A 72,089-nucleotide genomic window follows, 5' to 3' on the forward strand; every position below is an offset into this window, starting at 1 on the left:
TGACTGTTTGAATAATCGATGCGGGGTGAAATACATTGTGGTGAATTATTTTCTAAGGGTGAGTGAGATTAAATAGGATCATCAATAATTACCTTGCCCTTTTTATTTGAAATTTTCGACCACTATTATTTATTGGAGAAGAATTCTATTTTTTTCCTGGATTTAATTATTTGTTGGGAATATTATACTAATTAAATCCAAAACCCGATTATTCTTCTCCATGAGAAATTCGACCCCTACCTTATTCCTAGGGAGATTTCGAAATTCCCCTTATTTAAGGGAAGAATGAATTATTTATTATATATTTTGATCCCTTATTTATTCCCTTCCATGAATCAATATAAAAATTCTAGTAAATCTTACCATACCTAAGGAGATCTTGCCATATCCTATTTTTATTAGAATTTAAATTTAATTCCTTGTGGGAGAAGGAATAAAAAAAATCGCCTACTCCATATATTATGGGGAGGATTATTATTTTTATTCTGCTCCGTATTATTTTATTCTACTCCGTGAAATACCAAATTAAATCATAGGCTAATTAAATAGCCTAGATTTCGAATTCTTCATTATTCCTCTCCAAAAATCACCCCAACTACACTCTACCATATCTTTCAAATCTTTAATTTATTTAATTAAAGATATTATGTTTTGCACTCCACAAATACATGAGAAACCCTAAACCTAGGAATAAAAAAAACGCATCCCTCTCCCACACGATTATTCTCCTCCCTCTCTCCTTCTCCACCAATTCTTCACCAATCCCTTGTTCTTGCATCATTTTGGAGTTGGAGATTCCAAATTTATTGATGAATCGAGCCACTTTTCGCTTCTACCGATTGTTTTGGCAAGGGAAAGGTATACTTGAATCATCTTTCTCACCCTTACCTTTGAATCCATGTTTCTTGATTCCCTCATGCATATAATGAGTGTAGGAATCGTAGATCTAAGAATATAATCGGGTGGGAAGAATGATTTCATGAGAAAAGTGTGGATATGCGTTTAGGTATGTGTATGTGTAAGATGGTGGATGACTTGTTGGTGAATGATATGTGAATGTATGAGAACATGGTTGAGAGATCCTTGTGAAGCATGAAAACTGTGGTGTTTGGACAGTAGATTTCGATGTGTGTTTGACCGACCAAACGATCTTATTTTGGCATAAATTTTTAACTGAGTAAAATTTGAGATGTCCTATGTGTCGTGTATAAAGTTCAGCCTCTTTTGACGAAAGATGAATTTTCAATGAAATTTTGAAATCAACTGCGCAGTTCTGTCAGAATTTTGAAATTAAACTGTATGAATGTTGTTATGCAAATGAACTTGTATTTTACTGGATAAAGAAAATCGGCAAATATGTGTTAAACCTATATGAGTTGGATGAATGAAGTTTTATATGATTGTGATTATTCGATTGCATTATGAGACAAAATCTATGAGAGTGAACTTGAGCATGCTGCTATACCTAATTGTAAATCGTGTGTGAATGAATTTTTTATTTGGGAATGCATAATTCGCGTGAGATGGTGAAACGCGAATTGTGATTGCTATTATTCGACTACACTTTGAAACAACTCATATTGGAAACGTTTTTCTCATGCAACCTTACATAATTACAAATAGTGCAATGAATGTAAAACTGTATGATAATAATGAACGTGGAGGTGCGAAATGCCTAATGCGAGGTGAGCAGCCTATGGGGAGGTCGGCGTACTGCGATTCAACGAAACATGAAAACACACGAACCTTTTTGCCTCGAAAATGAAATTTTATTCATTCTTGATATGATACTACCCTCGGGTTTAGGGTTTAGACCTCCGCTTCGTCCACCTGCGCATAAGATCCCACTGGGTCAAGCCCGCCGGTGGAAGTATCATTAGGATGAAGAGCCGCATGTCGCTAACATTCCTAGGAAACTAAGGCTGAGGGCACGTACGTCTAACCCTTTGGTCATACATGGAAATGTAGAGGATAGGCGCGCGATAACCCCTCCGCCCCCACATGCTGGAGAAGTGGACGAGGAAGGGCATGAGTTGGATATGCAAAGTGTTGGAGATTCCGAGGACCCGAAAGAGGACATGAATGGAGTTGACTAAAGATGATAGTCGTGGAATACATTGTTTTGCTTCCCCCATGTTTTAATTGTTTTATTCGATTTTCACCATTTTCGCCATATTTTTTTACTACCCTTCTACCGTTTTGCGTTTGATACTAAGACCTCGTTGAGGCAACGTTTTGATTTGATATGCCATGGGGAATTTTCATCTTTTACCACCTTATAGTGCAATAACCTCTCATTATGTATTTTTCATTGCCATTGTGAAATTTGTCTTTGCTATCTCATCCTATCATCACATTACGCCATCCTATTATACAACCATCTTTCAATGCCTTCTTGCGCCTAATAATTCGCTACTCAGTAGCGCAACTGTCTTTGTGACATTAATGTACAATTGCCCCTTTTACAAATGAGCAATGACCCTTTTGTCATCCTATGGCGCAACCGATCTTTGATATGATAAAACTTTGACACTGCTCTCTTGCTATCCTTCTATGGGACAAACTTTTAATATCTTGTGTTGCGAGAGCATTCCATCTTCCTTCTATACAATTGTTCCATGGACATTGGTTGTCAACTGCCACATGACTATTGCAAATTTGGAAAATAATTCGTGTTATGATAAATCAGAATGCCGCCAGGACGCAAAACCGACACCTCAGCCAACGAATGAGGAAAACGTGACGCAACCGATTCCGCCGCCACCACCTCCCCCACCCCCAGTCGATCGGGAAATAGTAAAGCTTTTCCTAGAACAGAAACCACCCATTTTTGATAGAATGGGAGAACCGGCCAAGGCAGAATCATGGATATGCGCACTGGAGCAAATTTTCACAATCCTAGGATGCAATGATCGAGAACGGTTAAGTTGTGTGAACTACCAACTAACCGACGCTGCTGACTTTTGGTGGGACACCAGGATGAAGACAATGCCCCGAGACCAAGCAGAAGGAATGACTTGGGAAGGCTTCAAGGCGGAAGTGTATGGCAAGTACGCGCCGAAGAGCTACCGGAAGGCGAAGGTGTCTGAATTCTACAATCTGACCCAAGGACGTATGACCGTGACGGAGTATGATCGTGCACTCAACAGCATGAGACGATACGCACCTGATCACGTCGATACTGACGGGAAGCTGTCTGATAAGTTCCACGAGGGACTAAGGCACGAGATAAAGATGTCATTGGCGAGCCGTGGGAGACTCCCCTACGCGGAAGCACTAGCTCTAGCACTAGATATTGAGGCAGCGATGCCTAAGGAGAGAGCCAAGGAAATCACTACCTCGTCATCACACCACTCCCGGGAGAAAAAGGAGTGGGATGATTCTAGGACTCCATACGACGGAAAACGGTACCAGTCGAGTCAGCATCGATCTCAACACGGAGGAGGACAACATACTTCTAGTCAGAGAGGAGACTACCGATCCAGGGCACCACAGTGCAACGTGTGCTCTAAGTATCACTTCGGAGAATGTCGACATCAAAACGTTACCAAGTGTTACAACTGCGGAGGGAATGGTCACTTCTCTAGGGAGTGTCCGAGCAAGAAGGAAGGATCGGGATCGAGGCAGAACGATCAAGGATCCCGTCTGCAACCAAGGGCACCGCAGGGTGAATCGAGAGGAAATCATGACCAGCCGTCACGACAACAACAACCCCACCGTCCAAGACTTCCGACTCAAGCTAGAGCGTACGCGTTTGAACAAAAACAACTGATGATGGAGCGAGGTGATCGCGAAAAAGGAAACCTGACAGGTATGGGCGAAATTCTCGACACTCCTGTCGTTGTGTTGTTTGATACGGGCGCATCGCATTCATTCGTATCTGATTTGTGTGTGAATACATTTGGCTTGCCTGTTAGCAAATCTGAACATAAGATGGTAGTGTCTTCACCAGTGGGTGGGACAATAGAAATCTCTCGAACATGCTCGAACGTAGAAATCGTTATGGGAAAACCTTAAGTTAGTCGCTCAAGATCTGTAAATTATGGCGATGGGAGATATCGACGTAATTTTAGGGATGGATTGGTTGACCGCGAATTTTGCGACGATTCGTTGCAAGGAGAGACAAATATCTCTGCAAGCCCCGGGGAAGGAACCCACCATATACTATGAAATCTCGATGAACCGGCGAACATCTATCATCTCCGCTCTCCAAGCTAGTACGATGGTGAGAAAATGGCGTCCTGCTTATCTTGTCTATCTACAAGGAGATGAGAAAGGAGGAAGGAAAGTGGAAGATGTTGCCGTTGTACGAGAATTTCCAGACGTTTTCCCCGAAGCTTTGCCTGGACCGCCGCCAGATTGACAAGTGGAGTTTACGATCGACCTCGAACCAGGAGCCGCACCTGTGCCTAAGGCACCATATCGAATGGCGCCCAAGGGGTTGGAGGAACCCGAGATACAACTTCAAGAGCTCATGGACCTAGGATTCGTTATGCCTAGTGTCTCACAGTGGGGCGCACCGGTGCTTTTCGTCAAGAAAAAGGACGGGTCAATGAGGATGTGTATCGACTATAGAGAGTTGAACAAAATGACCCTAAAAAATAAGTATCCACTGCTGAGGATAGATGACCTATTCGATCAACTCCGGGGAGCCGCTGTGTTCTCAAAGATGGACTTGAGGTCCGGGTACCAGCAATTGAAGGTCCCAAGGGAAGACATACCGAAGACCGCTTTCCGCACAAGATATGGTCATTATGAGTTCGTTGTAATGCCGTTCGGATTAACGAATGCACCCGCAGTATTCATGGATTTGATGAACCGAGTATTCCACCCATACTTGGATAAATTCGTCTTTGTCTTCATAGATGACGTACTTGTCTACTCGAAGAATGAGAAAGAGTACGAGGAGCATCTGCGAATCACCTTGGAGACGTTGAGGACCGAGAAGCTATACGCCAAATTCAGCAAGTGTGAGTTTTGGATGAAAGAAGTCAACTTTCTTGATCACATTGTGTCGGCAGAAGGAATCCGAGTGGATCCTGCCAAGGTTGAGGCGGTACAACAATGGAAGGCACCTTCGACACCAAACGAGATTCGAAGTTTCCTGGGTTTGGCAGGATATTACCGAAGGTTCATAGAGAGATTCTCCCAGATAGCGAGACCAATGGCCCAACAACTCAAGAAAGGATTGGACCCCGGAGTGTGAAGCAAGTTTTCAGCTTTTGAAGGAGAAACTGACCACTGCACCAATCTTAGCTGTGCCAGAGCTTGGAATGAGCTACGTGGTCTACACTGACGCTTCGATAGTGGGACTTGGATGTGTTTTGATGCAAAACAACAAAGTGATTGCCTACGCATCACGACAGTTGAAGCCACACGAGTTGAACTATCCAACCCACGACTTGGAGCTAGCAACTGTTGTACACGCCCTAAAGATTTGGGGGCATCATCTCTACGGGGTACGATGTGAAATCTTTACGGACCACAAAAGCCTGACATACTTTTTCGAGCAAAAGGATTTAAACATGCGACAACGAAGATGGCTCGAATTGGTGAAGGACTACGATTGTGGCATCAATTACCACCCCGGCAAGGCAAATGTAGTGGCAGATGCCTTGAGCCGGAAGGGCCATTCCCAACTGGCCACTTTTCTCACCAAAGAAGAAAGCTTGATACGCGAGTTTAGCAAGATGCGTTTGGAGGTAATAAGGGCACCTGAAACAGTGGAAGGCCGAATTGCCACCTTGGAAGTTGCACCTGATCGAAGAAAAAGAATTGCTGAAGCCCAACGAATGGATGCAAAATTGGATGAAATTCGAGTCAAAGTAAGAACTGGCGAATCTGGGATTGTCCGTGAGGAATCCGACAATGCTCTTACCTTCGAAGGGAGACTTTGCATACCGAGTGACGAAGGACTCAAAAATGAAATCATGAGTGAAGCACATGAGACTCCTTACACCGCTCACCCAGGGAGTACGAAGATGTATCAAGACTTGAAGAAGTCCTTTTGGTGGAATGGTATGAAGAGGGATATAGCGGCATTTGTTGAGCGCTGCTTAGCCTGCCAGCAAGTGAAGGCTCTACATCAATGACCGTATGGAAAGTTGTGACCACTAGAATTTCCCGAGTGGAAATGGGAGCACATCGCCATGGATTTTGTGACGGCATTGCCAAAGACGCAAAAAGGGAATACTGCCATATGGGTAATTATAGACCGACTCACCAAGTGTGCGCACTTCATACCGATTCTCGTAATGCATGGATCGAGCAACCTAGCTCAGACCTACATAACGCAAATTGTGCGACTGCATGGAGTCCCAGTGACATTCACGTCCGACCGTGACCTGAAATTCACTTCAAGAATTTGGATGAGTCTGCAACGCGAGGTTGGAACTCGATTGATTTTTTTTAGCATGGCGTTTCACCCGCAGACCGATGGACAATCCAAGGGGGCGATCCAAACTCTCGAGGACATGTTGAGAGCCGTGGTGCTCGACCACGGAGGAAGTTGGGAATCGGTGCTACCGCTGATCGAATTCGCTTACAATAACAGTTTCCAAGCAACGATAAACATGGCGCCGTACGAAGCCTTGTATGGAAGAAAGTGTAGATTGCCGCTCTATTGGGACAAAGTTGGCGAACGAAGAGCACTTGGACCTGATGCAGTTGAAGAAATGATTAAAATTGTTCGAAAAATTCGTGAAAAGATCAAAGAAGCTCAGGACAGACAAAAGTCGTATGCGGATGTCCAACGAACCGACTTGCAATTCCAAGCCGGCGACAAAGTTTTCCTCAAAGTATCCCCGTCGAGAGGGATAACGCATTTTGGTGTTAAGGGAAAGTTGAAACTGCGATTTATCGGGCCTTGTGAAATTCTAGAAGGAGTAGGACCCGTTTCGTACCGACTGGCGCTACCGCCAACTCTCGGAAATGTTCATAACGTCTTTCACGTATCACAGTTGCGGAAATACGTGTTCGACCCAAAGCATGTGATTCATTACGAAGAAGTTGCGTTGAATTCCGACTTGAGCTACGAGGAGAGACCCCAAATGATCCTGAACCGAAAGGTTCAAAATTTGAGAAAATAAATCTAATGCTAGCGTAAAAGTGTTGTGGAGAAACCAAGGGCACGAAGAGGCCACGTGGGGAGCTTGAGGACAAGATGATAGAATTGTACCCTGAACTCTTCCCATGAGGGTACCAAATTTCGGGATGAAATTTCTTTTAAGAGTGGTTGGATGTAACGCCCCACTTTTTGAACCCTAATTTTCGAACCCTAAAATTTTTGCATTAAATGTTTTAATGCCGTGAAGTATGTGGATTAATTGATGAGTGAATTAATTGCTTGATTTCTATGTGACCTAATTGTGCTTTGGAGTTAAGACTTAGTTTGAATAGTCAACATTGTTGGAGAAATGACGTGGCTATTGAATGGTCAATATCGTTGAAGACGTGACGAGAATGTGGAATAGTCAATCTTGTTGAATTATGACGTGACTGTTTGAATAATCGATGCAGGGTGAAATATATTGTGGTGAATTATTTTCTAAGGGTGAGTGAGATTAAATAGGATAATCAATAATTACCTTGCCCTTTTTATTTGAAATTTTCGACCACTATTCTTTATTGGAGAGGAATTCTATTTTTTTCTGGATTTAATTATTTGTTGGGAATATTATCCTAATTAAATCCAAAACCCGATTATTCTTTATTTCTCCATGAGAAATTCGACCCCTACCTTATTCTTAGGGAGATTTCGAAATTCCCCTTATTTAAGGGAAGAAGGAATTGTTTATTATATATATTGATCCCTTATTTATTCCCTTCCATGAATAAATATAAAAATTGTAGCAAATCATACCATACCTAAGGAGATCTTGCCATATCCTATTTTTATTAGGATTTAAATTTAATTCCTTGTGGGAGAAGGAATAAAAAAAATCGCCTACTCCATATATTATGGGGAGGATTATTATTTTTATTCTGCTCCGTATTATTTTATTCTACTCTGTGAAATACCAAATTAAATCATAGGCTAATTAAATAGCCTAGATTTCGAATTCTTCCTTATTCCTCTCCAAAAATCACGCCAACTACACTCTACCATATCTTTCAAATCTTTAATTTATTTAATTAAAGATATTATGTTTTGCACTCTACAAATACATGAGAAACCCTAAACCTAGGAATAAAAAAAAACGCCTCCCTCTCCCACACGATTATTCTCCTCCCTCTCTCCTTCTTCACCAATCCCTTGTTCTTGCATCATTTTGGAGTTGGAGATTCCAGATTTATTGATGAATCGAGCCACTTTTCACTTCTACCAATTGTTTTCGCAAGGGAAAGGTATACTTGAATCATCTTTCTCACCCTTACCTTTGAATCCATGTTTCTTGATTCCCTCATGCATATAATGAGTGTAGGAATCGTAGATCTAAGAATTTAATCGGGTGGGAAGAATGATTTCATGAGAAAAGTGTGGATATGCGTTTAGGTATGTGTATGTGTAAGATGGTGGATGACTTGTTGGAGAATGATATGTGAATGTATGAGAACATGCTTGTGAGATCCTTGTGAAGCATGAAAACTGTGGGGTTTGGAAAGTAGATTCCGATGTGTGTTTGACCTACCAAACGATCTTATTTTGGCACGAATTTTTAACTGAGTAAAATTTGAGATGTCCTATGTGTCGTGTATAAAGTTCAGCCTCTTTTGACGAAAGATGAATTTTCAATGAAATTTTGAAATCAACTGCGCAGTTCTGTCAGAATTTGTATTCTCGACCAGTGAGATTCGTTTTTGATTTGACCGACCTAAACATGTGATTTTGTTGTGAAATTTACCTGGATGACCTTTGATATGTATACTGGGTTGTGGTAAAATTTCAGCCCCAACGGAGGTCAGATGGATTTTTAATGATTTTTACAAAATGACTACGCAGTTCTGCCAGATTTCTGTTATGTTTAAATAATACTTGTTGTCAAGTTTGAATGAAATACTTAATGCATGTGTATCTAAGGAACGTATCTTATGGCGAGGTTATGTGTTATACGTGGAGGTATACTATGGTGTGTTTCTTTATGTTGGTAAACGTTTGGGATGGGTGATTTAAGAAAACGATGAAAGGAACGATAGGACATGCATATTTTTGAGTCAATGATTGAGACTGAATTGTGTTACACATAATTTAAAGGTGATAACTCGCGCTCTCAGCGTGATAGCAAAGGGAAGGAAGTACTTGAGATCTAAGCAGACGAGGTGGGCTTTCTTTTAAATAAGGACGAGGTCATAAATATTTTTATCGATGAGAATGAAATTGTGTTTATCATGCCTTATTTGATTTTTAACGTGACTTTATGCCATTATTATCTAAATCGAATTCGGGTCCTCGTAGGGCCGCAAACCCTACTTGGACTAGTGTATACCTATGGTAGACCGTGTGCTAGCGTACGGGCTGGCTGGTCTAGTGACTTGTTTTGTGGCCACATTCCATGTCATGTATTGGCAGATATGGCTAACGTCTACGGGAAAATGACTGATCAGTCGACTTTTACAATGGGAAATGATTTTGGTACCTCGGGACTTTCTAAAAATAAAACCCCGATGTATACTTGAAAAAGGCATGATAAATAAATATTCTTTTGATGAACTGTTTTCGGCGTTAAGTCCACTGAGTATTATTATAGTACTCAGCCCTGCATGTGTTTTCCTTATGTGCAGGTTGAGCGGCGACGAGCGGTTGGCGGTGTTGAGCAAATTAATTAAATTGATATGATTGACTTGAAACTCCTAGTGTCGTCGTGTCTTCACACATGACTTCACTTTTCTCTTGGATGCTTCCGCTAAAACATGATTTTCTTATCTTTTGATTGATACTGAAACTATTGGATTACTGTTTTGGATTATTTTGAACCTTAGTCTTTTGACCTAAATTATGATAGTCACTCTTCATTGGTTTTTTTCTTCATTGCTAAAGCGTGTCCTTCTTTTCTTATACTTAATTGTTCATTAAATACTTTGGTCAAACCTCTTGATGAAACCCTAGCCTATTGTCCTTGTTGCATTTAAGTCCGTTTAAGTCGCGATCGCCACATTTATTCTACCCTAGAAGGGCGGTCGTGACAGTCGGACTGCCATTCCAATAATTTCTAAAAGAAGTCGATTGACCGTGCCCTAGGGTGAGAGATCGGTTATCGCATTGATCAAGGTCATGACATTCCAGCCATGAACTAGATGATCAATGGGAGCCGGCAATGCCGGCAATTCCATGAAGTGCAACTTACGGAGGAAGCTGCTGGTCGTGTTCATTCCAGCCTATTGCGACTGTGGATGCTGCTTGATGGATTACTCTCGGACAATCGCTGCCTAAAGGATCCAGACCACCGTGTAGGCGTAGGTTGCTGCTGGTTCAATCACAGGGCCAAGCATCGCCGCAAGAATCGGTAATTTTAACTGTTTTTTTCATAATTTGTGAACCGATCGAGTTCTTGTGATTTGTGAAACTTTGCGTGAATTAACATCTCAATTTTATAAAAAAATCTCAGTCGGTGATTTATGAACTGATGGCGTATATTTGGGAACTGATTACGTGATTGGTGATAATATGCTTTGGTTTGTTGCATGAATATTCCATGTCTCAATTCAAATTAATTTTAGTGTGTTAGATAGCATTTCATGTGTATCCAAGTTAAAATATAATTAAATTAATTTATTAAGATTTATATAGGTTTGAATATTTAATCTAATTTTAAAGATTTGATATCTATATGTTGTTCAAATATATTATAATAGAGGATTCCATATTTTATAAAATAAGTAAATTAGAATTTATTGTAGATTATATCTATAATATATACTTATCGGGATAGATTTGAGTTTTAATCAGACACGGTAGTGATTTAGGGAATGGAATGGAATGGAATTGAATAGAAGGATACGTTTGAAAAAGCGAATGGAATTGAATTGGAATTAATAATATTGAAATAGGCTACATGTCAACCAATGAATTAATATATGAAGCTTATATAAGTGAATACTTAATAGTACGTAACTAATATTTGAAATTAGTAGGGATATTGATCTCTAAAATTATGAATTTTGCCTAAAATTTAATATTTTCCATAAATTTTGAAATTGGTCTATAATATCACAAATTTTGTATTTTAGTATTTCTCAAACTCATTCAAATAAGATATATTCATCAAAATCTTAATTTACGTAGATAACCATGATACGTTTTATGATATTTTAAATCACTTTTTAAGTTCACAACATATAGGATAAAAAGTCACGTTGAAAACCACGTTGGTTTAATTGTGTCAAATATGATAAAAAAAGCCTCGTAAGTTAGTCATATATAGTAATAGACATGTCATGGGAAATACCAAACAAAGTGCAAAGTTTGTGATATTATATATCAATTTCAAAGTTCGTGGGAAATACCAAATTATAGGCAAAGTTTATGGTTTTAGGGACCAATTTTCCAAATTATTACTCCCTCCATTTCTTCATAGTTGAGGCAAAACTTTTTGGCACGGAATTTAAGAAAATGATGTTGAATGTGTTAAATAAATAGATAAAAAAATAAGAGAGAGAAAAAAGTACAGAGAATAAAGTAGAAAGTGAATAAAGTAGAAAGTGAATAAAGTAAAAGAGCGTAAAGTAAGAAACAAAAAAAGTTAATATATAGGGAAATGACTCAACTATAAGAGAACTTCCTAAAATGGAAAAAGACTCAACTATGGAGAAACGGAGGGAGTATTATTTAATAAAAATTCAAATAATAAATATGTAAATGTATACTTTAATCTGTAACTAATTAATTTGTTTTTTAACCTTCAGATATAACTTAATGAAATAACTGTATAAGTGAATAATTAATATATACTTCCTCCGTCACATTCTAAGTGGTGCATTTAAAATTTGACATGAGATTTTATATAGTGTTATTTTATGAATAAAATAAGAAAGAGAGTTAAAATAAAGAGTATAATGTTTCTATAGTTAGGAATATGTTATTTAGAGTGGGACATCGAAAGAAAAAAATGTGTCAATGTAACAAGGAAGTAGTATGCAACTAATTAATTAGCTTTTTGGTTCCTTGATATAAAACTTAGTTTAGTCTCATTCCGAATTTTTTCTCATTATACTCATACATAGTACAATAAAAAGGGAAAAAAAGCATAAAGCCTATTTACTCATGATTCATCTTTCCTCTATCTGTTCTTGAAAGTATAACAAGAAGAGTTGTGATATATGCAAAAATACAATCCTAATACAGAACCATAGAATTATATCTGAGGGTCATTTTTAGACAATAAGGAGGTCATTCTTAGTCCGATTTTAGGTCATAATAGTAAGCGTGATCTAAAATGATCTAAAAATGACATCCGTATTTTTCAAATTCGAATTTTATTAAATAACCTAAAAAAACTAACAATATTCTACAATGACCTAATACAAACTAACAATGATGGTTCGACAATTTTAACATTAGAAATTAGTTTGACATTGATTAATTAACAAAAAATTGTATATACAAAATTGGACATTTTAGGTATTTTACATATAAATTAAAGTTATAATTATTAATTAATTTCTTGTATTACTGAGTTATCCTTCTATGATCATTTAGGAAAGATTAATTAAGTTTTCCACAATCAGCAATAACATAGTATTTAGGAATTGTGTCACGACCACATCTTACTAGTGATAGTGAGCGTGGCCATATCATAACTAAATAAACTTGAAGATAAAAGGGTAAGCATAAATGGAAAGTCAAGTTCAACCATTAGTTATTGAAAAGCGAAAGTGATACATGGCAAGGAAAAAATCAGAGTAGGTCATCTAGGTTTATAAGCTCCTAGTACAAAATTCCTAATGTAGCCGGAAGAGACCAAGACAAAGAAGTATGTGTGAAGGCACACTTCTTTGAGCTACCTATTGCTACTTATTAATACCATTTCTCAACCTACACGTCAAGAAAGAAACATGCAGGGCTGAGTATTTAATATACCCAGTAGACATAATGCCAAAAACATAAGTTTCATTTAAGTTTTGTCAGCCACACTTGAGTGAATACGGGGTTTTATTGAAAAAGACCCGAGTCACTAAAATTGCTTTAATGTCATAAAATTGATTGCGCAATTACATAACATAGATACCATATCTGAATGTATGTGAACCAGGAATGTGGCCACATTCCAAGACAGTCACTGGACCGGCCAACTCGAAAGCTAGCTCGCAATCCCCATATGTGTACAATAGTCCGAGTAGGGTTTGCGGCCCTACTGGGACCCGAATTCAATTTAACATAATTGGCATAGCCAAGCAGATAGGTATTTATAAAAGCAAAACATGGCATGACAAACAAGTATAGAAATTTCCACATATTCATACTAAAAGTCACATTTCAAAAGAATGCTCACCTCGTTCGCTTAAAAGATATCACAACTTGTGTTCCTCTTTCCGGATTAGAGTCTCACGGAACAATCCCCTTTAAATAACAAGGTAGTAACACAACAATTAGTGCGAGAAAACTACTAATTAGAATGCATGCACCCTAATTAAAGTCTCTTACGTCGTTTCTTGGTTTTCGCATTATTTCGATTATTCGGCAGCCACCCAAGGCGTCGCGTGCGGCGCCGGTCGGCCACTTATGCCCATAATTCCTTTGTTGGCTCTTCCGTATTTTCCTTCACGATACTGAATTAAAATCCCAAAATTATTCAAGCGCATAAAAAAATTATCGCCACTGTTATCCCCTTCGAAATTATTTATTTCGGACTTGGGATAAAATTATTCATCCTTCGCATTATTCGGAAATTAAATAAGTAATTCCCCCACACTTAAATTATCGGTCCAAAGATTTATTTAAAGGCACAAGACTTAATTAATTTAACTTAGCCTACCTTATTTCTCCACAACTAAAAGAAGTGAGCCCAAAGTTATTTGTGAGGCCCAAATTAAAAAAAGGGAGCCCAAAAGGTACTCCTCTTCCACCATCGGTAGTCTCCATCTGAAGGGGTTGGCAGTGGAAGCATACATAAATCAATTACATAATAATTCTGATCTATTTAGCAAATTATTTAGAAAAATTATATTCGCGCAATTGTTACATGTATCATGCTCGCAACTTGAATTAATTCATGCTTTAGCATAATTGAAACCTAAAACATGCTTTCTACGGATTAGCCATTTTACCTTGGGGATTCTCCAAAGAATCGAAGATGGCTCGCGCCTTCTCCACGTGAAGATCTTGAGTACTAAACCACGAATCTTCTGACTAGTTCTCGGACTGTATGTTGATATTAGTGTGGGCTGATCTCACCAGAATACTAGGACTTAAATAAAGAAGACAGAAATCATATCTCACGGAGGAGAGAAAATTGTCCCCTATAGGAAATAGGAGTGGGGCGAAAATTTTGTGCAAAATTAATTGTGTTTTCTGTCTCCTTTATTCTCCTATTTATACTGAGTCACATGTTGGGCCCAGTTAGGGATCTATGGAAGGTTTTGGATATGGCCTCCCCCAATTAGCTTTTTACTAATTAAATTGAACCCACAATTTAATACAAGCTTATATTGGAATATTACGAGTAGCCACTACAGAAGTAATACTGCACTGCCCATCCAAATCCAAAATTATAAGTAATCCGGGTTTCCATTTGTTTGTCATCAATTTCTCGCGCTTAAGATAGAAATGTCAATTAATTAACTAATGTCTGCTATGGACTTAATTAATTAACATATTATTATCTCCCAGAGTGGACTTCACAAGAAATGTTTATTTATTATTCATAGAGTAATCAAACTCCAACTAGCTAGGTTCCGAATAATAAAACCTTATTTTGAACTCCTCTTGTGGACGTTATCAAACGAGACTCACCTCGCTCATGATTCAATATAATAGCAATCCTAGCACCGCTATATTAATCAACACTACCCAATATACCAGGATTCTTGGGTTGCAACCCGCACCTTTTGGTAAGTCAAAGTAGTGCATAATCAATACTGTATGCTCAATGCTAACGTACTTTGATTAAGAAATAAATAATTTATCAAGACCTCATCTTTCAGTAGATAGCATAAAGAGTTGTCTTGCTGTTAGATCCAATTTAGTGCTCTACCACACCAATGTCATCTTATTACAATAAGGCTTAGAAATATGCGGACTGACATTGCAACCTTTCACGATAGGTAGTATTGGCCTATCTGGGTTGTGAAATTCTTATTTTTCTTTGTTCAGAACTGACCGTGTTACCTTAAAGTGGACGACGCCCACAATTGGTCTACTAAAACAAAGACTTAGACTTTGTTAAGTTACTTATACATTTAAACATGCAATAAACATCCATTAAATGTAAAAACATAACAACATTATGACAAAAATAATTTGTTTCATCCATTGGAAAATAAATAAAGAGTTTTACAGTATTCAATCACTCGAAATGTGATTTCTAGTATACAAACTTTAACACCATCTCCCTCACTCCCTCATTTTGACTTCACACAAAATCCCCCAAAATGAGATCATGTTAAGAGTATCCCTCCCTTTTTTTTTTATCGAACACCTTCACGGTGGAGGGTTGAGTAGGTCCCTCATCCCCTATATATCATCAAAATGAAAAGTTTATACACCAACTATCCCAAAAGTGGACAGTCACACAAAGGCAACAAACTACTATCAACAAAAACAAAGGAAGGCAGAAAATAAGCTATCCAATCTAAAGCAAAAAACCCTCTGGTCCAAGGATATGTGCCTGTGCTTGAACCAGCAGATAACTTCCTGTTCATCATCCCCTCCACCAGCAATCTCACATCTCCACCTGCATAGCATTGAACCCCCTGCAACATCAAACAAAAAAATTTCGGCCAGCCTTAAAGCGCCTACACAGCAAACCCCATCTCCACCCGCATCATCAAAACCGGAAATTTGGCATTCCCAACTGCTCCAATCTACATAAAGCCTTTACACGAGCTGGCGCCGAGCCCCTTGTGTAGTACTGGATCGCACCAGCCTGCAGGCTCAAACCTGCAAGAAAATCTGCTACCTTATTCCCTTCTCTAAAAATATGGGAGATTCTCCAAATGCAACCCTCCAGTTCTTTCCTTACTCTAGCCAAAACATTACATATTTCAGCCGGGCCAAGATGGCCTGTGTGAAGCCACCGGACCACTGTTTCCGAATCTGACTCAATCCAGATACGGTTGCTATGTTGCTTCGCAAGCCTCATGCCTATCATCAATGCCATGGCTTCAGCCTCCAGCCCTGACCCGGCATCCAGATCAGCAACAAAGGCGGCAAGGATCTCCCCCTCACTCTCTCTAAGCACCCCTCCTCCCCCTGCCCGTTGAGAAAGCTGCATGAAAGCACCATCTACATTGATTTTTATCCACAGGGGGTCCGGTGGTCGCCAATGTACCCTACCCACCTTCTTCCTTCGCACCTTCGGATCCCTGCTCACCATCTCATCTAGCTTAGGACTACAATATTTCCAATGTTCAGGGCCTAGTAACTTGGCCACAACCAAATGCCTCAACTTCACATTATCTCTCTTGATCACATTTGCCACATCAAAAGCCTTATCCCTGTGAACATTTTCATTGCGTTCTGTCCAGATAAACCAAAGGATTAAACTAGGGAGGATCACAACCACGTGCTGATTAGAATTAACGCCGAGGGACCTCTGCCACCATCTGAATCTCAATTCCAAATTTTCCCCAATCTCACCAAACGGAGGCACCTGAGGGAACCATTCTGCAAAGTGGTTCCAGACCCTCCTAGCCGCTTCACCATTGACAAACAAATGTAATCTTGATTCCACCTGAGACTTCTCACAGCATCTACGTTTCGAAGCAAGCGTAATCCCCCTCCACTGCATCTTCGTATCCACCGGGATTCTGTTCGCCAAGAGACGCCAAAGGAACAAGGAAATTGATGGGCCAATACATTTCCCCCAGACCAGACTATGGATCAACCGCTTCTCACCTCTATCCCGCACCAGATTCCATGCTGATGCCAGGGAAAAATCCCCATTTCCTGTAAGTTTCCATCTTCCCATATCTCTACTCCTTCCATCAAACGTGATTTGCAAGATCTTATCAATAACTCTATCCGGTAACCACGCCTCCTCTGCCAGAACCCAGAGTCCTCCGCATTCCAATGATCATCCAACCATAAATCCTTAACCTTCAATGTGGAACTAACCACACCTGGGTCACACATCTCTACAAGAGGCGTACTCAGCACCCATGAATCATACCAAAAACTGATCTCACCATTCCCCAGAACCCACCGAACCTGCTCCCGACAAAGGCTTCCTACTTTAAACAACCGTCTCCACATCGGGCTAAATCGGTTTGAGCGGTAGGTTACCAGAGGGAAGGATTTGGAGCAATATTTCTTTTGCATGTACCGCGCCCACAACGACCTTTGCTCCTTAAACCTCCACCACATCTTGATGCTAAAAGCCTCAATAACATCTGCCAAGTTCCGAATCCCCACACCCCCTTCCTCTATCGGAAGACATACCCGCTGCCATTTAATCCAATGTGTTTTCCTTGACGTATTGCATGAGCCCCACAAAAATCTAGCCATGACTTGTTCAATCTGTTTTAAGGCCCCCTTGGTGGGATCAAGAACTTGGAAGATATGAATGGGAAGAGCCCCAAGGACACTTTTAATCAGAGTTAGCCGGCCGCCAAAGGATAAGTGCTTGTGACTCCAACTATGGATTCGTGCCGAGATCTTATCCCGCAGGAACATAAACAAACTTGTTTTCTTCGGGCCACTGAAAATAGGCACTCCAAGATAAAGAAAAGGGAGTTCTCCTTGCTGGAAACCACTAGCTTCCACGATTTCTCTTGCCCATGACTGATGTTTTTTGTCTAAATAAAAACAGCTCTTTCCCACATTTACTTTCTGACCCGAGACCTTCATGTAATGTTCTAGACACTCAACCAGCTCCAAAACTGACGCTCTCTGAGCTTGTGAGAATACAATTATATCATCCGCGTAAGTCAAATGAGAGATTCCCATAGTATATCTCGCTGTTCGGTACATCATTTCTTTTCGCCCAAGGATGAGGCGATCAAGAAGGCTCGAGAGATAATCTGCTGCAAGAATGAACAGAGATGGGGAGATAGACGACTTAAAGAAACCAGCAACACTCCCATTAATTAAGACCGAAAACCAACAAGGGGAGATGCAATTTTCAATAAAGCTTACCCACTTATCCGAGAAGCCCATCTTCTTTAACACCTTAAGAAGATATGGCCACTGAACACGATCGTAAGCTTTTTCCATGTCAAGTTTAAGGACCATGTTTGGAGATACCACTCCCTTCCAGATTTCATGAAGCAACTCCTTCGCAAGGAGCACATTGTCACTTAACAACCGACCTCTAATAAAACCACTCTGGTTCGACACTGTAAGTATTGGCAGAAGAGGAGCCATCCGAGAAGTAAGAAGCTTGGATATTATCTTATTTATAACGTTACACAGGCTGATTGGTCTAAACTCTGCCCACCTTGTAGGATTTTTCCTTTTTTGGTATGAGAATAATAAGAGTGGCTGCAATACCTCTCGGAATCTGGGAGCCTGAAAAGAAGTCCCGCACCGCATCAACCACATCTTCCTTGATAATCTCCCAGCAAACATGAAAGAACAAAGCAGAATATCCATCTGGGCCTGCAGCACTTTCAGCATTAATACTAAACACTACTTGCTTAATCTCATCCTCAGAAGGTGTTCTCTCCAGCATTTCCATGTTTACATGAGCAGGAAGGGATTCTAGGATACCAAGGTCCGGTTCCTCAAGGGACTCAACCTCGCCAGTTAGTAAATTTTTAAAGAAGTTTCCAGCCGAGTCTCTGATATCCTTGTCCTCTGTCAGAATATGATCTCCATCTTCAATCATATGGATTCTAGATTTAATTCTCTTTTGCTTTACCCATCCATGGAAAAATTTTGTGTTCCTCTCTCCCTCCGCCACCCATTTAAGTGCTGCCTTCTGCCGCCAATAATCCTCCTCCATTTTAAGCTTCAAGATAAAATTAGCGGTCGACCTATTCATTTCAGAGCGCAAATCTGGAGAAGGGTCCTGCTCATACCTTTCCATGGCTTCTTTAGCCTCTACTTCCGCCTTTTTCAGCCCTTCAAAGACATTACCAAAAACTACTCAATTCCAGATTTTTCAAACTACTTTTCAGCCGGCTCAGTTTAATCTGCATATTGATCATTCCTCTTGTACCTGTTCCCTCCCTCTAGCATCTTTCAACCTCATTAAGGAACAAGTGGTGTCTTACCCACATGTTCTGAAATCGAAAGGAAGGTTTAGCACGTGGCACCGGAAGTCGGGCCTCCACCAGCAGAGGGCAATGATCAGATAAGATCCTGGGAAGGTTTGAAACACGGGTAGACTCAAACATGTTCGCCCATCCCTCACCCAGAAGAACTCTATCTAGCCTCTCAAAACCGTTCCCTCATGCCCATGTGAACTTGGGTCCATCAGCTCCCACATCTAGGAGTTGGCAGTCGCTGATGGCCTCGGCAAAGTCCAACATTTCTCTCGTTCTCTTCCTCACACCCCCTTGTCTCTCCTCTTCAGATACAAAAGTGTTAAAATCACCTCCAACTAGCCAAGGCAACCCATCCAAACTAGCTGCAATTTCCCGAAGTTTATCCCACATCTCTAATCTGCCTTCCCTAAAGCATTTACCATACACCACAGAAACAAAGAAGGGTGCCGGCAACAGGGGTGTCTCAAACCTCGCATGTAGAACCTGCTCAGAATCATCCCACCCATCCACCTCAAAACCCTCCGCTGCAAAAATCCAAATCTGCCCATTACAATTAACACCCTTAAAATGCAAAACAATGACCCTGCTAAAGAAGTCAGGTTTAGGTTTAATTAAAGGTTCAATGATTGCCAACACCGAGACCTTATTGTTCTTCACCAATCTTTTTATCATGCTCTGGGTATTTACGTTAGCTACACCCCGAGCATTCCAAATCAGCAAGTTAATTGACATGAGAAACTAAGGCAGATGAGACCCCCTGTTCAATCCTCCCCTTCTTTCCTACCCTCTCCTCCACCAGCCCTGCAAGATCCAGACATGCCCCCCTTTTATCCAGGAGCCGATCCTGCTCCATCTCATTATCATGATCTGGATCTTCCTCTGGGTACCAATCTCCTTCGTCTTCATACACATCAGGGTCAAAGTCTCCATTTGGCAACATCTTCCTGTACCGGCCGCGAGAGCTAAATCCTTTCTCAAACTTCCCACCAGAGCTCCCAGAAGGATCGATGGAAACTAAGCTCAGAACCGAGAACATATTCTCAGAGAACCTCGGCGACAACCCCCCGTTCTCTACTCCTAGACGAACTTCCCCTTAGTCCCACCGCATGCCCAGCCCCTTTCCCTTGTTTCCCACGCCTCCTCCCTGGTCGGAGAAACTCCCCTCCCCCAAGTTCATGAACCTCCTCTACCAACAACCCCTCATCTTTCCCAGAACCAAACCCCACTCCCTCCCCACCATCCTGTGCCACACTCATTTCCTCGTCCCTTGAGACCAACTCATTAGTCAAGACTCCCAAAACCTCCTCTCCTCCCTTGCCCCCCATCTCCTCCTGAGGCACCTCCTTACTTTTCTGAAAATTATAGGTCCTTTTTGCCAGTTTTTCCCTCTTACCGTTAGCATAACATACCTCGCTAGAGTGCCCAACATGTGTACAGTCATAACAATATTGCGGAATACGATCCCATTTTACTATCTGCCTGATTTCTCTCCCCTAAAAATCCAAGACAATTTCCTGAGCTGGTGTCTGTGATATGTCTATCTCGATGCACATTCTAGCAAAGGACAATCTGGTCCGAGAAATCGTCGCGTGATCCACCTGCAAAGGCTCTCCAAGTAGACCTCCAATCGCAAATAAAGCCGATTTCTCGAACAAATGAATAGGCAGCCCTATCAAATTGCACCAAACAGCAGCTATAGGCGACTCAAAAAAAAGGGTCGAAATCCGGCGTCCATTTAAACACTCGCATAGGGTGTCGATCAACAAACCACACCTGCATTCCATTCGGCCCCCCCAACAATTTCACATAATCGTCTAATAAGCTGAATTGAATCAGCACATGCTCAGCATTTATGTACTTCCATGAGAACTCTCCCTTGAACCTCATTCCTATGAAAGCTTTCTGAATATGCTGTGAAGAGGGATGGAGTGAGAAAACTTACCCACTATAGCGTGTCCCATTTTCTCTGCAAGGTAGGATGTTTCCTCACATGAGAAGTGGATTGAAGGAAGCCCCGAGCATTCACCCTGTACCCCCATTTTTCTCATCTTTTCTGGCTCAAAGCTGACCGGCTGTTTTCCACAGGAATTGGGCCCATCTGCCAACGAGGACTTATAGGATTTCCCCCCCTGCCATTTGTTACCATCTGCGTTCGGAATTGGCCCTCCGTTGTTCTTGCTCGACTTTTCTTTGTTCCGGTTTTCCCCCATCCTCGGCATCTCCTTTCCCCCTGCACCTCTAAACGTTTCCTTCCCTTTACCACTCCGTAGATTATCTTTGGACAGTGGTGGAAACTCTTCCTCAACCACCTTAATCAAATCATGGTTCATTTCTAGATCATCTTTTCCATTTCCCCCCAATGGGTTCGGTTCAAGCCTTAGGTCATCCCCTCCATTTCCACTCAACTTCACCTCTGCACACCCTTGCTTTCCCATAAATTCCATCTCCTGCAGAGGTTGAGATGAAACTAAATCCAGCACCAGATCAACATCATGTCCCTCCGGTAACCTGACCATCTGCATACTTCCATTTTCTATCAGGTCACAATGTGAAGCTGAGACCCCCATTTCCCCAGAACACGTTCCATCCTCCTTCAAAATCCCTTCACCACCAGAGCCCATCCCACAAAATCCACCATCCACATCCCCCTTCTCATTCCCAGAAACCTCCATCGAACCCCCAGGCAGGGCCTTACCCTCTGATATAGATCCCAATGCCTTAAATCCACTTTCCCCTGCTCTCTTTTTTCCCTTAAACCCCTTCATCTTCGATCCCTCAACCCCCTTCAGACTCGCTAGACGTAACGCCCTTCCACGCAGACCTCCCTTTCTCATCTCAGCCATCCTCAGCAGTGGAGATTTCGGCCTAGTTTTGGCTAGGCGAGCGACAGATCGAAGAGATTTCTTTCTTTCCGAGTATGTTTTTTCAGGTGATTTGGCTAGGCGGGCGACAGACTCAACATCTCCTTTCTCACCCAGCATCTCCATCCCTTTCACCTCAATTTCCATCCCTTTCTCCTCAGTCTCGACCCTCTCATCGCTGCCCAACAACCCCGGTGGATCCCCTACCTGCAACTCTCCCATTCTCACGGCCACAGCGAAGGAGAAGCCCTAACCCCCAAATCGAGAAATAGAACACGAATCAACGAATGTAGATCATGAAACAGTAGCCAAATATTGGTGAAACAGTAGCCAGAAACCGATGAAAGAGTAGACATAAATCAAAGGAAGAGTGGACAAAATGCAGAAACCACTCGTGATTTTACTGTGTGTAAATCGCACACACTAAGTGTGAAATTGAGAGTAAACCCAAATATAATGAGTTGTGTTATAAGAGTATCCCTCCCTTAACGAAGAACTTCTGTCAAATCACACACGAATACCACAAATCCGGCACCTTCGTCGCGAAGGTCGGCGACTGATTGCTAATCTGGCGCAAAGATCTTTCTTCGTCGGCAGAGAGTTAGGTTTTCAAGAGTATTACGCAAGTACTTTGGGCAATTAATTCTTCATTGATAAAAAAGACGGATTAATGAATAGCCCTTTTATAATCTACGGACCCTAGGGTTGGTTCGACCTATCCTAAGCCTTAGGAAAGAACCAAGAAAGAAAACCCGAAGGAGCTAATAAAACGCTCTACATAACATAAGTTTAAAATAAATTAAATTACAATATTGCCTCAAAAATAAATATAAAAATTAACTAGAATAACTAATTGAATTATTCGCCTACTTGGCGACATAATTCAGCAGGCGGTTTGGAGGCTTGAGCTGGTGTCTTTACTTATTTACTCTTGTTTGTATCTTGTAGGCTGGGTAAAGAAAACTCGGCTGCCACTTATTTACAGATAAAATGCTCGGCTTAACATAAGTTTAAAATAAATTAAATTACAATATTGCCTCAAAAATAAATATAAAAATTATCTAGAATAACTAATTGAATTATTCGCCTACTTGGCGACATAATTCAGCAAACGGTTTGGAGGCTTGAGTTGGTGTCTTTACTTATTTACTCTTGTTTGTATCTTGTAGGCTGGGTAAAGAAAACTCGGCTGCCACTTATTTACAGATAAAACCCTCGACTTAACAGAAGTTTAAAATAAATTAAATTACAATACTGCCTCAAAAATAAATATAAAAATTAACTAGAATAACTAATTCAATTATTCGCCTACTTGGCGACATAATTCAGCAGGCGGTTTGGAGGCTTGAGCCGGTGTCTTTACTTATTTACTTTTGTTTGTATCTTGTGGCTGGGTAATGAAATCTCGGCTGCCACTTATTTACAGCTTTCGATTCACAAAATAAATGTGCACTACGTCTAATTCTCCCACTAATACTGGAAGTGAGTTGAGGTCTTGAACAAGTTGAACTTCCATCCCTTCAACATGGCGCTCAAACGGTTTCACCGCCAATGCCTTTGTAAAAGGATCTGCCAGGTTGTTCTCTTACGCAATCTTGACCACTTGTATGTCTCCTCTCTGCACTATATCTCTAATGATATGATACTTCCTCTCTATGTGTTTCCTCGCTTTTTGAGTCCGTGGTTCTTTTGAGTTTGCCACAGCACCAGAATTGTCATAATAAATAGTGATGCTCTTGGGCAGATTTTTAACCACACCTAAGTCGATAAGGATGTTTTTGAGCCATACAGCCTCTTTTGCAGCCTCCGAAACGGCCACATACTCGGCTTCCATGGTCGAGTCTGTGATGCATTTCTGCTTCACACTCTTCCAAATTACGGCTCCACCTCCTAAAGTGAACACATATCTAGAAGTAGATTTTCTCGAGTCTTGATCAGATTGAAAATCTGAGTCAGTATATCCCAAAGGACAGAGCTTGGCTGCATTGTAAACTAGAGCATAGTCCTTAGTCCGTTTAAGGTACTTGAGTATGCTCTTTACGGCAGTCCAATGTCCTTGGCGCAAAGCAAATATCAGGCCTTATGCAAAGCATAGCATACATGAGACTTTCAACTGCCGGAGCATATGGAATCCTTCTCATATCTTCTATCTCAGATGGCGTTTTGGGGCACATCTCTTGAGATAGATGGATGCCATGTCTAAAAGGTAAGAAACCTTTCTTGGCATCTTGCATGCTAAAGCGACTAAGTATAATATTGATGTAGGGTTCTTGAGATAAGCACAACATCCTCTTTTCACGATTCCTAAAAACCTTGATCCCGAGGATGTATCCCGCGTCTCCTATATCCTTCATCTCGAACTGATTTGACAACCAAGTTCGTACTGATGACAACATCTTTTTATTATTTCCAATTAGAAGAATATTATCTACATATAAAACCAAGAACACAACATTCCCCTTTTCAACCTTCTTGTAAACGCAGCTTTCATTTAGGCACTTTTCGAATCTAAACTTATGAAGTTTGATCGAAACACTGGTTCCATGACCTAGATGATTACTTAAGGCCATAAATGGACTTCTTAAGCTTCCAAACCATGTGTCCCTTGCATTTCATGGCATATCCTTCAGGTTGTTCCATGTAGATGGTCTCCTCAAGACTCCCGTTCAAGAACGCAGTCTAAACGTCCATCTGCCATACATCCCAATCCATGTAAGCTGCAATAGACAACAGTATCCGGATCGATTTGAGCATGGCCACCGGGGAGAAGGTTTCATCGTAATCGATACCTTCCCTTTTGGTATACCCATTGGCCACTAGTCTTGCCTTAAAGACTTTAACTCGTCCATCGGGTCCACGTTAACGTTTGTATATCCACTTGCTCCCAATGGCAGTACAACCTTCGGGTAGGACGGACAAATCGTACATGTCTTTGTCTTTCATAGATTGTAGTTCTAAATCCATTGCTTTCACCCATTCGCAATGATCGACATCTGTTTGCGCCTCTGCAAAGTTCTAGGGATCTAATACATTGCTGTCCGAGGAGTGATCCATAGTTTTCCAAAACCAATGTAACTATCGGGCTGTTGAGAGACCCTCCCACTGCGGCGCGACACTACAATACTTGGAGTTGAAGTTAAAATTTCGGGAATTGTTTGTACACTAGGTACGGGTTCTTGGTTAATGGAACTTGTGACAGAAGTTAGCTCGTCAAGAGCCAATTCACTGCTGGGCTTATGATTCATTATATAATCTTCCTCTAAGAATCTCGCGTGAGTACTCACAATGACTTTCTTGTCTCGGAGACTATAGAATTCATAAGTTTTTGATCCTCTAGGGTACCCTATAAACACACATACCTCTGTCCTTGATCCCAGCTTAGTTAGATCCTTTTCCAATACATGAGCTGGGCAATCCCAAATATTGAGATGTGCTATATTAGGCTTGCGCCCAGTCTACAACTCATAAGGAGTAGTAGGTACGGATTTTTACGGTAAGTTGTCTAAAATATGACTTGCAGAAAGAAAGACATGTCCCCAAAATGAAATAGGTAGTCGTGCAAAACTCATCATCGACCGGACCATGTTCAACAAGGTCTTATTCCTTCTTTCAGCCACGCCGTTCTGCTGGGCGTGCCCGGCGCGGTCAGTTGGGATTCAATTCCCGCCATCGATAAGTAGTCCAAAAACTCGGCACTGAGGTATTCGCCTCCGCGATCAGATCGCAGGCTTTTGATACACTTTCCATGATACGTCTCCACATATGCCTTACACTCTTTGAACTTGTCAAAAGATTCAGACTTGTGGCGCATCAAATAGACATACCCGATTTTCGAGAAGTCATCAATAAAAGTGATGAAGTATCGAAAACCACCTCTTGCCTCTGTTGACATTGGTCCACATAAATCAGTATGATTGAGCTCAAGTACTTCCTTGGCCATATTGCCCTTAGTCTTAAAATACCTCTTCGTCATCTTGCCTTCTAAGCATGATTCACACTTATGAAAAGGTTCCTTCTCTAGACCTTTAATAAGGTATTGTTCAACCAGAGAATGGATCCTCCTTTCATTGGCATGACCAAGTCTAAGGTTCCATAAGTACGTTTCGTTCATTGAACTTGAAGGTGCTTTTCTTTTCTTTGAAATTTTCGATGTTGTATTGAGTTCTGATTTGCGATTATTAAACTGTGTAGATGTGATTGTGTACAGATTGTTTTCCATGATACCACGACAGATATAAGAACCATCTTTCTTAATAACACAATTGTCATTAAAAGAAATCGAATATCCATCAAAAACCAATTTAGAAACTGAAATTAAATTTCTTCTAAAAGAAGGTATCAAAAAAACATTCTTCAAAATCAAAAATCTATCACTACTAAAATGCAAATAAATGTCTCCCACTGCAATGGCGGCCACTTTTGTAGCGTCGCCCAGCTGGACTTCGATCTCACGATCATATAGCCGTCTTGTCACCTGCAATAAGTCAGGATCAAAACAAATATGATCAGTGGCTCCAGTGTCTATGACCCAAGTATGAGTAGATGTCGAAGTCAAACATGACTCGACCACTAGAGCTTGGTGCATACCTGTAGCCTTTCCCTTTTTAGGACAATCTGACTTCCAATGCCCCTTCTCTCCACACTTGAAACACTTCCCCGAAGGCTTCTTGTTAGCCTTCTTCTTCTTCTTCTTCTTCTTCTTCTTCTTCTTCTTCCACCCTAAAAGGTCTCTTAGTCATTTTGTCTTCTAAGCAGGATTCGCACGTTGAGAACGGCTCTTTCTCTAGACCTTTAATAAAGTCTTGGTCCACAAGAGAATGGATCCTTCTTTCGTTGACATGACCAAGTCTAAGGTGCCATAAGTACGTTTCGTTCATTGAACCTGAAGGTTCTTTCCTTTTCCTTGAAATTTTTGATGTTTTATTTAGTTCTGATTTGCGATCATTAAATTGTGTAGATGTGATTGTGTACAAATTGTTTTCCATGATACCACGACAGATATAAGAACCATCTTTCTTAATAACGCAAGTGTCATTAAAAGAAATCAAATATCTATCAAACACTAATTTAGAAACTGAAATTAAATTTCTTCTAAAAGAAGGTACCAACAAAACATTCTTCAAAATAAAAAATCTATCACTACTAAAACGCAAATAAATATCTCCCACTGCAACGACAACCACTTTTGTAGCATCGCCCAGCTGGACCTTGATCTCATGATCATATAGCCACCTTGTCACCTGCATTAAGTCAGGATCAAAACAAATATGGTCAGTAGCTCCTGTGTTAATAACCCGAGTATGAGTAGACGTCGAAGCCAAACATGACTCGACCACTAGAGCTTGGTGCATACCTGTAGCCTTGCCCTTTCTAGGACAGTCTGGCTTCCAATGCCCCTTTTTTCCACACTTGAAGCACTTACCAGTTTGCTTCTTGTTTACCTTCCTTTTCTTCTTTCCCTTAGCATCCTTAGTGGCAACCTGGTTCGTCACTTTCTTCTTTCCTACGCCAGGCCTAGGGACAGAAGAATGATATGTCGAACTAATCATCGCCGCCTTAGCTTGGACCAAGAGATCCTCCGCTGACTGAATGAACAGTCAACAATTCAGCCAAGGTGCAGTTCCTTTTGTTCATCTCAAAGCAGAGCTTGAACTGCTGATAGCTAGGGGATAGACTTTGAAGGATTATAGTAACTTGGGACTCGGATCGATCCCCCCTCCCAAAACCTCAATTTGATTGAGGTGGCTCAACATCTCGAGGACATGGTCCCGCACAGAAGAGCCTTCCTTCATAGTCTTCGCCATGATACTCCGAAAGGCTTGAGACTTAGCCGTTCGATTCTGAGTACCAAAAAGATTTATGAGATTTTGTATAATCTTGGCGGCAGTCGCCATGGCGGCATGCTGATGTCTAAGCACTGTTGACATGGAGGCCAACATATAACACTTATCCATCTCATTTGCCTTATGCCACCGTTTATGCGCATCTCAGACTGCTTGCGCGGAATTAGCCGCCGGCGTAGGAAGTCGTGGAGCAGTGAGCACAAACTTGTACTTATCGGCTGTGAGAACGATGTCCAAATTTTGTTTCCATTCTATGTAATTTTGGCCCTTGAGTTTGTTTTCTTTAAGAATTGCAGCAAGAGGATTGAATGACATTTTGACGATTTAGATTGCACTGCGAAACAGAAGATTCACTATTTGTCATAAACTTATGTAATGAAATTGAAGAGATTAACCATAGAACTTTTCAAAATCTTACAACTTTAAAATTAAAATTTTGTACCCTCAAGTAGAGGTCAATACGCATTAAAATTTTAGCAATTTTACAGGTCACAATACCGACGAATAGTCCAGAGACCGCAGCATGGGATGGCCGCCAAATGTTGCCTAAGCACGATCATCAGATTTAGCATTACAGAATCTCATTTCTACAACACACTCCCATAACAATGCTCATGCGTTGATAACAAGACCAAGCTACTCATAAATTACTGTTTGAACTTCTGAAGCTTGTAATTTCTTAGGATTATTGTCCCCACAACATGGGTAGAGATAATATTGGAAACTACTTTCTTGACCATACTATTTATATTTGAGAATTCCACCTATATAAACTTGTTATTTCTTAGGATTATTGTCCCCATAGCATGGGTGGCGATAATACTCAGAAAATGGCTTCATAAGTTGTGGACCAATCGATGGAGACCATATACAAAACGTGGTTTTGTAATTATCGCTTATATATTTTAGTTATGGTTTTTCATTAATTATCCTTAGCCTTAAGGCAGAAAAGGCTTAATGAAATTCCGTTGGTATTTAATTGATTGGATAATTAAAGCTTTTATAATCTAGTAATATCTTATTTAAGGAAGTTTTATTAATCTAATAAAGTTCAATTCTCATTCATGTCTTCTATAAGATGTATACAAAATAAATTGAATTATTTATATCTTGGACTGACATGAAAAATTAAACTTAAATTAATTCCTCGTTCAAGATTAGGAAGAGAGTAATTATATTACTTAATATGTTCCTACATATCTATCCATATTAGGATTCTAGATATATATAATAATTAGGAAACTATTAAATTATTCTTGTCCATATCATCTAGGAATAAAATAAAATATATTTATTTCCGTTGATATAGTCAATAATCAAAATATTCTTAAAATCTAGGGAAATCTTCCCAAAATATTTTATTTCCATTAAATAATAATGTTTTAATGATTTCTATTAATTTAATGAATTAAACGTTCATAAAATAATATTTCATCGTTAGCTCGTCGATCGAGGTTAGCACGAATCATAAAATCCATTGAACACGTCGTCGGAAACCAATGCTCACACACGTCTCGGTGATAGGCCATACGTGTCTCGGCCTTGGGAAGCCCCATGGCTCGTCGGGTGGCGCTGACTTCTCGGCCAGCAACGTACACCTCCGTGTCGCTGCTCTCGGCCAGTCGCCGCGCCAGGCATCGAACTTCGGTGCAGGAAGTCCCGGCCAGCGGTTCGTGCACAGGCGCCACCGCTCTCGGCCTCCGACTCCATCTCCTCCAGTGATCCGGCCTACGTCGCTCCGTGAGGTGCGTCCCCATGGCCCAGCAGCTGGAGTTCCGTCTCGATATTCTACCTAGGGTATGGGGTACGTTAGCCTCGTGCAGGCGCCACCTAAGGTTTGTGGTCTCGGTCGGCGGCGCGCACGAGACCCCTTAGCCCCATTATAACCCAATGAAAGACCTTAAGGAACTATTCTGTGACATCCGATCTTAAGGTATTGGTCGGACGTGATTTAAGAAGGCGAGTTGATCAAGTTATATGGAAGATAACTGAACCGAGAGGATCACTTAGTAAATGTCGTTGCCACTTGATCAAGACGTTCTCTCTCGTTCTCACCGCAAATATGTTTTTATAACTCCCAAATTTGCACTACTTTAACAGTAAAGCGGCAAGTTCGGGGTCGATCCCACAGAGAAACCGGTGTGTTGAGTGTGTGAGTAGTGAACAGGGGTCGGCTGCTGCCACGCTTTAAGTTGGGAGTTTTAAAGCTACTGGATTATGCTAGGCAGAATATAGACTATCTACTTGAGCAAGGTACTCATTATGCTAGAAGAAAAATAGAAATTCGACCAAGTGAACGACGGGTTGGAATAAAGACTAACTACCTAATCACGCTACGAAACTGCGAAAACACCTTGACATTCAACATAATGAAACACTGGATCAGAGACTTTAAAGCAAACTAAAGTAGGACTGTGGATAATTTTCTCGAAAATAAAATAACCCCGAATTTTATATTCATAGCTCAGATCAGTACTGTGAACATGCGGACTACAAAAAGATCGATTCTTTAACTACAGAACAACACAGAATTAAACTAAGCTAACAACTTCAGAAAATAAGAAAGCGAGTAAGCCGAGAAGCTCTCGGTCGGAAACTTGAGACGGCGCCGAACAGATATTGAGTCTTCTGTCGCGCTCCCTTCGGTCGCTCTCTCTCTAACTAAGCTATCTTCGGAACTGGAAACTAAACTAGAAACAGAAAAGAAAAGATACAAAGGAAGATGATAAGGAATATTATATCCCACCAATTATAGTGGCACATCCTCTATTTATAAGCTCGCCGCAACGACCTCCAGCTAGATAACGATCGGTAGAGAATATTCGCTCACGCTATCTTGACGGCAAAGTAAAGAATGAATAAAGTGTAACGCCCCACTTTTTGAACCCTAATTTACGAACCCTAAAGTACATGTATTTAATGCTCTTGATATTGCGAGGTCCGCGAATTAATTATCGAGTAAAATTATTGGATACCTTTCGTGACCTAATTTTGAGTTGGAATTTTGACTGGGTCAACATTGTCGAATATGTGACGGGGCTGCTTGAATAATTGAATGAGGGGATAAATTAAAGGTTTGGATAATCGATTAATTGTTATGAGAGGTAGAAATTATGAAATAATTTACAATGCGAATTTAAATAGTTTCCTTTCCGTGAGGAATATTTATTGGACTCAATTCCGTGTTGGATCCGATAAATTAAATAAATAAAATGAAAGTCCAGTCTGTGATAAATAAATTGTGTACTGCACAATTTAAAATAAAATATAATGGGCTGTGAATTAAGCTAAACTAATTAAAATAAAATATCTTTAATTCTAATCTTAATTAAAGATTTTACACAGATTTTTCCTGCTCCGTGATGGAATTTTTCCTCCTCCGTGATTTGCAATTAAATCACAAATAAATTGATTCAAAATAAGAATCATTCACGTCAGAATCCCCTCAACCCACGTTGAAAAAAACGCTCCCTCTCTCCCGAAATCTCTCCCATATCTGTAACCCCCCCTTCTATAATATTCACGTCAAAACCATCCTTCCTCCTATTCATTCTCTGCAATCAAGAAACCAAGACTTCTTCTTCACAACTTCAATTTGAGAAATCGAAAATTAGCAGCTTCAAGAACTTCCCTCTTCAAGAACTTCCCTTTTCAACCTTGTGAACTCAAAGAGGTATAATTTTTTTTACTCGATCCTAAAGCATGAAATTTTCTTTAGCAATTGTTTCACAGCATATCATCATCCACCTTTCCCACACGTAACACAATTATCCAAACCATCACCGATCAAACACCGCACCACAGTTAGACAATCTGTAATTAATCGAAAATTTAAAACGAAAGAAGCATACTTTGAATGAGAACCGGTCTGTTCGGCTGAAATCGGGGCGGAATCGGAGGCTGACCGGAGGCAGCGCCTCCCAGCAGCGGCGGCGGCATCTCCCGGCAGCGACGGCAGCAGCAGCTCCTCCCGGCGACGAAGGCAGCGGATGGAGGAGGCAAAGCCTGGGATGGCGTCGGCTCAGCGGCGCGACGGTGTGACAGCAGCAACCCAGCTAGGGGGACTTCCTCCACTGCGACGGCGATCTCCGGCGAAAATCAGAAGCCATCTTCGGCGGAATCAAGGAAACAGTAGCCATCTCCGGCGGAAATCAAGGAGAGAAGAAGAGGGAGTGACTGACGTGGGGGAGTATGAATCCTTAGGCCCTTTTGTATTTTTTTTTAAAAAAAAGGAGTTAGGCCTTGGTTAAAAAAAAAGGTTGGGCTTTTATCTTGTTCAAGGAAAAAAATAGGATGGGAGTATTTTAGTTGGGCCAATAATTAAATAAATCTTTGAAGTGATGATTAAATTAAATGTGGGGAATTATTTAATTAATTCCGAAATATTTGAACGAATGAATAATTATATCCTAAGTCCGAAATAAATATAGTTCGAGGGAAAATGGTTGCGATAATTTAATTGCACACTTTTATAATTTTGGGGATTTTATTTCAATATTGTTGAGGATACAAGGAGCCAATGGAGGAATTAGGGGCGTAAGCGGCCGCCGAATAATCGAAAACCGAGATAAAATGAGTTAAATAACTTCTCCTAGGATGCATGCATCTTTTTATTTAAATTGAAAGTGTGTTGATTTATGTGCTATTTTTAATTCTAAAGGTGATATCTCGCAAGGGAATCGTGAATGCAAAGGAAAGAAAATAGCTTCGGATTAAGCAATCGAGGTGGGCTTTCTTTTAAATATGGATAACGTCCTAAATATTTTATCGATGGAAATGAAACTGTATTTATCATGCCGTGATTTGATTTTTAACGTGCCTATCTGATGTGGCTATGCGCCATTGTTATATAAATCAAATTCGGGTCCTCGTAGGGCCGCAAACCCTACTTGGATTAGTGTACACCTATGGTAGATCGTGTGCTAGCGTACGGGCTGGCCGGTCTAGTGGCTTGGTTTGTGGCCATATTCCAAGTCATGTATTGGCAGATATGGCTAACGTCTATGGGAAAATGACTGATCAGTCGATGTTTGAAATGGAAATGATTTTGAGTGCCTTGGGCATTTCTAAAGCTAAACCCCGATGGTTACTTGTGAATGGCATGATAAATTACTCTTCATTGAAAATGTTTTCGGCATGAGCCCATTGAGTATTTTTATTGTACTCAGCCCTGCATGTGTTTTCCTTATGTGCAGGTTGAGCGGCGACGAGAGTACGGTGGTGTTGAGCAAGTCAATTGTTAAATGAACTATTGTTTTTGAATTATGGGTGTCGTTGTGTCTTCACACATGACGTCACTCTTACTCTTGGTCGTTTCCGCTGTGACATTTCTTTCACTTATCGTTTATTGGGCTTGCAACCTAAATTATTTGGATATTGAATATTTGGGATTTTACCAATTTATGTCAAATTCTTGGTCGTTTTATTTGAATATTAATTGTTGGTCAAGCTCGTTATTAAAACCCTAGTCCTTTTCGTCTTTATATTAAATTCTCTTAATCACGATCGCCCATATTTATTAACCCTAAATGGCGGTCGTGACAGTTTGGTATCAGAGCCTCAGTTTCTTTCCGCTCTGGACCCAAGAGTCTTTTTGAGTTGTAGTCTACCCTTGTATCGATAGACTAAAGAGTTAAACGTCGAAGGCTCAACACCACAACTCGTCACGCCCAACCACGAAAGAAGAGGTAAGAATATTTTGGCGACTTTTGAAATGAATTACTGAAATTTTTGAAATTCGATGGAAAAATGGTTCCTTGTGAAAATGGCAAGTTTGGGCCTATTGGAAATTTAAAGTAAATGCTATGGCTTTTGGAAATGATGTGGTCATATGAGACGTGAGACACTATGAGAGTATGTGATTGAAGGTGTTGAATGTGGTAAATATTGAAGTGTGAATATGAATCGCATGCTTGAGGCGGAGATTTGTTATTACATGCCTGAGCTGCGAATTTAACTTGAAGGACATACATGTTGATTACATGAGCGGCAAATTTTTTTTTTTAATTTTATTTTATGCCAATGTGGTCGAAATTGCATGGTTACGAAACTGTGAATGCAAAGCATGATGAGTGCAAAGTTACAATTTTGTGATTGTGATAAAGATGTCCATGAACTGTATGATTTACGAAATGTGATTCCATGGACGATGGATTGACTGAGTTACTATTTTAAATATTAATATACGCTGGATGAAATGCTATGGAATGCCAAATGGTTTATATGGATAAACATGTTTGACTGCACAATATATAAATGACGTTTTATGTGATGATAATTCATGATTGATGAAGTACGAAGTATCGTATATGAAAGTGAGATGTGGAATTTTGAACTTTGTTGCAAACGTAGAATCCATATCAAGCTTGAATTAAGCAACGATCGAATATATGTTGAAGTATGAGACTATGAACTATGTCTGGAAAACATAGAGTGCCTAAGAAGTATGCTAGGCTGAACGTGCTCGAACATAGTTGTAAACTGATAACTACAACATCACTTTCCTGAGTGATGGGACAAACGAAAACATATACTTCGAACTAGACGTATTATTATAGCTGCCTATTGTTTTCCCGGGATGATAAGAACAAAACGAAAGGAAATTTCTAACGAGATCAGGACAAGAAGAAATGTTAGGTGATGTATCCTTACAACGAAGAGAAATTGTGCCTGCCATCAGATAAAGTGAATGCAATCGTGCATAACATGTTAATGCGACGACGCGTTACAAATAAGACAACCCTTATGACACGTTAAGGTCAGGAGGATTATTACCATGTTCTAATGAGAATGACCGCTATGGCGTGCCAAAAACAGTATGAAGATGTGATCTTCAAGGACAGTTAATTTCTTTAACGACACCAAGAATCTTGACTTAGGATCTAGAGTTTTCGAGAACGCTTCTATTATCTTCGGGAAATGACGGAGTCCCACCTTTGTAGCTAGAATGAATGAATTTAATTGACAGTACTTACTTGGATTCTCATAAATTTCTTTCTATGAAGCTCCTTGACAATGGTATTCTTTTCGTGCATTTAAAACCTTTGATTGACCTGCAATTTGCAAGTGATGCATCACTGTTTCTTTTTAATGAAAGTAGTGACTCATTCTTGTTCCTCTTGAGTCATTTTCTGAGCCATTCTAATCAAGGGCAATGTCAATAGTGCTCCTCATGTTGAAACCCGTTCTGATCCAAGTAAGACTGTTAAGTAGATTTCCAAATTCTTGATACAAGACTCTCAAGAAAGACAATGGCTCGATCTCTGCAAACACATATGAGGAATAAGTTTCAAGAGACACATACAAAATGATACACCAGCAACATGCAGAGTCGAATATTTACGCATCTATGCTTAGTTGTAGCAAGCAGCCAAAGAATCGAATGTTATGCCATACCAGACATTAGGTCTTGAGAAACAAAAAGTTGAGAGAAGCCGTGTACACCAAATGATCACGTTTCACGGCTCAGAATTTATGTAAGTGGTTTGATCAAGGGATATACGGATAACAACTTAGAGTCGAAATATTAAGGTCGTCGCATGAGATCATCACTGTACGATAGTATTGGAATGAAAATACGAGCACCCTGATAGATTATGATATACGAACGAAGGTCGTAGACGAGAGAAAATCGTCCAGCAAGTGGCGAAATTGAATCAACTAAAATGAGAAATAATCGAAAGGAGAAACGCTTGCAAGCACCATCACCATCACCTCCTCCACCTAAGCCAGAATGGCATATTGAATGGTTTTGCTAAAGCAAAATCCTCCTATCTTCGATGGGATAGGAGAGCCAGCAAAGGCCAAGACTTGGATATGCGCTCTGGAGCGTATTATCACAGTTCTAATGTGCAACGATGAGGAACGAATGACTTGTGTGACCTATGGGTCAGCCGACATCTGGTGGGATACCAAGATGAAGACTACGCCACGAGATCAAGTGGGTAGAATGACTTGGGAGAACATTAAGGAGGAGATATATATCAAGTACGTACCAACGAGCTACCGAAAAGCAAAGGCGGCTGAGTTTTACAACTTAACCCAAGGGCGCATGTCGGTGACTGAATATGATCGAACACTCTGTGATATGACTCGGTATGCACCTGAACAAGTTGACACCGACGAGAAGCTAGCCGATAAGTTCCGTGAGGGTCTAAGGCATGAGATAAAGATGACACTAGCTAGTCGTGGGAGACTTACATACGCGGAAGAGTTGGCCCTCGCACTAGATGTTGAGGCAACTATGCCCAAGGTGAGGGCGATGTGAAACACTACACTGGCACTGCCTCCACCACATTATTCTCGAGAGAAGAGAAAGTGGGATGAAAAATAGGACCCACTATGAAAACAAGAGTTACCAGCCCACCCAATATCGACCACAGTATGGGGGTAGATAAAATTTCTCTAACCAGAGGGGTGACTTACGACCCAGACCACCACAATGCAATGTGTGCTCCAAGTACTATTTCGGAGAGTGTAGAATGCAGAACACTACCAAGTGCTTTAACTGTGAGGGAAATGGCCACTTCTCTAGAGAGTGTCCGAGTAAGAATGTGGGGATGGGGTCAAGGCAGAACAATCAAGGATTCTGTCAGCAGTCGAGGGCACCACCGGCTGAACCAAGGATGAATTGTGATCAACCTCCGCGACAACAACAACCTCACTGCCCAAGACTTCCCTCCCAGGCTAGAGCATATGAGCTGAGTTTTAGACAACCCAAGACTGAACAAGGACGGGAATTTGGAAGGTATGGGCAAACTCCTCGATACGGGAGCATCGCATTCTTTCATATCAGAACTATGTGTCTTGATCTCTGAGTTTAAAGCCTTCCTTACCAACCACTTTAAGTTCAAGGATCTTGGTAAACCTAAATACTTTCTTGGTATTGAGATAACAAGAAATGGAACTGGAATTTTTATCTCTCAACACAAATATGCACTTGATCTTGTAACTGATGCTGGATTACTTGGTTGCAAACCAGCAGCCACTCCCATGGATTCCATCAAACAGCTGCAGATGGACGCAGGAGAACCCCTTCCCGATCCAACAGTATATAGAAGACTCATTGGAAGACTTGTATATCTCTGCATCACACGACCTGACATCACTTTTGCTGTAAACAAGCTCAGCTAATGCTTGTCTAAACCATGCTCAGACCATCTACTCGCTGCTGAAAGAGTTCTCATGTACTTAAAGAGCACAATAGGCCATGGTCTTTTCTATTCAGCCCATGGAGATCCATCTTTAAGCATCTTCTCTGATGCTGATTGGGCTGGCTGTCCAGATACTAGAAGATCAATCTCTGGTTTTTGTCTATTTCTGGGCACTTCTTTGATTTCATGGAGATCCAAGAAGCAACATACTGTCTCTAGATCTTCAGTCGAGGCCGAATATAGATCAATGGCCCTTGCTTGCTGCGAAGTGGTACGGATTATTGCCTTACTCAAAGATTTTGCCTTGGAAGTAAAGAAGCCGGTTCCGTTATATTGTGATAGTCAGGCTGCTGTTCATATCAGCACCAATCCCATATTTCACGAGCGCACTAAACACATTAAAATTGATTGCCACACCGTTCGAGACAAGATCCTTGAAGGAGTAATCAAAACAGTTCATGTTCACAACAATCTACAGCTTGTTGATATTTTCACTAAACCTCTAGCCACTACTCATTTCAACAATCTGTTGTTCAAGATGGACTTTAAGAGTCTATAGAGTCCATCTTGAGGGGGCCTATTAATGATGCTATCTCATCACCTTCATCATACAGCTGCAGCCATCTTCATCATCATCCTCACGCAGCTGCAATCAACCATGCAGCCTCATACAAACGACCATGCACCTCACCTATACTCGAGCTCTGCTATGGAATGAGAAGAGAAGTTGGAAGTTAGTTTGTGACAGCTGGAAGTTAGTTGGTTAGTTAGTTAGTTGTTACGTGTGTTTGTTAGCTATGCACCGAATATATACGGTGTGTTGTACACTTTTGAATTCATTGAATAAAAAGTTTTCATCATTCTCTCAAATATAGTTTCTCTCTTTCTCTGCATTCATGAAGTTAATCTTCATGAGTTTGTTGGTATTAGAAATGAGTCACTCACCCCTTAAAAGGCCTCATAAGGGGGAGGGTTATCAATACTTTTATAGGTGAGCTAGGATCGTTACCAAGTCGATGTGGGACAAGAATTATGAATTTTAACACGCCCCCTCACGTGTGGGCCGGAATGACACATCGGACTTCCATCACGTGGGTAGGCAAGAGAAGAGATAAAGAGATATAATCCATCATCGACTTGGGCCCACTCTGATGCCATATTAGAAATGGGACACTCACCCCTTAAAAGGCCTTATAAGGGGGAGGGTTATCCACACCTATATAGATTAGATTGGATCTTCACCAAGTCGATGTGGGACATAATTTAGAGAATTTAACACGCCCCCTCACGTGTGGGCCAGAAAGGACATCGGCCTTTGATAAGGCTCGTTTCATGTATCTATTTTAGATATAAATTCTGTGTTTTCTACGATGCTAACGCGCATTTATAAGTCCAGGTGCGTGAAAAATCTGCCAGACCCAGGAAGGGAGAGCAATCACTAGGGCAGAGAAAATAGAAGAGAAAAAGTGAAGAAAAAGATCGAAATCCTTAAGGGCATAATTGTCAAATTACGAAGTCTATTGCCTTAGGGATTTGAGCCACGCCTATAAATACAAGGAAGCTAAAGAAAAAGGAGGGGGCACTTAGTTAGAAAATTTCATTGGGTATTCCGGCTCGGTCTCAAAAATTCACTCACTTAGTTCACGCTCTTGGTTCCATGGGAGATCTGGGGTAGTTTAGTGTGGTGTTTTGTTCAGTTTGGAAGTGTAACACCGCTTCTATAAGGAGCGAAGAAACAATTTACTTTTCGCACGTACTCTATCTCGCCGATTTCCTTGCCGGAAATTCGGTGACTGTTTTGTGACTTGAATTGCAGTTTATGGTTAATCTAGTTTCATTTTCTGTTTTTGTCTGATTCTGTTGATTACTGTTCTGTTTTATTGATTTGGATGTTTTTCGCAATTGAGTTGTTGATCGGAGTTGAGGTCATTGAGATCGGAGTGGATCTATTGAATTGGAATTGAAATGGTGTTGGAAGTTGTGGATCTGGTTTAGCCGGTGGTGAATCTGACAGATTTAGCTTAGATCTCTTTTACTTGCTTGACTCTGAAGTACATGTGTTTAGATCTGCATGGAAAACTCTGTTACTGTTGATTTACTCGGTCCATTGAATTAGATCTGATAATTTTTAGTTTGATCACAGTGTTCATCGTTTGATTTGGAGTATGCTCTGTTTGGTTCATTTAGTGTTCGTTTGCTGAAGACGATGAAGTTGATCGGTAGTTATAATCGAGTTTACGTTAGTTTGTTAGTTGCAACTTTCTGTCAGTAGCCAGTTAGGGAAACCTGTTTGTCGTTTACATTTGCATGCTTTGTGTCTAGCCAATTTAGGGAGCTCATTTACTTGACCCAGGAATTTGGTGAATATTCTCAAGTTGCATTTGGTTCGAATCATGAGTGCATTTATATTTTACGTGCTTCCAATTCTCCAGGTCTGGTAGTAGAGTAGACTAGATTGTCAGCAAAGCGAGGGAGATATCCAAGCCCAGGCGAATGCCATGGGGAGCTGGAATCCTAACGGAAGTTGGAACCCAGGCAGGCAAAGGGATGCTCCCTGGAGGGATCACCCAAACTTCAGATGGTCCGACAATGATCCGAATCTGCCACCCCAACAGCAGAGCAACAACTGTCCACACCCTCAGGAGTGACAACCGAATTGGGTGAACAGAAATCAGGAGGCGAACAATTGGGGCAACCGGCAGCAAAATGACCATCCCATCTGGGCAAACAGGAATCAGAACAACCCAGCGAGTTCATACGTGTCGCCGCACCAGATGAATTACCAAGGCAACCCTTAGAATTCTCAGCCCAACTATCAAGGTCAACAAGGGCAGAATCTACAATATCACAACACAGGAGGTCCGGGGAACTTCCGGCCGAATTAGGGGCATGGCCCAAACCACCCTCAAGGTCCGAACATTAGCCTGCAGAGTTCCAAGCAGCCGAAAAGCATTGACGAATTGGTGAATGATCTGGCGAATTCGCAGCATCACATTCAGAACAATATGCAGTCCAACAACGACGTGGTGCATAAGCTTCATGATGCGCAAACTGAGCAGAAGGCAACCATGGACATGTTAGCGAAACAGCTCTCTCAGATCGCGACTTCTTTGAGTTAGATGCGCAGGAACGAAGGAAGGATTCCTGCCTCAGTGAAACCACCAGATAGGGCGAACATCAGCTAGATAACCCTGAGATCGGGGCGAGGATATGATAGTCCAAGTATGAAGAAAGATGGAAAGTCCACTCCAACTCCACTGGAGAAGGAAACCGGAACAGGGGAAGTTGAAATAGGGAATATCAGAACAGAGGACGATGACCAGAGCAGAAAAGTTGATAAACCAGTACCCCGAGCAGCTGACCAACACTTCTCAGGTCCAGGAGTTGAGGCGGAGGTGGGAGAAATCAGGAGAGAAATTGGAGAATCTTCCAAGGGTGACGTTAGCAACAATGAAAGGCAAGTGAAACCCTTACCCTACAGAGGGGAACTTAGAAAGAAAAAAGAGGATTCAGAGGAATTTATGGAACTTTTTGGGAAGCTGGAAATAAATCTGTCATTTCTCCAAGCTCTAAAGCTGCCCATTTTCAGTAAGTTTATCAAGGAGTTCATCGTCGGGAAGACCAAACCTAGCGGTAAAATAGTGATTGGGGAGACCATGTCGGAAGTGATTCAGAAGAGGAGGATGTCTTCCAAGCGTACTGACCCAGGTATGTTCACCCTTCCCATTTCGATTGGGAACATTAAAGTCGAGCATGATATGTGCGATCTGGGAGCATCAATAAATATTTTACCGCTTTCGCTTTATAAGAAACTGGAAGGAGTAAGAATGGTTGATACAAAGGTGGTAATTCAATTAGCCGATAGGTCATGCATCAGTCCTAAGGGCGTGCTAGAAAATGTAATAGTTAAGGTGCATGATTTTCTATACCCTGTTGATTTCCATGTTATCAAGATGAGTGAATACCAGTCTGTTGAGTCTAGCGTAGTGCTTTTAGGAAGACCATTTTTACGCACCGCTAAGACAATCATCGATGTTTTTGATGGAACTATTTGCTTAGATTATCATGGAGAGAAGTTTACTTTTAACATTGATGAGGCTATGAAGAAGCCACTAGATATAGAAAATATGCATGTTGTAGATGTGATTAACCCCCTGGTCCAAGAATTTCTTGAGACAGAATTGATGCATGAACAGGTGGAAAATTTGGAATTGAGTCACTCCATTGACAAGGAGGTGGCCAATTGGTGCAGTGCAGTAAACACACTGGGAATGACAGATGAAGAGTTAGCCGAAACAATTCTGGAATTCTGTAAGAGCCCTGAATCTACCGGGTCTAAAGGGTCAGCTTGTGTAGCCAAGGTGGAAAATTTACCTTAGCCTGAAGGATTAATCACCAAGGAGGTAAAGAAGAACCCATTACCCCAGGATACAAGTTCAGCAAAGAAAGAACTGAAGACATTACCCCCAGGCCTCAGATATGCCTATTTAGAAGAAAATGAAATGTTCCCTGTGATCGTCAACAGCAATCTGACCAGGGAGCAAGAAGAGGAACTATTAGAAGTGCTCAGAAGGAATAAGATAGCCATAGGGTGGACTTTGTCAGACCTGGTGGGAATCAGTCCTGACCTTTGCATGCATCATATTCGCTTAGAGGAATGAGCGAAACCCCACCGAGACCCGCAGAGGAAGTTGAACCCGAATATGAGAGAAGAAGTCCTGAAGTAAGTGCTCAAGCTACTGTCATTGGGGATCATATACTCCATTCCCGACAGTAAATGGGTAAGCCCAGTCCATATGGTACCAAAGAAGTTAGGAATCCAAGTTGTGACAAATGAGAAAAATGAGTTGGTGACCACAAGATTGGTAATCGGTTGGCGGATGTGCATCGATTACCAGAAACAGAATGAGGCCACGCGGATAGACCATTTTTCGTTGCCTTTCATAGATCAAATGTTGGAAAGATTGGCATGAAAGAAGTTTTTATGTTTCCTAGACGGATACAGTGGATACTTCTAGATTTATGTTAATCCAGAAGATCAGGAGAAGACAACCTTCACGTGCCCATTTGGGACGTACGCATATAGAAGGATTCCCTTTGGATTGTGTAATGCGCCAGGCACTTTTCAGAGGTGCATGATGAGTATTTTCTCAGACCTGTTGGAGGAATGTATTGAGATTTTTATGGATGACGTCACAGTCTACGGGAATTCTTTCGAGGCCTGCCTCGCCAGCTTGGATCTAGTACTACAAAGATGCAGAGAGAAAAATCTGGTGCTGAATTTCGAGAAGTGCCACTTTATGGTACATGAGGGAACTGTTCTGGGACACGTTGTCTCGGAAAAGAGTATTCAGGTGGATAAGGCGAAGGTAGACGTGATCTCAAGGCTTCCGTACCCTACAAATTAGAAGGAGATTAGGGGATTTTTAGGCCATGCTGGGTTCTACCGAAGGTTTATCAAGGACTTTACAACAATTGCACAGCCACTTACCCGCCTCGTGCAGAATGACGTAGACTTCAACTTTGACGAAGCATGTCAAGGGGCCTTCCAACTTCTGAAAAAAAGGCTTGTATCAGCCCCTATTATCAGATCTCCAGACTAGAATTACCCCTTTTGAGGTAATGTGTGTCGCCAGTGACTTTGCTGTCGGAGCAGTCCCAGGTCAAAGAATTGAAGGGAAGAACTACGTGATTTTCTAAGCATCAAAAACCCTGAATCAAGCCCAGAAAAACTACGACACCACGGAAAAGGAAATGCTAGCTATCGTTTACTCATTTGAGAAGTTCCGACCATACCTGTTGGGGTCGAAGGTAATAGTATTCACTGACCATGCACCGATAAAGTATTTACTTACAAAAAAGGGTCCAAACCACGACTGATCCGATGGGTGTTGTTACTTCAAGAGTTCAACTGGGAATTGAAAGACAAAAAGGGTACCGAGAACAGGGTAGCTGACCACCTCAGCTGAATTTTCCAAGGGGAAACTGAAGAAGCTATATCAGATGCGTTCACGGAGGAACATCTATACTTTACAGGGGAGCCATCAAACCTTATTCGTTGGGATAAGGTGATGGCCGCAACTGGAGCAGGAGTTTCTGACCTAGCAAACTATCTAGTCACGAGGGAACTGCCTAGTGCTCCGGAGATCTCTCGGGCCTATAGAATGAAAATTAGAAGCGAGGCCAAGTACCAATTTTGGGATGATCCCCATTGGAATGTCGCCATGTAGACTTGTGTTTGGAAAAATATGCCATCTTCCGGTTGGGATAGAGCACAAGGCTTATTGGGCAGTCAGAGAGATGAACATGAAGCCTCAGGCCTGTGAAGAGGAGCGGAAGTTGCAACTGCAAGAGCTGAAGGAGTTAAGACTCGAATCCTATGATGCTGCAATGTGGTACAAGGAGAAAACCAAGTTGTGGCATGATAAGAACCTCCGGACAAAGGAACTGCAGGTTGGACAGAAAGTACTCCTCTTCCAGTCAAGGCTGAAGCTGATGCTCGGGAAACTGAAGTCTAAGTGGACCAAACCGTACACTATTGTGAGCCTCAGAGCTAATGGAGTTGTGGAAATTCAGGGATGTATGCCTGACTCTATTCATTTTCTTGTTAACGATCATAGAGTGTTTAGGGATAGTTCGGAGCTGTGTGTGGTGGAAGAAGTCCCACTGCGCATGCTCCCCACTATCGCCTAGTTGGTTGAAAGGTTTAAGTATTCTCCGGGAATTCCTGGGTCAAAGAAATGACATGAAGCTCGAAAATTTTTAAGACAAAACCATATTCCCAAGAATACTTAAACAGTTTTGTAAATATTGTGAATATTCCTTTTATGTTCTTTCAAGAAAACCCAAACAAAGAAAAAAATCTTTTAACCCAAAAATATTTTCAAAATATAGAACAACCCTTGAAAGGTCAGTTGAACTTTGAAATGTTTTTCTATCTATTTCCTTTGACCTGGGAGTTCGGTGTTTCATTCTTTTGTTTAATGTGTTTTTAAATTCTACGACGGAGGAATGCAGGAAGTGGCGGTTACACAACCAATTCAGGCAGAAGAGGCATCGCCAGCAACTGAGACAAAGGATGACTGGAGGAAACGAGTGGAAGCAATGTGGATTAAGCTAAGCGAGGCTGCGGAGTCACAGAGGAAAATTAGTAAAGTTCAGATGAAGAAAATGACTCAAGCAATTGACGTCATGCTACGAATAATTGATGTGGTTGAACGAAGAATCCTCTTATCACAACCGCCCACTACCTCTGCTCAGCAAATACCGATTCCACTAGTCAGCTCACCAGAACTAGGGAGAGAAATCCTGTGGCCAAGCCAGGCCAAGGCCAGGACGGATGCAACACCCCCCCAGAGGAGTAGCACAGAAGCCTGGTCCCCGCAAGGGCCATGGACAGAATTGATCTGACACCCCCTGAGTAACCAAGTAATTTTAATTTATGTTTTATTTTTTTGGTTTTAGTATAGTTTTTCTTTTTAGTATGCATGCTAGGTAGTTGCTTTATACCTTCTTCCACATAGGCCATGGCTTGGCCTAAGTGTGAGAAGTTTGTGTGCTTAGTATATGTTGTTTTCTATGTTCTTGTTTATCTGCTCACACTTAGCCCATGGCTTGGCCTAAGTGTGAGAAGATTGTTTTGTACATGTTTTGTTGAGTTTTGCCTTCTTACACTTAGCCCAATGCTTGGTCTACGTGTGAGGAGTTTGTGCTTTGTGTTTTTGTGTTTATGTCGCCACTAACAGCCTGCTTTCCACTTCATAAGGATTGCTTGGGGACAAGCATAAATGAAGTGGGAGGGGGAAGCAGTTAGTGCAACTAGTGTCTTGTACATATTCTGTTAGGTCTAAGAGTTAGCAGAAGTTTTTTTTAGGTTCTGTGTTTGCATAGCTGATATAATACATAGCAAAAGCCCCTTAGGGGGAGTAATTGAAGAGAGGATACATGCTAATTTGTGAATCCCATTTTCCTTAATAAATCTAAGTCAGTTGGAAGAAGTAAGAACGATAGAAAACGCCTGAATTTAAGCTTACTGTGAAGCCATCTTAAAAGTGAGTTATAAGCCTAAAGTAGAACACTTTCTACTAAACACTTAAAAAAAGAGAGAGAGTGGCTACCATTGATGCTAAAGGAAAAATGACATAGGTAGTAAGGACTAAAGGCAATATGGATAACCATTTTGAGCTTAATTCTTTCGAACCTGCTGAACATGCCTCATTGGAAAGGCACCCCTTAGTGAACTCTCTGGGCCTATAATAAACTGAATCTATTTGTTGGAACCTTTATCCTTCATGCCATGTGAACAAAGGGGCAGGGATGGAGTAGCTCGATGGTAGGGGTAGAAGATAGATTGAGAAACAAGGGAAAAATGAGAAAAAGTTAGAAATAATAAACGGGCAAGGAAAGTTGTAACTTGACCCGAGAAAAATAGTTAGAATATTGGTAAAAAAAATGTATAGATGTTATCAGGCCCAGGAAAAAGAAAAAAATTAGAAATGCAAAAAAATGGGCAGGAACAGTTGTTACCTGACCCAAGAAAAAATTACAGATATAAAAAAAAGAGAAGAGAATGGCAGAAAAATTTTATGGCCCAGTGAAAATAATGTAGGGAAAATAAGGCTAATTAGCTAGGGGAACATCTCCAATATGCTGGGAAAGATAAAATCATACACGGGGAGGTTGTTACAAAGTTTCGCCCCTGAGTTCACATGTCCGTATCATGTTTTACCTGTACTTCTCGAACTTAGGACCCTAAGATTCTCACCGATATACACTGTAACCCCTTAGCCCCATTATAACTCAATGAAAGACCTTAAGGAACTATTCTGGGGCATCAATCTTAACGCATCAATGGTATGGCAAAACGAAGAGCGAATGATCCTTACGTCCCTGGTGAGGAACGGGTGATCGTGTGAATCTAACAGAAGGTAAAATTTTAGGCTATCTTGACGAACTGACAGCTTGACTAGATAGAAGAAGGGAGGGGAAAGAATCTAAGGCTGTAAATGCTTGGATTGACCTTAAACTTGTGGGGATGGCTGCTAGAAAAATACTAGTTTATGCACTTATGTGTTTTCTTTTTCTTTGTCTTGTGATTTCTGTGTGTTTCGTATTTTTTCCTAGGTCTAGGAGTTTACGTTTTAGGACGGTTGAAAGGGGAGGATGCATCGAAACTTGCCTTTTTTCTTTCTTTCTTGTCTTTCATACTTGAGGACAAGTATGGTTTAAGTGTGAGCAGTTTGATAAGGCTCGTTTCATGCATCTATTTTAGATATAAATTCTGTGTTTTCTACGATGCTAACTCGCATTTATAAGTCCAGGTGCGTGAAAAATCTGACAGACCCAGGAAGGGAGAGCAATCACCAGGGCAGAGAAAATAGAAGAGAAAAAGTGAAGAAAAAGAGCGAATTCCTTAAGGGCACAATTGTCAAATTACGAAGTCTATTGCCCTAGGGATTTGAGCCACACCTATAAATACAAGGAAGCTAAAGAAAAAAGAGGGGGCACTTAGTTAGAAAATTTCCTTGGGCATTCTGGCTCGCTCTAAAAAATTCACTCACTTAGTTCACGCTCTTGGTTCCGTGGGAGATCTGGAGTAGTTTAGTGTGGTGTTTTGTTCAGTTTGGAAGTGTAACACCGCTCCTATAAGGAGCGAAGAAACAATTTACTTTTTGCACGTACTCTATCTCACTGATTTCCTTGCCGGAAATTTGGCGACTGTTTTGTGACTTGAATTGCAGTTTATTGTTAATCTAGTTTCGTTTTCTGTTTCCGTCTAATTCTGTTGATTACTATTCCGTTTTGCTGATTTGGATGCTTTTCGCAATCGAGTTGTTGATCGGAGTTGAGGTCGTTGAGATCGAAGTGGATCAATTGAATTGGAGTTGAAATGGTGTTGGAAGTTGTGAATCTGGTTTAGCTGGTGGTGAATCTGACAGATTTAGCTTAGATCTCTTTTACTTGCTTGACTCTGAAGTACATGTGTTTAGATCTGCATGGAAAACTCTATTACTGCTGATTTACTCGGTCCAGTGAATTAGATCTGATAAATTTTAGTTTGATCACAGTGTTCATCTTTTGATTTGGAATATTCTCTGTTTTCATGTTTTGTTTGGTTCATTTCGTGTTCGTTTTTGAAGATAATGAAGTTGATCGGTAGTTATAATTGAGTTTACTTTAGTTTGTTAGTTGCAGCTTTCTGTCAGTAGCCAATTAGGGAAACTTGTTTGTCGTTTACATTTGCATGCTTTGTGCCTAGCCAATTTAGGGAACTCATTTACTTGACCCAGGAATTTGGTGAATATTCTCAAGTTGCATTTGGTTCGAATCATGAATGCATTTATATTTTACGTGCTTCCAATTCTCCAGGTCTGGTAGTAGAGTAGACTAGATTTAATTTCTCAGGCCTAGTAGTTAAAACTCAGCCCTCATGTTGCGTGGCAGCAGCCGAACCATCCAAAAGTCCTCTCAATGCATTCTATCCCTTCCATCCTCGTGGATTCGATCTCGACTTCCCTATACTAGCCAATAGTGTAGAGGGTTGAGGTTTTGAAGTTGGGGGTTGATGTAACAACAACTACATTCCGAAAGTTTATGATCTCCTAGACCCTGTGCTCTAGCGAATCCTCTGGACCCAAGTGCTGGGGTTTGGAGCCCCTTGCATAGCGGAAGTTATGCATTCACAAATAAATCATAATTACAGATCTATTTGACCGATTATGGGATCAATTAACTACATGTTAAACACATAATTGCATCAAAGAACGCACATAATTCATGTAAAAGGAATTAAAACCTAAAACATGAATTCCTACGGTTTAGATTAGAAAGAATCGCCGATTGCTTGCGCCTTCTCCACGTGATGTTCTTCATACTCAACCACAAACCTTCTAATCTGTATCCCGAACTCTGATAATGACCTTTAGGTGGGCAAAGCTTGTCAAAATCGAAAAGGGCTTGATTAGAAAGGAGACAAAACTCTAGTTCTGTGATGAACCGATTTTTTCGTCCACTCCCAGAGGTGAGCACGAAATTATGAGTGTTAATCTCACTTAATCTTCTTTCTAATCTCCTTCTATATAGAGTTATTATGGGCCAGATTAGGGATCCATGGAGGATGGACTTGGGCCAAACCTGTTGGACTTTTACTAATTAAATTGAGCCCCAATTTAATACAAGTCCAACAGAATATTATTATCATCCACTACAGTAAAATAATATTGACTGCCCGTCCAATCCCAAATTACGAGTAATCCGGACTTTACCTCTTTAATTTATTATTTCCCGTGTTTAAGATATAAATATCAATTAATTAATATAAGCCTGCTATTTGACTTTAATTAATTAATATCTTTTTCCAAGAGTTGTCTAGTTCAAAATCTTTATTTATTATTCTGGAATAAATTCCAACCGGTCGGGTTTCTGAATAATAAAACCTTTTTCGAACACCTCTTGAGGATATTATCAAACTGGACTCACACAGCACACGATTCATTGCAATAACAATACTAGCACCTCTAGACATTAATCACCACTACCCAGGATATCAGGATTCTTGAATTACGAAAAATCCGCACCATTTGATAAATCAAAGTAGTGCATAATCAATATCGTATGCTCAATGTTATATCAACAATGATTAAGATATAACAATCACTGAGACCTCGTCTTTCAGTAAATAGCAAGAAAGACATATCTCAACTGTTAGATCCTTCAGTGTTATACCGCACCAGTATCGTTTATTTCCTATGGTAAGGAAACATGCGGACTGGCACTGCAACAATTCACGATAGGTAGCCAAAGCCTATCTAGGTTGTAAAATCCAATTTCTCTTCTACAAATGACTGACTGCGTCACCTTCTGTGAACGTCGTTCACGACCAGTCTACTATACAGAAGAATTAGACTTATTTGCTTCTTTTACATTTAAATTTTTGAGAAACATCTTATAAATGCATATAAGCAAACACTAATGCGATAAAATTAATTCTTCTCGCCTTGGGTTAAAAGTGGATTGTAGAGTTTATTGTATACAAGCAATTCTATCCGTGCAACAAGCTCGAAATATGCTTTCAGTATACCAATCCTAACAATCTCCCACTTATACTCAAAATCATGCTTTCGAGTATACCCACTGCCAAAACTCTCCCACTTATACTCTAAGCAGGTCTCGAACCATGATACATCGAACTACCATACTTTTCACCTCATGTGTAAATCATGTTACCATATAGGCATTTTGAAAAAAAATTCTGCCTGGTTGTTCTCTGATGATATCTTGGTACCCATAATGTCTCGCTGCGCACTTTTCCTTAATTAATTTCATACTTCCACTATATGTGATTGTTTAGCTTCATTAGCTCGTGTTTCCCTTGAGTTAGACATATGACCAGAGTAATTATAACAAAATATAATACTCATACACATACTCGGAATCACGGTCAAAGCTATTAGGAAGTTACTGAGATTAACAACTACCTTAGTAGTTTCTGATGAAACCACACTTGTAATTTTCATGATAGAGTCTATGGTGTAATCACACTCCTTCATGACTCAGTTTTCAACTCCTAACGTTAACACATAGTCAGAGGATAACTCGATCATCAATCAATTATAAAATCGAGTCGATGTAACCTAAAGGACATAACATGGATGTCTGGTAAACTAGAGCATACCGTTTAGTCTTCTTCAAGTACTATAGTATATTCTTTACCCAATCCAATGTCCTTGGCCATGGTTAAAATGATATCATGTTTCTATGCCAACAGCAAAGCTAATATCTAACTTAATACACATCATAGCATATATGAGACTTCCAATTATGGAACTTGTCTCATTCTTCTTGATCTCATTCAATGTCGAAAAACACTTGACTAGAGACAAAATAATTCCGTCTAGAAAAAGAAAAGCCTTTTCTTGGAATTTTCAATGCTAAAGTGTTTAAGTATTGTGTAGATGTAGGATTCTTTAAGAAAACATACATTCTTTTTCTAGCAATCTAATGACCAGATATTTAGAATGTAACTAGATTATCTTAAATCCATCATCCTTAAACTGGGTAGACGACCAGTTTCCTACGCTAGATAACCCTCTTAGTTGTTTATCAACTTTTATAGATGTCATCATCGTAGAGTACCAAGAATACCAGATATAGTACACTTTCAACTTTCTTGCCATGTATTACATAACCATTAAGATGTTCCATGCAGATGATCTCCTCAAGACTTCTACTTAAAGAAAACTGTCTTGACAATCATAATACATACATCCATGCGAGATCGACTTAGGCAAAAATGGCAGGCGAGAATATAATTCTCTCTGGGTATAACCCTTTGCCATTATTCTAGCCTTTTGAGATCCATGCTTACACTTGCAGGTCCACTAGCTCCCACTGACTGAAATAGTCTATGGGTAGTATCGCAAGTCTTGCAAACATTCTTATCTATTTCAGATTGTTATTCAGAATCTATCATCTTATCAAGAATGATTATCTGAATAAGTCATTGCGTCCTTGTAGTTACAGGGATTATGTTCAAGTTGATCTAAGACCGAGTCTTAAGACTCTTTTAGACCCATGAACTTATTATGTTCGCAAAGAACGCTCCCACTACGACACGACTCTTACAATCTTAGGTACAAACGTTGATTTTCTTAGTGCATAAGTTTCTAATGGTATGACTTCTTGGTTAAGATGGAAAATAGATATTCTCATTATCTTGAGAATTATCATGTTTGTTAGGCTTGTAGTTCTCCTCATAATCTTCATCAAAGAATCTAGTACTCGTGTAAACAAACACATATCTTGCCGTGAAGATTATAGAACCTGTACCTTTTCTATCATTTGGGACAACCTTAAAACATACCTCAATACACAACTCCAATTACTTGGATACCTTTTCCAAAACATGTGTTGGAATAACTCCACACCTTAAGATGTGCTGGACTAAACTTGCCTCTAGTCCACAACTCGTGTGTTGTAGAAGGTACTAATGTTATGATAGTTTCTTTAAGGTATAACTCGTTGTTTCCAACGTATATCCCATCAATGATAAGGTGTTATTGAATAAAACTGTTCACTTATCGAACTTGTCTTCGAGAGACTTTGATATCTTCTTATATGACTATCCCATTGTCTAGAAGAATGCTTGGAGTAGTCAACTAGGATCTAACTCCCACTACTGATCTTAACTCATTTTCTCGTCTCCTATGGTGTAAACCATTGATACTTAGTAGTCTTTCTATGTTGCATAGTATTTTGAATCCCTTGAACCACCAAAGGATTCTAACTTATAGTGCATCAACCAGACTTACTTGACCTTCAAGCTATTTAACAAGTAAGCTGTTAAAATCTCGATAGTCACTTCAGTTAGACAAAATCAGTTTGAACAATTACTAAGTACTTTCTTGGCCTTATGATCAAGTACCATAAATACTTTATCATTCATTGTTTAAGAAGTTGAACTGTTGTGTTAAACTCAATCTTTTTGCAATTATATTGTTTAGATACTATGATGTATAATTTGTTTTTCTATGGTACTATGATAGATATTCGATCCACATTTCTCAATAATGCACGCATTATCAAATGACATCGAACATCATTTAATCATTAACAAGTTTAGAAACTGAAACTGAATTCTTTCCAAACTAAACTGTACCAATAAAACAAAGTCTTATACATCAAAACAAAACAATAAAGTGAGCATAAAAAATAGCTCCCACTGCAACAACTGCCCAACTGGATCTAGATCTCTCTTTTAGAAATTGCATTGTTATCTAAGTCATTGTCCTTCTGTAGAAGTGGTCAATCCGACTCATAATGCATCTTCTCTTTTGCTTTTTCACCTAATTTTTCGTGCCTTTATAGGTTTCATTGATGACAATTCAACTCTTCCCTCTTTCCATTGCTAGTCTTCTGTTCGATTGAACTAAGACATAGGAAAGATGCAGCCTTAATGAATTCGTCAACTATCATGTTATCTTCCCCCAAAAGTAATAAAGTGAATACAATGCTGAAGGTTTCCAACTTTTCAGTAACAACCTTCTTGTACTCACTTCTTATTACATTTGGCGATGAACTGAGTATAGAAACTATTTGAGTAACTGAATCAGAAGATTCTTCAAAATATCATAAATGGGAATCAGATTAGTCAATATCTCAAAATTTATACTCCCTCCAATTCGAAGAAAATGAACTTTTGAAACGCAAAATTAGCAAAGTAAGAGAGAAATAGAAAAAAAAGAAAAAGTGTATTAGTGGAAAATGGGTTCCACCTTATAGAGAGAAAGAAGTTTCCTATGATGGAATGTTCTAATTTAAAAAACGGACTAAAATGGAATGTGTTACTATTTTTAGGAAACGAATGGAGTAGTATACATGAATGAATTTATTAATAAACGCAATTAATTTACAGTCCCATTGTGATGAGTGCGGGAGAACTCGAAAGTGGATGTTGGAGAAGACATGACCGTTGAAGTCGTTAGGCTGAGCTGGCATATGACCGTTGGAACGGTTAGAAGATTTTTTTGTTAGTTAGCTTAGAGTATGAGCTGGCAATGCTTTTTCTTTTAGCTTCTTCATGTTTAGCTCAAGTATAAATAGGTAGCTACCGATTGTAAACGTTTGATTCAATTAAGTAATGAAATAAGATTTCTTTCTTCACATATTTCCCCTATTTGTATTCTTCATCAAGTCTTGTTTGGTATAGTATGAGATCTTGTTTGGTATTTGTATTTCTACATGGTATCAGTTTAAAAGTAGGCCTATTCCATGTTTCCGCTGTATCTCTATCTTCCTCAATTTCATCATGAATCGTCCTCCTCGAGGTAACCGCGGTGGTGAAGCTATAGTTCCAGTTGAAGATAGCACCAGCCCATACTACCTTCATGCTAGTGACAATCCGAGTCTCCAGCTAGTTCCTCAGTTGTTGATCGGTTCCAATTATATTAATTGGAGCAGATCTGTGATTACAGCTTTGATTACTAAGAACAAACTCTCTTTTGTTAATGGATCACTACCGCGGCCTCCGATTGATGATCTTCTATCTCCTTCCTGGATCAGATGCAATAGCATGGTGATCTCCTGGCTTCGCAATTCGGTTTCCTCTCAGATCTGTTCCAGTATCATGTATATTGATAATGCTTATGAGTTATGGTTGGATCTACGCGATCGATTTTCTCAAGTAGATTCAGCTAGATCTTATCAACTCCAGCAACAACTCATGTTTCTCACTCAAGGTACATCAGATGTAAACACCTACTTCACAAATATTAGGATTGTTTGGGATGAGTTTAAACACTCACAACCTATTGCTTGGTGCACTTGTAATACCTGTCGATGTGATAGTGCTTCAAAGTGGAACAAATATCAAGAGGATGACTGCACAATGCAGTTTCTTATAGGCTTGAATGGTTCTTTTTCACAAATCAGATCAAGTATTCTCTCCACAGTTCCACTGCCCCCTCTCTCGAAGGTTTTCTCCATGGTAGTTCAAGAGGAGAGGCAAAAGAGTATTGAGGGGTATTTGCCTTCTTCTCCTACTGTTACACCAAGCGAACAACCCTATGCTAATGCAGCCTCAGTGAATTTTGGTAGAGGCAGATTGTTGTGTTCTCATTATGGCAAGACAAATCACATAGTGGACAGATGTTTCTCTTTGCATGGATTTCCTCCGAGTTATGGTAGAGGCCAGGGTAAACCTCCTTTCAAGGACTTCAATTCTTCCAAATCTATCAATTATGTGGATGATAATGTACTTGATGTCACTGATAAGGCAGCCACTCCAGTTCTATCTGCGGCTATGCCTTCATCTGATCAATGCCAACAACTCATATCTCTATTACAGTCACAACTTGCTGCTATTTCAACCTCATCCACTCCTTCTGCCGCACATATCAACTCACCAGCCAACACCACTCAAATTCCTTTTACTGGTACAACTCTCTTCTCTCCTTTTATTGCTTCTATTTCTGCCTCTACTCCACTGTGGTTACTTGACACTGGTGCCACACACCATGTATGCTGTCATATTGATCTGTTTACCTCCTCATCTCCTGTTGATAATGCTTTTGTCAACTTACCTAATGAAGCCAAAGCCATAGTCACACACATTGGATCTGTTCAAATCACCTCCACCATTATACTCCACTATGTTCTTTGTGTCCCTTCTTTCACATTCAATCTGATATCTGTTAGTTCACTTACCTCATCCTTATCATGTGTTGTTCATTTCACTCATGATTCCATACACATTCAGGAAACTTCTCAGGGGACTTTGATTGGGAAGGGTAACCGAGTGGGAAATCTCTACATTCTTGAGGTTGATTATGATCCAACTTCAGGTTCTTCTTCTTTTCCTTGTATCAATTCTGCAGTTTCAGTTGATCTTTGGCATAAAAGACTTGGCCACTTATCTTTCAATAAGCTCAAGTCTATGTCTTCTTTTCCACCTTTCTCAAATAAATCTCATTCCCTTTGTGAAATCTGTCCATTAGCAAAACAAAAGCATTTTTCTTTTACTGCTTCAGATTCTATAGCCACTGATATATTTGATCTTATTCATTGTGACATATGGGGTCCTTGTTCCCCTTGTACTACACAGGGATTCTCATATTTCCTAACCATTGTAGATGATAAATCTAGATTTGTGTGGACTTTTTTTGATGCAACACAAATCTGATGTTAAGAATGTGTTGACTCAGTTCTTCAACACCATTCATACTCAATTTTCAAAGAAGATTAAGGCTATTAGATCTGATAATGGACCAGAATTTCATCTACCTCATCTCTACTCTTCCTTTGGTACCATTAATCAACATTCTTATGTGGAAACACCCCAGCAAAATGCTCGGGTAGAAAGGAAACATCAACACTTGTTAAATGTGGGAGAAGCATACTCTTTCAATCTCACTTACCAAATACTTTCTGGGGTGACTGCATTCTTGCAGCTTCTTATCTGATTAACAGAACACCTTCTTCAGTTTTACCAAACAACACTACCCCATTTCAAGCCTTTTTCCAAAAACCTCCTTCTTACTCTCATCTCAAAGCATTTGGCTGTCTGTGTTATGCCTCCACTCTCAATCGCAATAGAGATAAATTCTCCCCTAGAGCCTCCAAATGTGTTTTTTTTGGGGTATCCATCTGGGTATAAGGGGTATAAACTTCTTGAGCTTGATTCCATGCAAGAAATTATCACCATAAATGTTGTGTTTCATGAAGACACATTCCCTTTTGATCACCTATCTCCTTCTATTTTTTCTATCTGTCCAAACCAAAGAGCCTCCACTTCGGAACTAACACAAAACACTCCTCACATTACTGATCACTCCTCAGCCTTTTCTGATCAAAATTCATCTACTCAACCTCCTCATAATTCTTCTACTCAGCCGCCTCCCAACCAACTCAGTAGAGCTGGCAGATCAATAAAAACACTGATAAGTCACATTCTAGGCCTTGGTTACTGGTCAGTATAACGTGCGTAATTGGATTATATCTGCAAAACAATTGCTAGAGTGTGCAGGAAAAAGGTCCAAGTCAGTACGAGAGGGTTCGGATAACTCAGGTGAAAAGAGCGCCAGAAGGTTGCAATACTGACCAGGATGCATGCCAAAAAGGCTCGAGATGGAGAAGAATGATTGCTGGGAAGGATCAACCACAAACAAGGGCAAAAGAGTCATTTCACATAGAGAGTCTACCCTAAAAAGCAAGGGCGGGCCTCCCTATAAAAGGAAGCCACTTGGAGAGAGAAGCATCGACATTCACACTTAGTTAGAATCTTCGCTCTCGGTAGTGAAGTTCCTTCAGCATCGTCCAAATCTTCTCGTTCCTCGCCACATCCATGGACACCTGAACTACCTCAGTCCACCGGAGAATCGCCTTCCATCGTTCTAGCCAGTTTATTTCGTAGTTATAGCAGTTTCATCGCTCGGAGTGGCAAAACAATCTTTATTTGCTTTCCTAGTTAATCTTTACTTGTTTTCCTTTCGTTGGATCTGTTGCATTTTCAGTACTTGTGATCTTTTGAAGTGTTTTGTTGGGATCCAAACGTTCTATACAATGAAGTTGTTTTTATGCATCTCTTTCGATTTGCATCTGTTTCATTCTGCCTAGGTAGCTTAGATCTAATTGTTGCGCTAATTTCTAAGTGTTGAAAGCCTGTTTCCATTTGGAGTTGAACGATCTGAGATTATGAGTTTAGTTTGTTGTTAGATTAGTTTTGACAAGGTTAAGTGTGAAAGCTTAGTACGTGAATTCTGCCACCTTGCATGTCACCCGGTAAGCGTGATTTTTGTTTCTTTAGATTAATCTTTGGATTTTAGAGTATTAATTTGTTGATCTGAATTGTGGAGTTGTTAATCTGTAATTTCATCTATGGAATCTGAGTTTGTTTGATTTTGCACATGATTATTGAAGAAGACAACATCCACATCCAAGTTTGGGACCACTTTTGCTTTTTAGTTGCTTTTGCTTTTGTCCTTTGCTTTTCTGCTGGTACCCTACAGATCTGACAGTGTAGCCACTCAACCTCCACTTTTTCTCTGATATTCCGTTTAGCCTTTTATAGTAACCGAGTACTTTCCACACGTTCCTGAAACACCGTGTCTCCCACTCTCACGTACACAACTACATGTCATTCACTTTCACACCACCCAGTCAGTAGAGTACCACCTTTAATTCCTGTCTAGGTAGAATCTCAACCCAAGCGTGGTAGCTAACCAAAACCTCCAGATTATCACCACAATTACCAAAGCGTATCCATCTCTGTGGGATTCGACCCTTACCTCTACTATACTAGCCAGCAGAAGTCGGTTAAGGAATTTATTGATACCAGTTTCAGGTTGGCTGGGAATTCTATCCTGATCAGGTGGATACACCCTTGCTTGACACGACACCGAGAACCTGTAGGTCATCAAATGGCGTCGTTGCCGGGGATGGATGGCGTTATTAACTGTTATTGTGTGTGATATTTTGGCGTATATATTGTGCATAATTTTTCTCTTTTATTTTTATTTCAGTTTATGAGAAGCAGTTCGGCTCCTGACCATTGGAAGCCGAAGATACTCCAACGATGGACTATACTTGTGGCCACTCATTCTGGCCTGTCGACAGCCTTGTCTGACCTAGGCACGAGTAGTGACGAAGAGCAAGACACCATAGAGGGAAGAATACCAGAACCGGTGCTACAATTGGAAGGTAACCCAAGGAGGATGGCTGTTCATGTAGACGATGACCTAGAGATCGGATCGCTGAACGCGCATGCCGACGGAGAACCGCCACAAGCCATAGTTGTCACCCCGGGACAGACAGCCTGTGATGTGAAGCCCCATGTTATTGCAATTCTACCCACGTACTGTGGGAAGAGTTATGAAGGGCCCTACGAGTTCCTTCATGAGTTCTGTAAGATTTGTAAGGCATAGAGAAGACCAACGGGGGCGACCGAGGATGACTACAGATTGAAGGCCTTGCCGTTCGTCCTAAAGTGGGAGGCCAACACATGGTTCATGCGCCTGCCACCCAACTCCATTGAGAGTTGGGCCGATTTCAAGTCAGCCTACCTAGGTGAATTTTTCCCGTCATCGAAGACGAGTGCGCTAAAGAGAGAGATAACCAGTGTGAAGCAAGAGTACGATGAACCCCTGAGCGATTATTGGGCGAAATATATGAGCCTTTTGGATGCGTGTCCAAACCATCACATGGCAGATATAGAGATACATCACACCTTTTATGAGGGGATGAATAAGGCAACAAAGGATCTGGCAAACTCATCGTCAGGAGGAAGCTTCACGCAACTAAAGGTCAGTGAAGCGAAAAAGGTCCTAGGGAAGCTTTTGAGCGCGAAGAAGGAGTACGACAATTCAAGGGATGGATACAGCAAAGAAAGGAGCGAGTGCTTCGTCCACTGACCAGGAGCAGAAGATAGAGCAGAAGATGGACTTGAAGATGGAAGAGCTGAAAAAGACGCTCCTGAGCGCGATTGAGAAGAACACGCCACCGCCTTCCCTAACTGGGGCTACAAGGGTGTAGAGCAGGGAAATCAAGGGCCAACCTATGATCACCCGAATGACTTGGTCAATATGGGGCAAGTAAATGTTGCAGGATACTATAACTCCAGTGGGAATTGGATTTCGGGGAGACAACGGGACATACCATGGAGGGACCATCCAAATTTTTGATGAGGAGATGGGAACCAAAATCAACACCGAGGTCAAGGTCAGAACCAATACAACCCCCACCCGAACCAAAATCCCAACCGTGGCCCAGCAAACCCCGACCACCAATCCAACTGGTCAGGGAGGAACCAACAACCCCACAACCAAAACCCACAGAGCCAAAACTCAAACCCTGTTTATATACCACCCCACCAGAGGAACTACCAAAATTACCAGAATCAGCATAGTCAAGGTCCACAACACCAGCAGAACCAGAACCAGTTCCAAAACCAGAATCATTATGACCAAGACCCATACAACCTTCCTGCCCAGTATAACCAATAACCACCCAACCAGAACCAGCAAAACTTCCAGAATTACCAGCCCAACTAAAACCCCTAGTATAGCTAGCACTGAAGGGTGGTGAGTCTTATGAGTTATGCGCTTGCAAAATTCGATCTAAGCAATTGCTAGGTCGAGACACCACTCTTCTCCGAATTAACTGAATCACAGGGTCCAGTAACTCGAGGGATCGAATGGCGCTCCGGTCGTTGGGCACTCACGACTCTCCTTCAACAATTAAATTTCCTCAACCCGAATACTATGGATTAGTATAGGGAAGTGGAGTCGATCCCACAGAGATGGATTCGTAGGCTAGTATTGAGAGAATTTGGACAAAATGGCTGCTGCCACGCAAAAGGGGTTGAGATTTTAACTACTACTAGACCTAGGCACAAAACGTAAATACTAGACCGAAGAACAAAGGACTCTTAAACCAAGTAACAGGCAGAAAAGTTTAAACAATTCCTAGACCGAGTACATAACTACCGATAACCACTAGACAAAGGAAATAAAAAGTGGGGACCATGAAATCCAAGCCTGACAACGTACGGTAAAGCTGCAGCTAACAATCTTCATGCACTTTTCTAACTAATTCAGATTCACAAATGGAGAAAACAGAGGAAATGCCCAGATTCAAACATAATAAACAGATTTGGTCGACGGAAACTTACAATAACTCGAAGATACGACAGATCTACGTAAACTAGGCGAAATAAAATATAAATACGTAAACTAGGCATGGAAATCAAGTACTCCTTCTCAGATTACATCGGACGCTTAATACACTCCGGATCCAAGCCATCCGAACCCAACAAACAGCAAAACCAACCCCATAACTCCGATTCATCCAAAAAGCAGAACCATTCTTCAGATCCAAACAACAAGTATCGGCAATAAATCAGAACCAACTGCAAAAATAACTAACTCCGACAATCCTAACTCGAAATCAATCGAACTCAACCAGCAAACCAGAAATGAACACAATAGACATAAGCGAAAGTAAAATCTGGAATAAAACCGGAAATATTGGTTGTCAAAAGAAAACCGAGCTTCGAACAGCGAAGCTCGGCGGAATCAGTGTAAATAGCAACGGAAATGTAAATTGTTTCTTCGCCCTTGAACTAGGACGGTGTTACAACCCTCGAACCATTGTCGGAAAGCTAAACGTGAACCACCAGCCAAGTGCTAACTGGAATCTCTCGCGAATTCAGAGTCAAGTGTGTGGAAAGGTGAATCGAGCAAGGAGCTGTTAGTGAGGCCTCCAGCCGAGAAGGTCCCTCCAGCCTGCATGCTTCTCCCTTTTATAGATGCAGACATAGCCTTCTAGAGTTTTCGTAGAAATCCCTATTCTACCCTTCAACTCCGAGGCTTCCTCCGTCTAGCAATTTTCTTCCAATTGTTCACCCTTTCGCCAGTTTCCTAGGACCATGCAAGCGTCCTCTTCTTTTCCTGGATCTGGCGAAAAACTTCACATACCTGACTTAATTCAATGCGTTAGACCCAGCAATTTCATGAAATGAACCCCTAGACCGATGCATGAAATTAGCCTTATCAAACTGCTCACACTTAAACCATGCTTGTCCTCAAGTATGAAAGACAAGAAAGTAGGAATAAGGCAAATTTCAATGCATGGTTACCAAGTAAAACCCTAAAAATGAAAACAAAACAAACTCCTAGACCTAAGCAACTACGGACTAAGAAAAGAAAAGAACACAAAGAACAGAAACACAACAAAACAAACAAGCATGAACTAGTTTCGAATTTTTAAGCTACTATCCCCACAAGCTCAAGTTCAATCTGATCGATTACAGTCTTCAAATCTTCCCCCTTCCTTCGTCTGCCTAAACGGTCTGTCAGTTAGTCAAGATAGCCTATTGATTTCCCATCTGTTAGGTTCGCTTGATCACTCATTCCTCACCAGGGATGTTAGGATCAAAACGCTCCAAAGTTAGAGTTATACCACTGATGCGTCGGGTTATGAGAGTTTTCTCCCTATTCTTCCTCCTTTCCTATGAATTTCCCTGGGCCAGGCTACGATTTTTTCTGCCCTTGAGGATTATATTTTTTCTTTTTTTTCTCTTCCTCATTTTCCTGTATTATAACCCCTTTCCCCTGGACTTCGTCCAGCTTATTCCTCCTAGAAATATTATTTTTTTATTTTTTTTTTTTGACCTCCCCTAGACTTCGTCCAGCTTTTACCTCCGGTTTCTGGACTTCGTCCAGCTTATTCCTCCTTAACCCATTTTTTCTCCTTCATACTCTACTCCCTAAGCATCAAGTGATAGCCCATTTTTTTATGTTAGCTCTAAAAGTGTTTAGGCTTATAATTCACTTTATAGTAGGGCTGTACAGCTAGGTTATCTAAGGCATTTTCCATCGTCCTAACTTCATTCAGATCGCATTCGGCTTATTAAGGAAGAAAGTGTCAAAGTTGATCTGCTTTTTCTCTTCAATCACTCTTACTAAGGGGATCTCGCCTTATTATCTAGCTAGCTCATGCGAAGCACACATCCTAAGACACAAAAACGATACTTACTCCCCCCCCCTCCCGCTTCACTCAAGCTTGTCCCCAAGCCATCGTAGTGAATGGGGGAAAAGAGAAATACTAACAGCAGACTGATAAAGTAAACAACAACAAACACAAATACAGAGCAAAACTTCTCACACTTAGACCGAGCATCGGGCTAAGTGGGAGAAGGCGCAACAAACAAACCAAGGCATGCAAAAAAAAAAACAAAACACCCCCTTCTCACACTTAGACCAAAAGTTGGGCTAAGTGTAAGAAAGGCAACACATATGTACAATTACAGAGCATGCTGGCATATAAGAACACAAACAAAACGGAAAATAAAAAAAAAGAAAATAAGGGTTACTTGGCTCCGTGGGGGGTTCAATTCGGGGTCTGGCCCCCGCGAGGGCCAGACTTTGGTGGCGCTGTCTGGTGGGTCACCTTAGTTTTCTTTCTGGCTGGCAACTCCGGCTTCTCATGTCGTTCTTCTGTCAGGCGGGGTACGGTTGTCTTCAATATCACGGGCCGAGAGGGAGATGGAGTAGTCTGGGGCCTTGGGGCATGCGGTGGCTTCTGCGCAGTCAGACTTCCTTGACCTGGCGTTGTAGAATCGCCGCTAGGCTTCGGAAGTTCCTTCGGTGTCTCTGGGAACCTTGCTCTAAGCCACTTTGTCATCGCCATCATCAACTCAACTCCTTCCGTCATCTTCCCAGTACATCTGGTCGATGTCGCCACAAGATCAGACATGCGCCCCTTGAGGGTCACCATTTCCTCCCTAACCTTCCGAACTTCCGTCCTTATTTCTTCCAGTTCCGTTCGTACTCCAGCGACATCTTTCCTGACACTCTCAGTACTATTCTTACTTTTTCCCCGCAGGGACACAATTTCCTCCCGAACCATCTTCATTTCTGACCTCATCCAACCAACCTCCTTTCGCACTTCCTCTACTTCTATCCTGGCTCCTGCTTCTACGTCAGCAGTATCCTTCACTTCCACCACATCGGGGTCCTGTTTCACCTGAGCCTCTGACTGCCCAACCTCGTAAAAGCATACTTCCCTTCCGCGTGCGATCAGCAACCCTTTATTGAAAAAATAATCCATGTTAAAAACCTCAGGGGGCGAACATGTCTTTACCTCTCGGCATGCCTTATGGATCTTCATGATTACATTCCTCTGCAGATAGGCTCCGAGCAGGTGGCACGTGTATAGGTGCCGTGAAGGATTTGCAGTCACTTGATGGCAGGCTTGGGCTATCCAATAGCCCAAGTGAACTCTTACCCCCGTAGCCATGCACCATGTGAAGTATAGATCGGCGGTAGTCAGAGCGTTGTTGGTTGTTCCCATTAAATTGTAACTAATAAAAGTCTGGGCAAATCGCAGGACCCTATTTTCGATGTGGTGTGCCTTCGAAAAGCTCGTTTTAAACTGACCCACCCTCGGGCGAGTCAAGAACTCCCAGGCGCTTTGCGCTTTGAATCCCGGCGTCATTTTCGGTGGACCAATCATCCTCTCGTTCCACAGGCCCTCATCGTCCTCCGTTCGCGTCTGCAAACCCATCCGCAAGGTCCATTCCCGGATGCTCATCGTATGTTCCTCACTGAAAAGTCTGAAATTAATGGATTCGGCATCCAAATCGGTAGTGGACTTAAATCGGAAGGTGGAAAAGAATTCTCGGGCCAGGTCAATCGGGACCTCGGTAGTACTGTGCTTGAGCAACCAATCGAAGCCTATTGCGTCGATATAAGTCCGGAGTTCATCGTTGCAAGCAATCGTTTTGAGCTCCGATGAGCTATACATCTTTCCTGACTTAGCGACCTTCCCCTCAGTACTCTTCTCCTTATAAATGGCCGTGCGCTTTGGGTCGTCAAACGTCCTCATTTCATCTAGCAAGCTGTTTGTTATCCACACTTCGGTTGGCTCAAAGTTGAATTCCTCTTCCTGTTCTTCTTCCGAGTCGCTGGACTCAGAAGGGCTCTCGGTTTCTGCGGCATATGGTACCTTAGCTGCCGGCGGAAGTGTGGATTCAGTAGAGTTCCATCTCGCCTTCTTGGTCGAGGAAGGAGCAATTTGTTTCCCCTTCCTTTTCTTCTCAGCCGCTTGGCGACGCTTCTCCTCATCACTCTCCCCCCTGCCAGGTCTGGGAGAGTTCACCTGTTCAGATGCTGCGGTCTCTGGACCCAGCGATTCTTCCTCCGTCGGCTCCACTGTTTCATCAATCTCATCAATGAGGCTCCGGCGAGCCCGCCTCCTAGCATCTCTGGGGTTGACCGGCGAGTCGGTATCCTCTGGGATCTCGGTCAGATCCACAATCAACTTCACCCCGGCGTCAGCGGGTTCCTGGCTAATTTCAGAATCGAGGGCTTCTCCCTCCTTGGACAACAATGGGGTTGCCCCCGAGATGTAAACAGGGGTCTCTACCCCCTCAAATCTTTCCCCGACGTGGGCCTCAGTACCCACCGGTTTCTCAGGGGTATCCCCCTCCACATTTTGTTCAGAAATTAGGGCCTCGTCGCCCCCATCTTCACCAACTATAGGGGCCTCCCCCCCCACAGATTTTTCCAAAACAGGGGTTTCCCCCTCAGAAATACTAACATCAGCAACAAAATCTTTGACTTCCCCAGATGGTTCCAGAACATCTCTCTCAACATATTCCTCACTAGCAAGTACGGGCTTCACCCCCTCAGAAACACTAATCGAAACAGGGGTTTCCCCCTCAGTTGCAGAGTCTACCCTTGGTTCGCACATAGCCAACAATTCCAACCCTGTGACCAAATCTGAGTCGTCTTCACGATTCTCTGCGGTGGTTGGTTCCGGGCTAGTGGTCGTGGATTCTTGAATGTCCTCTGGTTGTGTGGTGGTCTCCGGAACAACTGTCTCCTCTGGTACGGCAGTGGGTTCCGGAATGGCGATGGCTTCTTGAACGGTTTCAGGTTCAGCGACGGGTTCTGAGACGGCCTCCGGTTGTGGTACACTAGAAAACGGAGCAGCCTGTACGGATTTACCCATTGCGGTTGCAAACATGGCGAATGCCTCCATCGCCTTCTCCGCACCCCCAAATTTCTGGAATAGCTCGGCCATAAACGCCGCCGCCCCAGAGTCGGCGGACCCTGAGGTGCTTCCGGTTCCTTGTTTGTTTTCCATGGATGTTCTGTGGAATTTTTGTAAAGAATTTGGGGTGGAATTTGCAGATTAGGGTTAGAGAGAGAGAAAAAGGGGAGAGGAAATTGGGGATTTTTTGTGTTTGTGAATATTGGAGAGAGAATAGGTAATGAAAATAAGAAGGCAAAACCGATTATAGTGTAGGCATCAGAGAGGACGTTTTTGGCAGGCGGTTGCAGGTGATGACGCTTGCGACCGTACGCCTCCCCATAAAGTTCCTTTTGAAATCCGAACCGGTGCCAATCCCTCCAAAATTTTTACTCCACAACTCCTTGCCCTTGTGAATTCCTTCTGCAAAATCACACTTAAAGAAAAACATTAAACTAAAAATTGAAACGCCAGACTCCCCGGGTCTAGGGTATGACAGTATCAAAAAAATTCCTTAAGGAGTCTGGTATTTCGAAAATATTTTTGGAAGATTATTTTTTTTCTGATTTGTTTGGGTTTTTCTTGATTTAAAGAAAGCGATTGAATAGTTACAATTTATGTTCAAGTGTTCTCAAGATTCCCTAGGTCAGGTCACGCTAAAACTTCTTGGATGCTGGACCTAGGAAATCTCTAAGAACACTCACTTCCCAGATCTATTAGGCGATATCGTGGAGTGCGCGTAGTGGCATTTCGTCCACTACACACATCTCCGAGCTATCCCTAAATACCTTTACCCTATGACCGTTAACAAGAAAAGGAGTAGAGTTTGAATAACTTCCCTGGATTTCTACAGCTCCATTTGCACGCAAACTCACAACAGTGTATGGCCCAATCCATTTGGACTTTAACTTACCAGGCATTAGCTTGAGTCGGGATTGGAATAGGAGAACCTTCTGCCCGACTTGCAATTCCTTGACCCGGAGGTTCTTGTCATGCCAGAGTCTTGTTTTCTCTTTGTACCACATCGTCGATTCATATGACTGCAGCCTTAGCTCCTCCAACTCCTGCGGCTGCAATTTCCTCTCTTCCTCGCAGGATTCGGGTCTCATGTTTATTTCCTTGACCGCCCAATATGCTCGGTGTTCTACTCCCACGGGCAAGTGACACATTTTGCCGAACACAAGCCTATATGGTGACATCCCAATAGGCGACTTGTATGCCGTCCGGTAAGCCCATAGTGCGTCTCCAAGCCTCTTACTCCAGTCTTTCCTGGACGGATTAACCGTCTTTTCCAGTATCGCCTTTATTTCTCTGTTGGATATTTCCGCCTGGCCGTTGGATTGAGGATGATAAGGTGTAGACAGTCTGTGATGGACGCCATATTTTCTCATCAGAGCTTCAATAGTCCGGTTGCGGAAGTGTGTCCCATTGTCAGATATTATAGCTCTGGGCACTCCGTACCTGTTGAAAATGTTAGCTCTAAGAAACTTTGCTACCTCCTTAGCTTCACACGAGGTGGTTGCTTTTGCCTCTATCCATTTTTACACATAATCCACTGCCACAAGTATGTAGGTGTTCCCGTATGAAGACGGAAATGGACCCATGAAGTCCATCCCCCAAACATCGAAGATCTCACACACAATCACTGGGACTTGCGGCATCTCATCCCTCCTGGATATTCCCCCGGTCTGTTGACACCTCTCACAATTCTGACAAAACTCGAACGCATCCTTATGCAACGTAGGCCAGTAAAAACCACTATCTAACACCTTCCTTGCTGTCTTCCTAGGTCCAAAGTGACCTCCACAAGCTAGGGCATGGCAATGATTCAGCACATCCCTCTGTTCCCACTCCGGGATACACCTCCGGATTACTTGGTCGGCTCCCATTCGCCACAAATACGGGTCATCCCAGAAATAGTACTTGGCCTCGCTCTTCAATTTCATCTTCTGGGCCCGGGAGATTACTTGCGAACTGGGCACTTCTCCAGTGACTAAGTAATTTGCCAGATCTGCGAACCATGGCTCAGCGTTTTGATGGCATTTCCCTTTTTCGTCATCCCCTGGACCTGTTAACTCCATAACCTCCTCCCAGCTGGTAGGTCGAGGAAATTTTTTCACGTAGTACAAATGTTCCTCAGGGAATGCGTCCGGTATTGCTTCCTCGGTCTCCCTTTGAAATATCCTGCTCAGATGATCGGCTACTTTATTTTCAGTTCCCTTTTTATCTCTAACTTCCCAATCGAATTCTTGCAAAAGCAACACCCAACGGATTAATCTTGGCTTGGATTCTTTCTTCGCCAGCAAGTACTTTATCGCAGCGTGATCAGTGAAGACTATCACCCTCGACCCAAGCAAATATGGTCGGAATTTTTCAAAAGAGTACACGACTGCCAACATTTCCTTCTCCGTGGTGTCATAGTTTTTCTGGGCCTGGTTGAGCGTTTTTGACGCATAGAAAATTACGTAACTTTTTCCGTCAACTCTTTGACCTAGCACCGCCCCTACTGCATAGTCACTCGCGTCGCACATTATTTCAAATGGCAAACTCCAATCGGGCGCTCGGATAATGGGAGCCGATACTAGTCTATCTTTCAGTAGTTGAAAAGCCTTTATGCACTCCTCATTGAAAACAAACTCAACATCATTGTGCAGCAAATGAGTGAGTGGCTGAGCAATCTTCGCAAAATCCTTAATGAATCTTCTATAAAATCATGCGTGCCCTAGGAATCCTCTTACCTCCTTCTGGTTCGTCGGGTAAGGCAGTTTTGATATCACCTCAATCTTTGCCTGGTCTACCTGTATACCTTTTTCCGAGACTACGTGCCCTAGGACAATTCCCTTAGGGACCATAAAGTGGCATTTCTCGAAGTTCAAAACCAAATGTTTTTCCTGGCATCTTCTCAATACTTTATCCAGACTAGCCAAACATGAGTCAAATGAATTCCCGTACACAGTGAAGTCGTCCATAAAAATCTCGATGCAGTCCTCCAAAAGATCCGAGAAGATACTCATCATACACTGCTGAAAAGTGCCTGGCGCATTGCACAGGCCAAACGGCATCCTCCTGTAAGCATACGTGCCGAAAGGACACGTGAAAGTTGTCTTCTCCTGGTCCTCGGGATCCACATAGATTTGAAAATACCCACTATACCCGTCTAGGAAACAGAAGTATTGCTTGCCCGCTAGCCTCTCTAGCATCTGGTCAATGAAAGGTAGAGGGAAATGATCTTTCTTGGTCGCTTCATTTAACTTCCTATAATCGATGCACATCCTCCACCCAGTGACTAGTCTGGTGGGCACCAATTCATTCTTGTCGTTCTTGACCACCTGTATTCCTGACTTCTTGGGTACCATATGGACTGGACTCACCCATTCACTGTCTGGTATGGAATAAATGATTCCTAGGGAGAGTAGTTTCAATACTTCCTTCAGCACTTCCTCCCTCATGTTAGGATTCAATTTGCGTTGAGGGTCTCTGCAGGCTTTTGCTCCTTCCTCCAAGCGGATGTGATGCATGCACAAATCTGGACTAATTCCTACCAGGTCAGAGAGTGTCCACCCAATAGCCTTCTTGTTTCTTCGGATTACCTTCAGCAGTTCCTCTTCTTGTCCCTCGGTCAAGCTGCTGTTGATAATAACAGGGAAAGTTTCGTTCTCCTCTAGATAAGCATACTTTAGGCCTGGTGGAAGTGTTTTCAGCTCCTTCTTGGGAACATCTTTTTCCTGGGGCAAGGGATTTTTCTCTGTTACTTCCGTAGTCATTCCCTTCCTTGACCCAGCAGAACCTTCCACACTCGCCACATAAGGTGTATTCCTTGACCTGGCTAGCTCCGGATTTGCACAGAATTCCAGAATTGCTTCAGCTAACTCCTCATCAGATAACTCACTTGTGTTCATTGCTTGACACCAACTGGCTACCTCTCTATCAATGTCAAGACTCATCTCGGAGTTCTCAATCTGTTCCTGCATTAATTCCGTCTCAAGATATTCCTGGACCAAAGGGTTAATAACATCTATAGCATGCAAATTTTCAACGTCAAGAGGTTTCTTCATTGCCTCATCAATGCTGAATGTATATTTCTCCCCATTGTAATCAAGGCAAATTGTTCCATCAAAAACATCAATGATAGTCTTAGCGGTTCGTAGGAAGGGTCTCCCTAAACGTACTCCGCCCGACTCAGCAGACTCATTATCACTCATCTTAATCACATGGAAATCAGCAGGGTACAAGAAGTCATGTACCCTGACTATCACATTCTCAAGCACCCCTTCAGGACAGATGCATGACCTATATGCCAATTGAATCACAACTTTCGTATCTACCATGCCTACCCCAACTAACTTCTTGTACATGGAAAGTGGTAACACGTTTATCGACGCACCTAAATCACACATAGCATGCTCGATTTTCACATCACCAATAGAGATGGGTAAGGTGAACATACCTGGGTCATTGCATTTTGAAGGCATCTTCCTTTTCTGAATTACTGCGGAGACATTCTCGCCTATCAGAATTTTCCCACTGGGCCTAGCCTTCCCAGCTATAAATTCCTTGATGAACTTGCTAAAGACTGGCATCTTCAGGGCCTGTAAAAATGGCAGATTGATTTCCAACTTCCCAAAAATGTCCATGAAGTCTACCGGTTCTTCCTTCTGTTTCTTGGCTTCCCCCCGACTCGGAAAGGGTTTCAGTCGCTTCCCTGCTCCGGTAGAACTTTCAGCTGATAACTCTCCAGTTTCTTTTCCCACTGCCTCATCTTCCAACTCCGGCTCTGGATCGAGGAAGAATGATTCGGTCGGTCTAGGCAATTGTTTCTCCAAATCTTTCTCCTCAAGGTCATCCTTGACCAAGGGACTTCCTCCCTCCAAGTGTCTGGGTCTGGGAGTTGTATCCTCTTTCTTCTTGCCTTCCTTAGGATCTGTCCCCTCCTTTGTTCTCACCACCGGTCCCTCATATCCTTTCCCGGACCTCAAGGTAATCTGACTTATATTAGCTCTATCAGGTGGCCTTACTGAGGCCGGAATTTTTCCTTCGTTTCCCCGCATGTCACTCAAAGAAGTGGCTATTTGGGACAATTGCTTAGCCAACATATCCATGGCTGCTTTCTGCTCCTGTTGAGCATCTTGCAGCTTGTGCACTACGTCATTGTTCGATTGCAGGTTGTTTTGCATATGTTGCTGAGAACTGACGAGGTCTTGCACCATATCATCGATATTCTTTGTTAACTTTGGTGGTTGACTGGGTCCCGGCCCTATACTCAGAGTCGGTCCACTTGCTTGATTCTGACGAGCGTTTCCTTGACCGCCTGAAGAGTTATTGTATTGATTTCCTTGGCCCTGGTAATTGTTTTGGAAATTCCTTTGGTGCGGTGGTACATAAGGGTTCCCTTGATTATTCTGATTCCTGTTTCCCCAGCTCGAGTGGTCTCCTTGGTTCCGATTAATCCAGTTGCCCTGCCCCTCTTGATTCATTCCTGACCAGTTACCTTGTCTTTCGGGCTGAGGTGCAAACTGCTGACTTTGTTGTGGTGCCGGCTGATTCTGTTCGTTGTCAGTCCATCTGAAATTCGGATGGTTTCTCCAAGGCGCATCTCTCTGTCTCCCTGGATTCCAGCTCCCATCGGGATTCCAACTTCCCATTGCATTGACCTGGGCCTGATAATCTCCTTCCTGGGTCCCGTAATATTGTTGCATTTGATTATATCCTGGACCAGGAGATTTCTCCTTCCCTTGTGAAGCCAGTGGAATCGTCTTTTCAATCGCGTTCAAAAGAGCCTTCTCGAGCCTATCAATCCTCGCTTCGACTTTGTTATCTTCTTGTTCTCTCCAAGCATGCACCGATCCTCTTTTCACTACATTCCTAGGGTTATCGTACGCCTTCTTAGCGTCAATCAACTTCCCTAGGATCTCTCTTGCCTCACTTCCCATTTTTCTTGTGAAATTTCCCCCACTCGAGGAGTTCATTAAGTCCTTTGACTCGGGAGTGGCTCCTTCGTAAAACAGAGAGTAGGCCTCTGCCTCTATCATCCGGTGATTCGGGCATGCATCCAACAACCTCTTAAATCTCGACCAGTACTGACTCAACGATTCATCGTAATCTTGCTTACACTCTAGTATTTCTTTCTTAAGTGCATTCGTCTTGTTGGATAGGAAGAAATAATCTAAGAATTCCAACTTGAAGTCCCTCCACGTGCGGATAGAATCCGGAGGCAACCTCAATAGCCACGTATTAGCTTCCCCCTTCAAGGTAAACGGAATCGCTCGTAAGCGATAATCTTCCTCTGTTGCATCATTCGGCCTCTTCTGAATACCACATAACTTACTGAATTCATTTAAGAACTCATACGGACACTCATTTCTACGCCCAGAGAACGTCGGCAAGATGCCGAGTACGTTTGTCTTGATCTCGATAGTCCTCTGGCGTGGATTCATTACTATAGCTTGAGCTGGTTCTCCATCTAAATGGGCAGTGAGAGAGCCGATTTCTGGATCTGGGTCTACCACCTGCGCCATGACTAATTCATCTGCTTCCCCTGTTTCTGACTCTGTTTCTGATTCGGCTGGTGATTCTGGATCTTCGCGTCCTGATGACGTCCAAGATTCGTCGCTAGTAAATTCACTCGGAAACGGGCCTCCCGTGGTGAACCCTGATCTGGTGGTCACAGTAGAGACTATATCCTTAACCCGCCAACCAAACTGGCCGTGTGTCCACCCAGATGAGTTGCTCCAGTAGGTAGACCTTGAGCCTCTGCTCATAAACTGCAAACAAAAAGAGAAAGAAAACAAATCAAAACTATTTACACCACAGACTCTGAACACTAGCACTAAGCACGCCATCCATCCCCGGCAACGGCGCCATTTGAAGGGTGGTGAGTCTTATGAGTTATGCGCTTGCAAAATTCGATCTAAGCAATTGCTAGGTCGAGACACCACTCTTCTCCGAATTAACTGAATCACAGGGTCCAGTAACTCGAGGGATCGAATGGCGCTCCGGTCGTTGGGCACTCACGACTCTCCTTCAACAATTAAATTTCCTCAACCCGAATACTATGGATTAGTATAGGGAAGTGGAGTCGATCCCACAGAGATGGATTCGTAGGCTAGTATTGAGAGAATTTGGACAAAATGGCTGCTGCCACGCAAAAGGGGTTGAGATTTTAACTACTACTAGACCTAGGCACAAAACGTAAATACTAGACCGAAGAACAAAGGACTCTTAAACCAAGTAACAGGCAGAAAAGTTTAAACAATTCCTAGACCGAGTACATAACAACCGATAACCACTAGAAAAAGGAAATAAAAAGTGGGGACCATGAAATCCAAGCCTGACAACGTACGGTAAAGCTGCAGCTAACAATCTTCATGCACTTTTCTAACTAATTCAGATTCGCAAATGGAGAAAACAGAGGAAATGCCCAGATTCAAACATAATAAACAGATTTGGTCAACGGAAACTTACAATAACTCGAAGATACGACAGATCTACGTAAACTAGGCGAAATGAAATGTAAATACGTAAACTAGGCATGGAAATCAAGTACTCCTTCTCAGATTACGTCGGACGCTTAATCCACTCCGGATCCAAGCCATCCGAACCCAACAAACAGCAAAACCAACCCCATAACTCCGATTCATCCAAAAAGCAGAACCATTCTTCAGATCCAAACAACAAGTATCGGCAATAAATCAGAACCAACAGCAAAAATAACTAACTCCGACAATCCTAACTCGAAATCAATCGAACTCAACCAGCAAACCAGAAATGAACACAATAGACATAAGCGAAAATCTGGAATAAAACCGGAAATATTGGTTGTCAAAAGAAAACCGAGCTTCGAACAGCGAAGCTCGGCGGAATCAGTGTAAATAGCAACGGAAATGTAAATTGTTTCTTCGCCCTTG

At 41.6% G+C, this 72,089-nt stretch overlaps 3 protein-coding genes across 3 annotated transcripts; all 3 read left to right on the plus strand.

The window, feature by feature from the left end:
* The first annotated feature begins 35,750 nt into the window (after window positions 1-35,750).
* Window positions 35,751-36,272, plus strand: LOC121800849. The gene has a single exon (XM_042200342.1). It carries the CDS (start codon window positions 35,751-35,753, stop codon window positions 36,270-36,272), a length of 522 nt encoding a protein of 173 aa, XP_042056276.1.
* Window positions 36,273-36,754: 482 nt separating this feature from the next.
* On the plus strand, window positions 36,755-37,138 carry LOC121800850 (uncharacterized mitochondrial protein AtMg00810-like). The gene has a single exon (XM_042200343.1). The coding sequence runs from the start codon at window positions 36,755-36,757 to the stop codon at window positions 37,136-37,138; it is 384 nt and encodes a 127-aa protein (XP_042056277.1).
* Window positions 37,139-43,374: 6,236 nt separating this feature from the next.
* On the plus strand, window positions 43,375-43,851 carry LOC121800851. The gene has a single exon (XM_042200344.1). The coding sequence runs from the start codon at window positions 43,375-43,377 to the stop codon at window positions 43,849-43,851; it is 477 nt and encodes a 158-aa protein (XP_042056278.1).
* The last annotated feature ends 28,238 nt before the right edge of the window (window positions 43,852-72,089 follow it).

Source organism: Salvia splendens, chromosome 4, assembly GCF_004379255.2.
Source record: "Salvia splendens isolate huo1 chromosome 4, SspV2, whole genome shotgun sequence".
Lineage (NCBI taxonomy): Eukaryota > Viridiplantae > Streptophyta > Magnoliopsida > Lamiales > Lamiaceae > Salvia > Salvia splendens.

Bases quoted from the DNA above. Each gene is read 5' to 3' on its own strand.
- LOC121800850 (XM_042200343.1), top strand. From the start codon at position 36,755: ATGGGCAAACTCCTCGATACGGGAGCATCGCATTCTTTCATATCAGAA.
- LOC121800849 (XM_042200342.1), top strand. From the start codon at position 35,751: ATGGTTTTGCTAAAGCAAAATCCTCCTATCTTCGATGGGATAGGAGAG.
- LOC121800851 (XM_042200344.1), top strand. From the start codon at position 43,375: ATGTCGCCATGTAGACTTGTGTTTGGAAAAATATGCCATCTTCCGGTT.